Source organism: Cavia porcellus, unplaced genomic scaffold, assembly GCF_034190915.1.
Source record: "Cavia porcellus strain 051 isolate PalLab524CR breed Dunkin Hartley unplaced genomic scaffold, mCavPor4.1 scaffold_81, whole genome shotgun sequence".
NCBI lineage: Eukaryota > Metazoa > Chordata > Mammalia > Rodentia > Caviidae > Cavia > Cavia porcellus.
Window position 1 is genome coordinate 9,645 of NW_026947564.1, and position 68,548 is coordinate 78,192.

The following is a 68,548-nucleotide window of genomic DNA, read 5'->3' on the forward strand; positions in this document are numbered from 1 at the left end:
AGGGTTAGCCTTACGGTTAAGGTTACAGTTAGGGTTACGATTAGTGTTCACGTTAGGGTTAGCATTAAGTTTAGGCTTAGGCTAGCGATTAGGGTTAGGTTTAGAGTTAGGGTTGGGGTGATGGTAGGGTTAGGGGTTAGGTTTAGGATTTCGGATAGGTTTATTGCTAGGGTTAGGGGTTGTGGTTAGTTTCAGTGTTAGGTTTAGGGTTATTGTTAGGGTTAGGGTGAGGCTTAGTTTTAGGGTTAGGGATAGGGTTATTGTTTGGCTTAATACAAGGGTTAGGGTTAGGGTTAGGGTTAGGGTAAGGTTTAGGTTTAGGGTTAGTGTTAGTGTTTGATTTTAGGGTTAGTGTTAGTTTTAGTGTCATATTTATGGTTATGTTTAGGGTTACAAGTTAGTGTTAGGTTTAATGTTACGGTTAGGATTATGTTTAGGGTTAGGGGTATGTTAGGGTTAGTTTTAGGGGTTAGGTGTTTGGGTTAAGGTCAGGGTTAGGCTGCGGATTATGGATCGGGTTACGTTTACTATTCGGTTTAGGGTTATGGTTATGGTTATTGTTATCGTTAGGGTTAGGGTTAGGGTTAGGTTTAGGGTTACAGTTTCATTTAGGGTTAGGGTTATTGTTAGGGTATGTGTTAGATATAGAGCTTATGATTAGGGTTACAATTAGGCTTAGGATTAGGTATAGGGTTAGTGTTAGTGTTAGGGTTAGTGTTATTATTATGGATTGGGGATAGGGCTAGGTTTAGGTTTAGGGTTAGGTTTAAATGTTAGTGAAAGATTAGGGTTAACCTTATCATTATGCTTAGGGATTAGGGTTAGGGTTAGTTTTAAGGTTAGTATCAGGGTTAGGGTTAGGTGTTAGGTTTATGTTTAGTGTTAGGGAATAGTGTTAGGATTAGTGTTAGGTTTAGTGTTATGGTTAGGTTTAGGGTTAGGGTTAGGGTTTGTGATAAGTTTTTGGTGAGTGTTAGTGTTAGGGTTAGCCTTAGTTTTAGAGTTACGAATAGGGTTATGGTTAGGCTTAAGGTTCGGCTTAGTGTTAGGAATACGATTAGGGTTAGGGTTAGGCTTAGGTTAGGTTTAGTGTTATGTTTAGGATTCGCTTTAGGGTTAGGCTTAGTGTTAGGGTTAGGGTTAGTGTTAGGGTTAGCGTTACGATTTGGTTTAGTGTTAGGTTTTGGTTTACGATTAGGGTTTAGTTGTTAAGGATATGCTTAGGGTTATGTTTAGTGTTAAGGTTATGGTTAGGGTTACGTTTAGGTTTATGGCTATGGTTAATTTTAGTGTTAATATTAGGGTAATGTATTAGCGATATGGTTAGGGTTTGTGTTAGGGTTAGGGTTAGGGTTACGGTTAGGTGTTAGCGATAGGCTTTGTGTTAGGCTTATCGTTAGGATTAGGGATTAGGTTTAGGGTTAGGTTTAGGTTTAGAGTTAGGGTTAGTGATTAGGCTTAGGGTTAGGGTTAGGTTTAGGGTTAGCGTTATGATTAGGGTTAAACTGAATTTTATTGTTAGGGATAGGGTTAGGTTTAAGGATAGGGGTAGTTTTAGTGTTATGTTTAGCATTTGGTTTAGGGTTAGGGTTAGTGCTGGGTTAGGATTAGCTTTGGGGTTAGAGTTATGGTTAGGTTTAGGGTTAGGGTTCGGGTTCGGGTTATTTTTAGGGTAAGTTTTACGGTTTAGATTTAGAGGTTAGGGTTAGGGTTTGGGTTAGAGTTTAGGATTAGGGTTAGTGTTAGATTTATGGTTTGGGTTTGGGTTAGAAGTTAGGGTTAGGGTTAGTGTTAGGTTTAGAGTTACAGTTAAGCTTATGGTTCAGTTAGGGTTAGGTTTAGGGGTTAGGTGTTAGGGATAGATTTTGGCTTCTGATTATGGTTCGGGTTCAGGTTACTATAAGGTTAGTGTTAGGGTTATGGTTACTTTTAGGTTTAGGGTTACAGTTAGGTTTAGATTGAGTGTTAGGGTTACAAGGTTGGTGTTAGAGTTAAGGTTAGGGTTTGTGTTAGGTTTAGTGTTAGGTTTTCTGGGTTAGGGTTTCTGTTAGGGTTCGGGTTAGGGTTAGTGATTAGCCAAAGTGTTAGATTATGGGTTAGTGTTGGGTTTAGGGTTAGGGTTAGTTTTAGGGTATGATTTAGATTTAGATGTTTAGTGTTAGGGTTAGGATTATTCCTAGGATTTGGGATAGGGTTAGTGTTAGAGGTTAGGGTTAGAGTTAGCGTTAGGGTTAGGGTTAGGGGTTAAGTGTTTTGGCTTAGTGTTAGGGTTATTGTTAGGGTTAGGGTTAGGGTTAGCCTTACGGTTAAGGTTACAGTTAGGGTTATGGTTAGTGTTCACGTTAGGGTTAGCATTAAGTTTAGGCTTAGGCTAGCGATTAGGGTTAGGTTTAGAGTTAGGGTTGGGGTGATGGTAGGGTTAGGGGTTAGGTTTAGGATTTCGGATAGGTTTATTGCTAGGTTTAGGGGTTGTGGTTAGTTTCAGTGTTAGGTTTAGGGTTATTGTTAGGGTTAGGTGAGGCTTAGTTTTAGGGTTAGGTATAGGGTTAGTGTTTGGCTTAATACAAGGGTTAGGGTTAGGGTTAGGGTTAGGGTTAGGGTAAGGTTTAGGTTTAGGGTTCGTGTTATTGTTTGATTTTAGGGTTAGTGTTAGTTTTAGGGTCATCTTTATGGTTATGTTTAGGGTTAGAAGTTAGTGTTAGGTTTAATGTTACGGTTAGGATTATGTTTAGGGTTAGGTGTATGTTAGGGTTAGGTTCAGGGGTTAGGTGTTTGGGATAAGGTCAGGGTTAGGCTGTGGATTATGAATCGGGTTAGGGTTACTATTTGGTTTAGGGTTATGGTTATGGTTATTGTTATGGTTATGGTTAGGGTTAGGGTTAGGTTTAGGGTTATATTTTGGTTTAGGGTTAGGGTTAGGGTTAGGGTTAGGATTATTGTTAGGGTATGAGTTAGATATAGAGCTTATGATTAGGGTTACGATTAGGCTTAGAATTAGGTATAGGGTTAGTGTTAGTGTTAGGCTTAGGGTTATTATTATGGATTGGGGATAGGGCTAGTTTTAGGGTTAGGGTTAGGTTTAAGTGTTAGTGAAAGATTAGGGTTACCCTCATCATTATGCTTAGGGATTAGGGTTAGGGTTACTTTTAAGGTTAGTATCAGGGTTAGGGTTAGGTGTTAGGTTTATGTTTAGTGTTAGGCTAATCTTTAGGGTTAGGGAATAGTGTTAGGGTTAGTGTTAGGTTTAGTGTTATGGTTAGGTTTAGGGTTAGGGTTCGGGTTTGTGATAAGTTTTTGGTGAGTGTTAGTGTTAGGGTTAGCCTTAGTTTTAGAGTTACGAATAGGGTTATGTTTAGGCTTAAGGTTCGGCTTAGTGTTAGGAATACGATTAGGGTTAGGGTTAGGCTTAGGTTAGGTTTAGTGTTATGTTTAGGATTCGCTTTAGGGTTAGGCTTAGTGTTAGGGTTAGGGTTAGTGTTAGGGTTAGCGTTACGGTACGGTTTAGTGTTAGGTTTTGGTTTACGATTAGGGTTTAGTTGTTAAGGATATGCTTAGGGTTATGTTTAGTGTTATGGTTATGGTTAGGATTACGTTTAGGTTTATGGCTATGGTTAATTTTAGTGTTAATATTAGGGTAATGTATTAGCGATAGGGTTAGGGTTTGTGTTAGGTTTAGGGTTAGGGTTAGGGTTACGGTTAGGTGTTAGCGATAGCCTTTGTGTTAGGCTTATCGTTAGGATTAGGGATTAGGTTTAGGGTTAGGTTTAGGTTTAGAGTTAGGGTTAGTGATTAGGCTTAGGGTTAGGGTTAGGTTTAGGGTTAGCGTTCGGATTAGGGTTAAACTGAATTTTATTGTTAGGGATAGGGTTCGGGTTAAGGATAGGGGTAGTTTTAGTGTTATGTTTAGCATTTGGTTTAGGGTTAGGGTTAGTGCTGGGTTAGGATTAGCTTTGGGGTTAGAGTTATGGTTAGGTTTAGGGTTAGGGTTCGGGTTAGGGTTATTTTTAGGGTTAGTTTTACGGTTTAGATTTAGAGGTTAGTGTTAGGGTTTGGGTTAGAGTTTAGGATTAGGGTTAGTGTTAGATTTATGGTTTGGGTTTGGGTTAGAAGTTAGGGTTAGGGTTAGTGTTAGGTTTAGAGTTACAGTTAAGGTTATGGTTCAGTTAAGGTTAGGTTTAGGGGGTTAGGTGTTAGGGATAGATTTTGGCTTCTGATTATGGTTCGGGTTCAGGTTACTATAAGGTTAGTGTTAGGGTTATGGTTACTTTTAGGTTTAGGGTTACAGTTAGGTTTAGATTGAGGGTTAGGGTTACAAGGTTGGTGTTAGAGTTAAGGTTAGGGTTTGTGTTAGGTTTAGTGTTAGGTTTTCTGGGTTAGGGTTTCTGTTAGGGTTCGGGTTAGGGTTAGTGATTAGCCAAAGTGTTAGATTATGGGTTAGTGTTGGGTTTAGGGTTAGGGTTAGTTTTAGGGTATGATTTAGATTTATATGTTTAGTGTTAGGGTTAGGATTATTCTTAGGATTTGGGATAGGGTTAGTGTTAGAGGTTAGGGTTAGAGTTAGCGTTAGGGTTAGGGTTAGGGTTAGGGGTTAAGTGTTAGGGTTAGTGTTAGGGTTATTGTTAGGGTTAGGGTTAGGGTTAGCCTTACGGTTAAGGTTACAGTTAGGGTTACGATTAGTGTTCACGTTAGGGTTAGCATTAAGTTTAGGCTTAGGCTAGCGATTAGGGTTAGGTTTAGAGTTAGGGTTGGGGTGATGGTAGGGTTAGGGGTTAGGTTTAGGATTTCGGATAGGTTTATTGCTAGGGTTAGGGGTTGTGGTTAGTTTCAGTGTTAGGTTTAGGGTTATTGTTAGGGTTAGGGTGAGGCTTAGTTTTAGGGTTAGGGATAGGGTTATTGTTTGGCTTAATACAAGGGTTAGGGTTAGGGTTAGGGTTAGGGTAAGGTTTAGGTTTAGGGTTAGTGTTAGTGTTTGATTTTAGGGTTAGTGTTAGTTTTAGTGTCATATTTATGGTTATGTTTAGGGTTACAAGTTAGTGTTAGGTTTAATGTTACGGTTAGGATTATGTTTAGGGTTAGGGGTATGTTAGGGTTAGTTTTAGGGGTTAGGTGTTTGGGTTAAGGTCAGGGTTAGGCTGCGGATTATGGATCGGGTTACGTTTACTATTCGGTTTAGGGTTATGGTTATGGTTATTGTTATCGTTAGGGTTAGGGTTAGGGTTAGGTTTAGGGTTACAGTTTCATTTAGGGTTAGGGTTATTGTTAGGGTATGTGTTAGATATAGAGCTTATGATTAGGGTTACAATTAGGCTTAGGATTAGGTATAGGGTTAGTGTTAGTGTTAGGGTTAGTGTTATTATTATGGATTGGGGATAGGGCTAGGTTTAGGTTTAGGGTTAGGTTTAAATGTTAGTGAAAGATTAGGGTTAACCTTATCATTATGCTTAGGGATTAGGGTTAGGGTTAGTTTTAAGGTTAGTATCAGGGTTAGGGTTAGGTGTTAGGTTTATGTTTAGTGTTAGGGAATAGTGTTAGGATTAGTGTTAGGTTTAGTGTTATGGTTAGGTTTAGGGTTAGGGTTAGGGTTTGTGATAAGTTTTTGGTGAGTGTTAGTGTTAGGGTTAGCCTTAGTTTTAGAGTTACGAATAGGGTTATGGTTAGGCTTAAGGTTCGGCTTAGTGTTAGGAATACGATTAGGGTTAGGGTTAGGCTTAGGTTAGGTTTAGTGTTATGTTTAGGATTCGCTTTAGGGTTAGGCTTAGTGTTAGGGTTAGGGTTAGTGTTAGGGTTAGCGTTACGATTTGGTTTAGTGTTAGGTTTTGGTTTACGATTAGGGTTTAGTTGTTAAGGATATGCTTAGGGTTATGTTTAGTGTTAAGGTTATGGTTAGGGTTACGTTTAGGTTTATGGCTATGGTTAATTTTAGTGTTAATATTAGGGTAATGTATTAGCGATATGGTTAGGGTTTGTGTTAGGGTTAGGGTTAGGGTTACGGTTAGGTGTTAGCGATAGGCTTTGTGTTAGGCTTATCGTTAGGATTAGGGATTAGGTTTAGGGTTAGGTTTAGGTTTAGAGTTAGGGTTAGTGATTAGGCTTAGGGTTAGGGTTAGGTTTAGGGTTAGCGTTATGATTAGGGTTAAACTGAATTTTATTGTTAGGGATAGGGTTAGGTTTAAGGATAGGGGTAGTTTTAGTGTTATGTTTAGCATTTGGTTTAGGGTTAGGGTTAGTGCTGGGTTAGGATTAGCTTTGGGGTTAGAGTTATGGTTAGGTTTAGGGTTAGGGTTCGGGTTCGGGTTATTTTTAGGGTAAGTTTTACGGTTTAGATTTAGAGGTTAGGGTTAGGGTTTGGGTTAGAGTTTAGGATTAGGGTTAGTGTTAGATTTATGGTTTGGGTTTGGGTTAGAAGTTAGGGTTAGGGTTAGTGTTAGGTTTAGAGTTACAGTTAAGCTTATGGTTCAGTTAGGGTTAGGTTTAGGGGTTAGGTGTTAGGGATAGATTTTGGCTTCTGATTATGGTTCGGGTTCAGGTTACTATAAGGTTAGTGTTAGGGTTATGGTTACTTTTAGGTTTAGGGTTACAGTTAGGTTTAGATTGAGTGTTAGGGTTACAAGGTTGGTGTTAGAGTTAAGGTTAGGGTTTGTGTTAGGTTTAGTGTTAGGTTTTCTGGGTTAGGGTTTCTGTTAGGGTTCGGGTTAGGGTTAGTGATTAGCCAAAGTGTTAGATTATGGGTTAGTGTTGGGTTTAGGGTTAGGGTTAGTTTTAGGGTATGATTTAGATTTAGATGTTTAGTGTTAGGGTTAGGATTATTCCTAGGATTTGGGATAGGGTTAGTGTTAGAGGTTAGGGTTAGAGTTAGCGTTAGGGTTAGGGTTAGGGGTTAAGTGTTTTGGCTTAGTGTTAGGGTTATTGTTAGGGTTAGGGTTAGGGTTAGCCTTACGGTTAAGGTTACAGTTAGGGTTATGGTTAGTGTTCACGTTAGGGTTAGCATTAAGTTTAGGCTTAGGCTAGCGATTAGGGTTAGGTTTAGAGTTAGGGTTGGGGTGATGGTAGGGTTAGGGGTTAGGTTTAGGATTTCGGATAGGTTTATTGCTAGGTTTAGGGGTTGTGGTTAGTTTCAGTGTTAGGTTTAGGGTTATTGTTAGGGTTAGGTGAGGCTTAGTTTTAGGGTTAGGTATAGGGTTAGTGTTTGGCTTAATACAAGGGTTAGGGTTAGGGTTAGGGTTAGGGTTAGGGTAAGGTTTAGGTTTAGGGTTCGTGTTATTGTTTGATTTTAGGGTTAGTGTTAGTTTTAGGGTCATCTTTATGGTTATGTTTAGGGTTAGAAGTTAGTGTTAGGTTTAATGTTACGGTTAGGATTATGTTTAGGGTTAGGTGTATGTTAGGGTTAGGTTCAGGGGTTAGGTGTTTGGGATAAGGTCAGGGTTAGGCTGTGGATTATGAATCGGGTTAGGGTTACTATTTGGTTTAGGGTTATGGTTATGGTTATTGTTATGGTTATGCTTAGGGTTAGGGTTAGGTTTAGGGTTATATTGTGGTTTAGGGTTAGGGTTAGGGTTAGGGTTAGGATTATTGTTAGGGTATGAGTTAGATATAGAGCTTATGATTAGGGTTACGATTAGGCTTAGAATTAGGTATAGGGTTAGTGTTAGTGTTAGGCTTAGGGTTATTATTATGGATTGGGGATAGGGCTAGTTTTAGGGTTAGGGTTAGGTTTAAGTGTTAGTGAAAGATTAGGGTTACCCTCATCATTATGCTTAGGGATTAGGGTTAGGGTTACTTTTAAGGTTAGTATCAGGGTTAGGGTTAGGTGTTAGGTTTATGTTTAGTGTTAGGCTAATCTTTAGGGTTAGGGAATAGTGTTAGGGTTAGTGTTAGGTTTAGTGTTATGGTTAGGTTTAGGGTTAGGGTTCGGGTTTGTGATAAGTTTTTGGTGAGTGTTAGTGTTAGGGTTAGCCTTAGTTTTAGAGTTACGAATAGGGTTATGTTTAGGCTTAAGGTTCGGCTTAGTGTTAGGAATACGATTAGGGTTAGGGTTAGGCTTAGGTTAGGTTTAGTGTTATGTTTAGGATTCGCTTTAGGGTTAGGCTTAGTGTTAGGGTTAGGGTTAGTGTTAGGGTTAGCGTTACGGTACGGTTTAGTGTTAGGTTTTGGTTTACGATTAGGGTTTAGTTGTTAAGGATATGCTTAGGGTTATGTTTAGTGTTATGGTTATGGTTAGGATTACGTTTAGGTTTATGGCTATGGTTAATTTTAGTGTTAATATTAGGGTAATGTATTAGCGATAGGGTTAGGGTTTGTGTTAGGTTTAGGGTTAGGGTTAGGGTTACGGTTAGGTGTTAGCGATAGGCTTTGTGTTAGGCTTATCGTTAGGATTAGGGATTAGGTTTAGGGTTAGGTTTAGGTTTAGAGTTAGGGTTAGTGATTAGGCTTAGGGTTAGGGTTAGGTTTAGGGTTAGCGTTCGGATTAGGGTTAAACTGAATTTTATTGTTAGGGATAGGGTTCGGGTTAAGGATAGGGGTAGTTTTAGTGTTATGTTTAGCATTTGGTTTAGGGTTAGGGTTAGTGCTGGGTTAGGATTAGCTTTGGGGTTAGAGTTATGGTTAGGTTTAGGGTTAGGGTTCGGGTTAGGGTTATTTTTAGGGTTAGTTTTACGGTTTAGATTTAGAGGTTAGTGTTAGGGTTTGGGTTAGAGTTTAGGATTAGGGTTAGTGTTAGATTTATGGTTTGGGTTTGGGTTAGAAGTTAGGGTTAGGGTTAGTGTTAGGTTTAGAGTTACAGTTAAGGTTATGGTTCAGTTAAGGTTAGGTTTAGGGGGTTAGGTGTTAGGGATAGATTTTGGCTTCTGATTATGGTTCGGGTTCAGGTTACTATAAGGTTAGTGTTAGGGTTATGGTTACTTTTAGGTTTAGGGTTACAGTTAGGTTTAGATTGAGGGTTAGGGTTACAAGGTTGGTGTTAGAGTTAAGGTTAGGGTTTGTGTTAGGTTTAGTGTTAGGTTTTCTGGGTTAGGGTTTCTGTTAGGGTTCGGGTTAGGGTTAGTGATTAGCCAAAGTGTTAGATTATGGGTTAGTGTTGGGTTTAGGGTTAGGGTTAGTTTTAGGGTATGATTTAGATTTATATGTTTAGTGTTAGGGTTAGGATTATTCTTAGGATTTGGGATAGGGTTAGTGTTAGAGGTTAGGGTTAGAGTTAGCGTTAGGGTTAGGGTTAGGGTTAGGGGTTAAGTGTTAGGGTTAGTGTTAGGGTTATTGTTAGGGTTAGGGTTAGGGTTAGCCTTACGGTTAAGGTTACAGTTAGGGTTACGATTAGTGTTCACGTTAGGGTTAGCATTAAGTTTAGGCTTAGGCTAGCGATTAGGGTTAGGTTTAGAGTTAGGGTTGGGGTGATGGTAGGGTTAGGGGTTAGGTTTAGGATTTCGGATAGGTTTATTGCTAGGGTTAGGGGTTGTGGTTAGTTTCAGTGTTAGGTTTAGGGTTATTGTTAGGGTTAGGGTGAGGCTTAGTTTTAGGGTTAGGGATAGGGTTAGTGTTTGGCTTAATACAAGGGTTAGGGTTAGGGTTAGGGTTAGGGTAAGGTTTAGGTTTAGGGTTAGTGTTAGTGTTTGATTTTAGGGTTAGTGTTAGTTTTAGTGTCATATTTATGGTTATGTTTAGGGTTACAAGTTAGTGTTAGGTTTAATGTTACGGTTAGGATTATGTTTAGGGTTAGGGGTATGTTAGGGTTAGTTTTAGGGGTTAGGTGTTTGGGTTAAGGTCAGGGTTAGGCTGCGGATTATGGATCGGGTTACGTTTACTATTCGGTTTAGGGTTATGGTTATGGTTATTGTTATCGTTAGGGTTAGGGTTAGGGTTAGGTTTAGGGTTACAGTTTCATTTAGGGTTAGGGTTATTGTTAGGGTATGTGTTAGATATAGAGCTTATGATTAGGGTTACAATTAGGCTTAGGATTAGGTATAGGGTTAGTGTTAGTGTTAGGGTTAGTGTTATTATTATGGATTGGGGATAGGGCTAGGTTTAGGTTTAGGGTTAGGTTTAAATGTTAGTGAAAGATTAGGGTTAACCTTATCATTATGCTTAGGGATTAGGGTTAGGGTTAGTTTTAAGGTTAGTATCAGGGTTAGGGTTAGGTGTTAGGTTTATGTTTAGTGTTAGGGAATAGTGTTAGGATTAGTGTTAGGTTTAGTGTTATGGTTAGGTTTAGGGTTAGGGTTAGGGTTTGTGATAAGTTTTTGGTGAGTGTTAGTGTTAGGGTTAGCCTTAGTTTTAGAGTTACGAATAGGGTTATGGTTAGGCTTAAGGTTCGGCTTAGTGTTAGGAATACGATTAGGGTTAGGGTTAGGCTTAGGTTAGGTTTAGTGTTATGTTTAGGATTCGCTTTAGGGTTAGGCTTAGTGTTAGGGTTAGGGTTAGTGTTAGGGTTAGCGTTACGATTTGGTTTAGTGTTAGGTTTTGGTTTACGATTAGGGTTTAGTTGTTAAGGATATGCTTAGGGTTATGTTTAGTGTTAAGGTTATGGTTAGGGTTACGTTTAGGTTTATGGCTATGGTTAATTTTAGTGTTAATATTAGGGTAATGTATTAGCGATATGGTTAGGGTTTGTGTTAGGGTTAGGGTTAGGGTTACGGTTAGGTGTTAGCGATAGGCTTTGTGTTAGGCTTATCGTTAGGATTAGGGATTAGGTTTAGGGTTAGGTTTAGGTTTAGAGTTAGGGTTAGTGATTAGGCTTAGGGTTAGGGTTAGGTTTAGGGTTAGCGTTATGATTAGGGTTAAACTGAATTTTATTGTTAGGGATAGGGTTAGGTTTAAGGATAGGGGTAGTTTTAGTGTTATGTTTAGCATTTGGTTTAGGGTTAGGGTTAGTGCTGGGTTAGGATTAGCTTTGGGGTTAGAGTTATGGTTAGGTTTAGGGTTAGGGTTCGGGTTCGGGTTATTTTTAGGGTAAGTTTTACGGTTTAGATTTAGAGGTTAGGGTTAGGGTTTGGGTTAGAGTTTAGGATTAGGGTTAGTGTTAGATTTATGGTTTGGGTTTGGGTTAGAAGTTAGGGTTAGGGTTAGTGTTAGGTTTAGAGTTACAGTTAAGCTTATGGTTCAGTTAGGGTTAGGTTTAGGGGTTAGGTGTTAGGGATAGATTTTGGCTTCTGATTATGGTTCGGGTTCAGGTTACTATAAGGTTAGTGTTAGGGTTATGGTTACTTTTAGGTTTAGGGTTACAGTTAGGTTTAGATTGAGTGTTAGGGTTACAAGGTTGGTGTTAGAGTTAAGGTTAGGGTTTGTGTTAGGTTTAGTGTTAGGTTTTCTGGGTTAGGGTTTCTGTTAGGGTTCGGGTTAGGGTTAGTGATTAGCCAAAGTGTTAGATTATGGGTTAGTGTTGGGTTTAGGGTTAGGGTTAGTTTTAGGGTATGATTTAGATTTAGATGTTTAGTGTTAGGGTTAGGATTATTCCTAGGATTTGGGATAGGGTTAGTGTTAGAGGTTAGGGTTAGAGTTAGCGTTAGGGTTAGGGTTAGGGGTTAAGTGTTTTGGCTTAGTGTTAGGGTTATTGTTAGGGTTAGGGTTAGGGTTAGCCTTACGGTTAAGGTTACAGTTAGGGTTATGGTTAGTGTTCACGTTAGGGTTAGCATTAAGTTTAGGCTTAGGCTAGCGATTAGGGTTAGGTTTAGAGTTAGGGTTGGGGTGATGGTAGGGTTAGGGGTTAGGTTTAGGATTTCGGATAGGTTTATTGCTAGGTTTAGGGGTTGTGGTTAGTTTCAGTGTTAGGTTTAGGGTTATTGTTAGGGTTAGGTGAGGCTTAGTTTTAGGGTTAGGTATAGGGTTAGTGTTTGGCTTAATACAAGGGTTAGGGTTAGGGTTAGGGTTAGGGTTAGGGTAAGGTTTAGGTTTAGGGTTCGTGTTATTGTTTGATTTTAGGGTTAGTGTTAGTTTTAGGGTCATCTTTATGGTTATGTTTAGGGTTAGAAGTTAGTGTTAGGTTTAATGTTACGGTTAGGATTATGTTTAGGGTTAGGTGTATGTTAGGGTTAGGTTCAGGGGTTAGGTGTTTGGGATAAGGTCAGGGTTAGGCTGTGGATTATGAATCGGGTTAGGGTTACTATTTGGTTTAGGGTTATGGTTATGGTTATTGTTATGGTTATGCTTAGGGTTAGGGTTAGGTTTAGGGTTATATTGTGGTTTAGGGTTAGGGTTAGGGTTAGGGTTAGGATTATTGTTAGGGTATGAGTTAGATATAGAGCTTATGATTAGGGTTACGATTAGGCTTAGAATTAGGTATAGGGTTAGTGTTAGTGTTAGGCTTAGGGTTATTATTATGGATTGGGGATAGGGCTAGTTTTAGGGTTAGGGTTAGGTTTAAGTGTTAGTGAAAGATTAGGGTTACCCTCATCATTATGCTTAGGGATTAGGGTTAGGGTTACTTTTAAGGTTAGTATCAGGGTTAGGGTTAGGTGTTAGGTTTATGTTTAGTGTTAGGCTAATCTTTAGGGTTAGGGAATAGTGTTAGGGTTAGTGTTAGGTTTAGTGTTATGGTTAGGTTTAGGGTTAGGGTTCGGGTTTGTGATAAGTTTTTGGTGAGTGTTAGTGTTAGGGTTAGCCTTAGTTTTAGAGTTACGAATAGGGTTATGTTTAGGCTTAAGGTTCGGCTTAGTGTTAGGAATACGATTAGGGTTAGGGTTAGGCTTAGGTTAGGTTTAGTGTTATGTTTAGGATTCGCTTTAGGGTTAGGCTTAGTGTTAGGGTTAGGGTTAGTGTTAGGGTTAGCGTTACGGTACGGTTTAGTGTTAGGTTTTGGTTTACGATTAGGGTTTAGTTGTTAAGGATATGCTTAGGGTTATGTTTAGTGTTATGGTTATGGTTAGGATTACGTTTAGGTTTATGGCTATGGTTAATTTTAGTGTTAATATTAGGGTAATGTATTAGCGATAGGGTTAGGGTTTGTGTTAGGTTTAGGGTTAGGGTTAGGGTTACGGTTAGGTGTTAGCGATAGGCTTTGTGTTAGGCTTATCGTTAGGATTAGGGATTAGGTTTAGGGTTAGGTTTAGGTTTAGAGTTAGGGTTAGTGATTAGGCTTAGGGTTAGGGTTAGGTTTAGGGTTAGCGTTCGGATTAGGGTTAAACTGAATTTTATTGTTAGGGATAGGGTTCGGGTTAAGGATAGGGGTAGTTTTAGTGTTATGTTTAGCATTTGGTTTAGGGTTAGGGTTAGTGCTGGGTTAGGATTAGCTTTGGGGTTAGAGTTATGGTTAGGTTTAGGGTTAGGGTTCGGGTTAGGGTTATTTTTAGGGTTAGTTTTACGGTTTAGATTTAGAGGTTAGTGTTAGGGTTTGGGTTAGAGTTTAGGATTAGGGTTAGTGTTAGATTTATGGTTTGGGTTTGGGTTAGAAGTTAGGGTTAGGGTTAGTGTTAGGTTTAGAGTTACAGTTAAGGTTATGGTTCAGTTAAGGTTAGGTTTAGGGGGTTAGGTGTTAGGGATAGATTTTGGCTTCTGATTATGGTTCGGGTTCAGGTTACTATAAGGTTAGTGTTAGGGTTATGGTTACTTTTAGGTTTAGGGTTACAGTTAGGTTTAGATTGAGGGTTAGGGTTACAAGGTTGGTGTTAGAGTTAAGGTTAGGGTTTGTGTTAGGTTTAGTGTTAGGTTTTCTGGGTTAGGGTTTCTGTTAGGGTTCGGGTTAGGGTTAGTGATTAGCCAAAGTGTTAGATTATGGGTTAGTGTTGGGTTTAGGGTTAGGGTTAGTTTTAGGGTATGATTTAGATTTATATGTTTAGTGTTAGGGTTAGGATTATTCTTAGGATTTGGGATAGGGTTAGTGTTAGAGGTTAGGGTTAGAGTTAGCGTTAGGGTTAGGGTTAGGGTTAGGGGTTAAGTGTTAGGGTTAGTGTTAGGGTTATTGTTAGGGTTAGGGTTAGGGTTAGCCTTACGGTTAAGGTTACAGTTAGGGTTACGATTAGTGTTCACGTTAGGGTTAGCATTAAGTTTAGGCTTAGGCTAGCGATTAGGGTTAGGTTTAGAGTTAGGGTTGGGGTGATGGTAGGGTTAGGGGTTAGGTTTAGGATTTCGGATAGGTTTATTGCTAGGGTTAGGGGTTGTGGTTAGTTTCAGTGTTAGGTTTAGGGTTATTGTTAGGGTTAGGGTGAGGCTTAGTTTTAGGGTTAGGGATAGGGTTAGTGTTTGGCTTAATACAAGGGTTAGGGTTAGGGTTAGGGTTAGGGTAAGGTTTAGGTTTAGGGTTAGTGTTAGTGTTTGATTTTAGGGTTAGTGTTAGTTTTAGTGTCATATTTATGGTTATGTTTAGGGTTACAAGTTAGTGTTAGGTTTAATGTTACGGTTAGGATTATGTTTAGGGTTAGGGGTATGTTAGGGTTAGTTTTAGGGGTTAGGTGTTTGGGTTAAGGTCAGGGTTAGGCTGCGGATTATGGATCGGGTTAGGTTTACTATTCGGTTTAGGGTTATGGTTATGGTTATTGTTATCGTTAGGGTTAGGGTTAGGGTTAGGTTAGGGTTACAGTTTCATTTAGGGTTAGGGTTATTGTTAGGGTATGTGTTAGATATAGAGCTTATGATTAGGGTTACAATTAGGCTTAGGATTAGGTATAGGGTTAGTGTTAGTGTTAGGGTTAGTGTTATTATTATGGATTGGGGATAGGGCTAGGTTTAGGTTTAGGGTTAGGTTTAAATGTTAGTGAAAGATTAGGGTTAACCTTATCATTATGCTTAGGGATTAGGGTTAGGGTTAGTTTTAAGGTTAGTATCAGGGTTAGGGTTAGGTGTTAGGTTTATGTTTAGTGTTAGGGAATAGTGTTAGGATTAGTGTTAGGTTTAGTGTTATGGTTAGGTTTAGGGTTAGGGTTAGGGTTTGTGATAAGTTTTTGGTGAGTGTTAGTGTTAGGGTTAGCCTTAGTTTTAGAGTTACGAATAGGGTTATGGTTAGGCTTAAGGTTCGGCTTAGTGTTAGGAATACGATTAGGGTTAGGGTTAGGCTTAGGTTAGGTTTAGTGTTATGTTTAGGATTCGCTTTAGGGTTAGGCTTAGTGTTAGGGTTAGGGTTAGTGTTAGGGTTAGCGTTACGATTTGGTTTAGTGTTAGGTTTTGGTTTACGATTAGGGTTTAGTTGTTAAGGATATGCTTAGGGTTATGTTTAGTGTTAAGGTTATGGTTAGGGTTACGTTTAGGTTTATGGCTATGGTTAATTTTAGTGTTAATATTAGGGTAATGTATTAGCGATATGGTTAGGGTTTGTGTTAGGGTTAGGGTTAGGGTTACGGTTAGGTGTTAGCGATAGGCTTTGTGTTAGGCTTATCGTTAGGATTAGGGATTAGGTTTAGGGTTAGGTTTAGGTTTAGAGTTAGGGTTAGTGATTAGGCTTAGGGTTAGGGTTAGGTTTAGGGTTAGCGTTATGATTAGGGTTAAACTGAATTTTATTGTTAGGGATAGGGTTAGGTTTAAGGATAGGGGTAGTTTTAGTGTTATGTTTAGCATTTGGTTTAGGGTTAGGGTTAGTGCTGGGTTAGGATTAGCTTTGGGGTTAGAGTTATGGTTAGGTTTAGGGTTAGGGTTCGGGTTCGGGTTATTTTTAGGGTAAGTTTTACGGTTTAGATTTAGAGGTTAGGGTTAGGGTTTGGGTTAGAGTTTAGGATTAGGGTTAGTGTTAGATTTATGGTTTGGGTTTGGGTTAGAAGTTAGGGTTAGGGTTAGTGTTAGGTTTAGAGTTACAGTTAAGCTTATGGTTCAGTTAGGGTTAGGTTTAGGGGTTAGGTGTTAGGGATAGATTTTGGCTTCTGATTATGGTTCGGGTTCAGGTTACTATAAGGTTAGTGTTAGGGTTATGGTTACTTTTAGGTTTAGGGTTACAGTTAGGTTTAGATTGAGGGTTAGGGTTACAAGGTTGGTGTTAGAGTTAAGGTTAGGGTTTGTGTTAGGTTTAGTGTTAGGTTTTCTGGGTTAGGGTTTCTGTTAGGGTTCGGGTTAGGGTTAGTGATTAGCCAAAGTGTTAGACTATGGGTTAGTGTTGGGTTTAGGGTTAGGGTTAGTTTTAGGGTATGATTTAGATTTATATGTTTAGTGTTAGGGTTAGGATTATTCTTAGGATTTGGGATAGGGTTAGTGTTAGAGGTTAGGGTTAGAGTTAGCGTAAGGGTTAGGGTTAGGGTTAGGGGTTAAGTGTTAGGGTTAGTGTTAGGGTTATTGTTAGGGTTAGGGTTAGGGTTAGCCTTACGCTTAAGGTTACAGTTAGGGTTACGATTAGTGTTCACGTTAGGGTTAGCATTAAGTTTAGGCTTAGGCTAGCGATTAGGGTTAGGTTTAGAGTTAGGGTTGGGGTGATGGTAGGGTTAGGGGTTAGGTTTAGGATTTCGGATAGGTTTATTGCTAGGGTTAGGGTTGTGGTTAGTTTCAGTGTTAGGTTTAGGGTTATTGTTAGGGTTAGGGTGAGGCTTAGTTTTAGGGTTAGGGATAGCGTTAGTGTTTGGCTTAATACAAGGGTTAGGGTTAGGGTTAGGGTTAGGGTAAGGTTTAGGTTTAGGGTTAGTGTTAGTGTTTGATTTTAGGGTAAGTGTTAGTTTTAGGGTCATAGTTATTGTTATGTTTAGGGTTACAAGTTAGTGTTAGGTTTAATGTTACGGTTAGCATTATGTTTAGGGTTAGGGGTATGGTAGGGTTAGTTTTAGGGGTTAGGTGTTTGGGATAAGGTCAGGGTTAGGCTGCGGATTATGGATCGGGTTAGGGTTACTATTCGGTTTAGGGTTATGGTTATGGTTATTGTTATGGTTAGGGTTAGGGTTAGGGTTAAGTTTAGGGTTACAGTTTCATTTAGGGTTAGGGTTATTGTTAGGGTATGTGTTAGATATAGAGCTTATGATTAGGGTTACAATTAGGCTTAGGATTAGGTATAGGGTTAGTGTTAGTGTTAGGGTTAGGGTTATTATTATGGATTGGGGATAGGGCTAGGTTTAGGTTTAGGGTTAGGTTTAAATGTTAGTGAAAGATTAGGGTTAACCTTATCATTATGCTTAGGGATTAGGGTTAGGGTTAGTTTTAAGGTTAGTATCAGGGTTAGGGTTAGGTGTTAGGTTTATGTTTAGTGTTAGGCTAATCTTTAGTGTTAGGGCATAGTGTTAGGATTAGTGTTAGCTTTAGTGTTATGGTTAGGTTTAGGGTTAGGGTTAGGGTTTGTGATAAGTTTTTGGTGAGTGTTAGTGTTAGGGTTGGCCTAAGTTTTAGAGTTACGAATAGGGTTATGGTTAGGCTTAAGGTTCGGCTTAGTGTTAGGAATACGATTAGGGTTAGGGTTAGGCTTAGGTTAGGTTTAGTGTTATGTTTAGGATTCGCTTTAGGGTTAGGCTTAGTGTTAGGGTTAGGGTTAGTGTTAGGGTTAGCGTTACGATTTGGTTTAGTGTTAGGTTTGGTTTACCATTAGGGTTTAGTTGTTAAGGATATGCTTAGGGTTATGTTTAGTGTTATGGTTATGGTTAGGGTTACGTTTAGGTTTATGGCTATGGTTAATTTTAGTGTTAATATTAGGGTAATATATTAGCGATATGGTTAGGGTTTGTGTTAGGGTTAGTGTTAGGGTTAGGGTTACGGTTAGGTGTTAGCGATAGGCTTTGTGTTAGGCTTATCGTTAGGATTAGGGATTAGGTTTAGGGTTAGGTTTAGGTTTAGAGTTAGGGTTAGTGATTAGGCTTAGGGTTAGGGTTAGGTTTAGGGTTAGCGTTCGGATTAGGGTTAAACTGAATTTTATTGTTAGGGATAGGGTTAGGGTTAAGGCTAGGGGTAGGTTTAGTGTTATGGTTAGCATTTGGTTTAGGGTTAGGGTTAGTTTTAGGGTTAGGATTAGCTTTAGGGTTAGAGTTATGGTTAGGTTTAGGGTTAGGGTTCGGGTTAGGGTTATTTTGAGAGTTAGTTTTATGGTTTAGATTTAGAGGTTAGGGTTAGGGTTTGGGTTAGAGTTTAGGATTAGGGTTAGTGTTAGATTTATGGTTTGGGTTTGGGTTAGAAGTTAGGGTTAGGGTTAGTTTTAGGTTTAGAGTTACAGTTAAGGTTATGGTTCCGTTAGGGTTAGGTTTAGGGGGTTAGGTGTTAGGGATAGATTTTGGCTTCTGATTATGGTTCGGGTTCAGGTTACTATAAGGTTAGGGTTAGGGTTAGGGTTATGGTTACTTTTAGGGTTAGGGTTACAGTTAGGTATAGATTTAGGGTTAGGGTTACAAGGTTGGTGTTAGAGTTAGGGTTAGGGTTTTTGTTAGGTTTAGTGTTAGGGTTTCTGGGTTAGGGTTTCTGTTAGGGTTCGGGTTAGGGTTAGTGATTAGCCAAAGTGTTAGGTTTTGGGTTAGTGTTGGGTTTAGGGTTAGGGTTAATTTTAGGGTATGATTTAGATTTAGATGTTTAGTGTTAGGGTTAGGATTATTCTTAGGATTTGGGATAGGGTTAGTGTTAGAGGTTAGGGTTAGGGTTAGGGGTTAAGTGTTAGGGTTAGTGTTAGGGTTATTGTTAGGGTTAGGGTTAGGGTTAGCCTTACGGTTAAGGTTACAGTTAGGGTTACGATTAGTGTTCACGTTAGGGTTAGCATTAAGTTTAGGCTTAGGCTAGCGATTAGGGTTAGGTTTAGAGTTAGGGTTGGGGTGATGGTAGGGTTAGGGGTTAGGTTTAGGATTTCGGATAGGTTTATTGCTAAGGTTAGGGTTGTGGTTAGTTTCAGTGTTAGGTTTAGGGTTATTGTTAGGTTTAGGGTGAGGCGTAGTTTTAGGGTTAGGGAAAGGGTTAGTGTTTGGCTTAATACAAGGGTTAGGGTTAGCGTTAGGGTTAGGGTAAGGTTTAGGTTTAGGGTTAGTGTTAGTGTTTGATTTTAGTGTTATTGTTAGTTTTAGGGTCATCTTTATGGTTATGTTTAGGGTTAGAATTTAGTGTTAGGTTTAATGTTACAGTTAGGATTATGTTTATGGTTTGGGGTATGTTAGGGTTAGGTTTAGGAGTTAGGTGTTTGGGATAAGGTCAGGGTTAGGCTGTGGATTATGGATCGGGTTAGGGTTACTATTCGGTTTAGGGTTATGGTTATGGTTATTGTTATGGTTAGGGTTAGGGTTAGGGTTCGGTTTAGGGTTATAGTTTGGTTTAGGGTTAGTGTTATTGTTAGGGTATGTTTTAGATATAGAGCTTATGATTAGGGTTACAATTAGGCTTAGGATTAGGTATAGGTTTAGTGTTAGTGTTAGGGTTAGGGTTATTATTATGGATTGGGGATAGGGCTAGGTTTAGGTTTAGGGTTAGGTTTAAATGTTAGTGAAATATTAGGGTTATCCTTATCATTATGCTTAGGGATTAGGGTTAGGGTTAGTTTTAAGGTTAGTATCAGAGTTAGGGTTAGGTGTTAGGTTTATGTTTAGTGTTAGGCTATTCTTTAGGGTTAGGGAATAGTGTTAGCAGTAGTGTTAGGTTTAGTGTTATGGTTAGGTTTCGGGTTAGGGTTAGGGTTTGTGATAAGTTTTTGGTGAGTGTTAGTATTAGGGTTAGCCTTAGTTTTAGAGTTACGAATAGGGTTATGGTTAGGCTTAAGGTTCGGCTTAGTGTTAGGAATATGATTAGGGTTAGGGTTAGGCTTAGGTTAGGTTTAGTGTTATGTTTAGGATTCGTTTTAGGGTTAGGCTTAGTGTTAGGGTTAGCGTTACGGTTCGGTTTAGTGTTAGGTTTTGGTTTACGATTAGGGTTTAGTTGTTAAGGATATGCTTAGGGTTATGTTTAGTGTTATGGTTATGGTTAGGATTACGTTTAGGTTTATGGCTATGGTTAATTTTAGTGTTAATATTAGGGTAATGTATTAGCGATAGGGTTAGGGTTTGTGTTAGGGTTAGGGTTAGGGTTAGGTTTACGGTTAGGTGTTAGCGATAGGCTTTGTGTTAGGCTTATCGTTAGGATTAGGGATTAGGTTTAGGGTTAGGTTTAGGTTTAGAGTTAGGGTTAGTGATTAGGCTTACGGTTAGGGTTAGGTTTAGGGTTAGCGTTCGGATTACGGTTAAACTGAATTTTATTGTTAGGGATAGGGTTAGGGTTAAGGCTAGGGGTAGGTTTAGTGTTATGTTTAGCATTTGGTTTAGGGTTAGCTTTAGTGTTAGGGTTAGGATTAGCTTTAGGGTTAGAGTTATGGTTAGCTTTAGGGTTAGGGTTCGGTTTAGGGTTATTTTTAGAGTTAGTTTTACAGTTTAGATTTAGAGGTTAGGGTTAGGGTTTGGGTTAGAGTTTAGGATTAGGGTTAGTGTTAGATTTATGGTTTGGGTTTGGGTTAGAAGTTAGTGTTAGGTTTAGTGTTAGGTTTAGAGTTACAGTTAAGGTTATGGTTCAGTTAGGGTTAGGTTTAGGGGGTTAGGTGTTAGGGATAGATTTTGGCTTCTGATTATGGTATGGGTTCAGGTTACTACAAGGTTAGGGTTAGGGTTAGGGTTATGGTTACTTTTAGGGTTAGGGTTACAGTTAGGTTTAGATTTAGGGTTAGGGTTACAAGGTTGGTGTTAGATTTAGGGTTAGGGTTTGTGTTAGGTTTAGTGTTAGGTTTTCTGGGTTAGGGTTTCTGTTAGGGTTCGGGTTAGGGTTAGTGATTAGCCAAAGTGTTAGGTTTTGGGTTAGTGTTGGGTTTAGGGTTAGGGTTAGTTTTAGGGTATGATTTAGATTTAGATGTTTAGTGTTAGGGTTAGGATTATTCTTAGGATTTGGGATAGGATTAGTGTTAGAGGTTAGGGTTAGAGTTAGCGTTAGGGTTAGGGTTAGGGGTTAAGTGTTAGGGTTAGTGTTAGGGTTATTGTTAGGGTTAGGGTTAGGGTTAGCCTTACGGTTAAGGTTACAGTTAGGGTTACGATTAGTGTTCACGTTAGGGTTAGCATTAAGTTTAGGCTTAGGCTAGCGATTAGGGTTAGATTTAGAGTTAGGGTTGGGGTGATGGTAGGGTTAGGGGTTAGGTTTAGGATTTCGGATAGGTTTATTGCTAGGGTTAGGGGTTGTGGTTAGTTTCAGTGTTAGGTTTAGGGTTATTGTTAGGGTTAGGGTGAGGCTTAGTTTTAGGGTTAGTGATAGGGTTAGTGTTTGGCTTAATACAAGGGTTAGGGTTAGCGTTAGGGTTAGGGTAAGGTTTAGGTTTAGGGTTAGTGTTAGTGTTAGTGTTTGATTTTAGGGTTAGTGTTAGTTTGAGGGTCATCTTTATGGTTATGTTTAGGGTTAGAATTTAGTGTTAGGTTTAATGTTACGGTTAGGATTATGTTTAGGGTTAGGGGTATGTTAGGGTTAGGTTTAGGGGTTAGGTGTTTGGGATAAGGTCAGGGTTAGGCTGTGGATTATGGATCGTGTTAGCGTTACTATTCAGTTTAGGGTTATGGTTATGGTTATTGTTATGGCTAGGGTTAGGGTTAGGTTTAGGGTTACAGTTTGGTTTAGGGTTAGGGTTAGGGTTAGGGTTATGATTATTTTTAGGGTATGAGTTAGATATAGAGCTTATGATTAGGGTTACATTTAGGCTTAGGATTAGGTATAGGGTTAGTGTTAATGTTAGGGTTAGGGTTATTATTATGGATTGGGGATAGGGCTAGGTTTAGGGTTAGGGTTAGGTTTAAGTGTTAGTGAAAGATTAGGGTTACCCTTATCCTTATGCTTAGGGATTAGGTTTAGGGTTAGTTTTAAGGTTAGTATCAGGGTTAGGGTTAGGTGTTAGGTTTATGTTTAGTGTTAGGCTAATCTTTAGGGTTAGGAAATAGTGTTAGGGTTAGTGTTAGGTTTAGTGTTATGGTTACGTTTAGGGTTAGGGTTCGGGTTTGTGATAAGTTTTTGGTGAGTGTTAGTTTTAGGGTTAGCCTTAGTTTTAGAGTTACGAACAGGGTTATGGTTAGGCTTAAGGTTCGGCTTAGTGTTAGGAATACGATTAGGGTTAGGGTTAGGCTTAGGTTAGGTTTAGTGTTATGTTTAGGATTCGCTTTAGGGTTAGGCTTAGTGTTAGGGTTAGGGTTAGTGTTAGGGTTAGCGTTACGATTTGGTTTAGTGTTAGGTTTTGGTTTACCATTAGGGTTTAGTTGTTAAGGATATGCTTAGGGTTATGTTTAGTGTTATGGTTATGGTTAGGGTTACGTTTAGGTTTATGGCTATGGTTAATTTTAGTGTTAATATTAGGGTAATATATTAGCGATATGGTTAGGGTTTGTGTTAGGGTTAGGGTTAGGGTTAGGGTTACGGTTAGGTGTTAGCGATAGGCTTTGTGTTAGGCTTATCGTTAGGATTAGGGATTAGGTTTAGGGTTAGGTTTAGGTTTAGAGTTAGTGTTAGTGATTAGGCTTAGGGTTAGGGTTAGGTTTAGGGTTAGCGTTCGGATTAGGGTTAAACTGAATTTTATTGTTAGGGATAGGGTTAGGGTTAAGGCTAGGGGTAGGTTTAGTGTTATGGTTAGCATTTGGTTTAGGGTTAGGGTTAGTGTTAGTGTTAGGATTAGCTTTAGGGTTAGAGTTATGGTTAGGTTTAGGTTTAGGGTTCGGGTTAGGGTTATTTTTAGAGTTAGTTTTACGGTTTAGATTTAGAGGTTAGGGTTAGGGTTTGGGTTAGAGTTTAGGATTAGGGTTAGTGTTAGATTTATGGTTTGGGTTTGGGTTAGAAGTTAGGGTTAGGGTTAGTTTTAGGTTTAGAGTTACAGTTAAGGTTATGGTTCAGTTAGGGTTAGGTTTAGGGGGTTAGGTGTTAGGGATAGATTTTGGCTTCTGATTATGGTTCGGGTTCAGGTTACTATAAGGTTAGGGTTAGGGTTAGGGTTATGGTTACTTTTAGGGTTAGGGTTACAGTTAGGTTTAGATTTAGGGTTAGGGTTACAAGGTTGGTGTTAGAGTTAGGGTTAGGGTTTGTGCTAGGTTTAGTGTTAGGGTTTCTGGGTTAGGGTTTCTGTTAGGGTTCGGGTTAGGGTTAGTGATTAGCCAAAGTGTTAGGTTTTGGGTTAGTGTTGGGTTTAGGGTTAGGGTTAGATTTAGGGTATGATTTAGATTTAGATGTTTAGTGTTAGGGTTAGGATTATTCTTAGGATTTGGGATAGGGTTAGTGTTAGAGGTTAGGGTTAGGGTTAGGGGTTAAGTGTTACGGTTAGTGTTAGGGTTATTGTTAGGTTTAGGGTTAGGGTTAGCCTTACGGTTAAGGTTACAGTTAGGGTTACGATTAGTGTTCACGTTAGGGTTAGCATTAAGTTTAGGCTTAGGCTAGCGATTAGGGTTAGGTTTAGAGTTAGGGTTGGGGTGATGGTAGGGTTAGGGGTTAGGTTTAGGATTTCGGATAGGTTTATTGCTAGGGTTAGGGGTTGTGGTTAGTTTCAGTGTTAGGTTTAGGGTTATTGTTAGGGTTAGGGTGAGGCTTAGTTTTAGGGTTAGCGATAGGGTTAGTGTTTGGCTTAATACAAGGGTTAGGGTTAGCGTTAGGGTTAGGGTAAGGTTTAGGTTTAGGGTTAGTGTTAGTGTTAGTGTTAGTGTTTGATTTTAGGGTTAGTGTTAGTTTGAGGGTCATCTTTATGGTTATGTTTAGGGTTAGAATTTAGTGTTAGGTTTAATGTTACAGTTAGGATTATGTTTAGGGTTAGGGGTATGTTAGGGTTAGGTTTAGGGGTTAGGTGTTTGGGATAAGGTCAGGGTTAGGCTGTGGATTATGGATCGTGTTAGCGTTACTATTCGGTTTAGGGTTATGGTTATGGTTATTGTTATGGTTAGGGTTAGGGTTAGGTTTAGGGTTACAGTTTGGTTTAGGGTTAGGGTTAGGGTTAGGGTTATGATTATTTTTAGGGTATGAGTTAGATATAGAGCTTATGATTAGGGTTACATTTAGGCTTAGGATTAGGTATAGGGTTAGTGTTAGTGTTAGGGTTAGGGTTATTATTATGGATTGGGGTAGGGCTAGGTTTAGGGTTAGGGTTAGTGTTAGGGTTAGGATTAGCTTTAGGGTTAGAGTTATGGTTAGGTTTAGGGTTAGGGTTCGGGTTAGGGTTATTTTGAGAGTTAGTTTTACGGTTTAGATTTAGAGGTTAGGGTTAGGGTTTGGGTTAGAGTTTAGGATTAGGGTTAGTGTTAGATTTATGGTTTGGGTTTGGGTTAGAAGTTAGGGTTAGGGTTAGTTTTAGGTTTAGAGTTACAGTTAAGGTTATGGTTCCGTTAGGGTTAGGTTTAGGGGGTTAGGTGTTAGGGATAGATTTTTGCTTCTGATTATGGTTTGGGTTCAGGTTACTATAAGGTTAGGGTTAGGGTTAGGGTTATGGTTACTTTTAGGGTTAGGGTTACAGTTAGGTATAGATTTAGGGTTAGGGTTACAAGGTTGGTGTTAGAGTTAGGGTTAGGGTTTTTGTTAGGTTTAGTGTTAGGGTTTCTGGGTTAGGGTTTCTGTTAGGGTTCTGGTTAGGGTTAGTGATTAGCCAAAGTGTTAGGTTTTGGGTTAGTGTTGGGTTTAGGGTTAGGGTTAGTTTTAGGGTATGATTTAGATTTAGATGTTTAGTGTTAGGGTTAGGATTATTCTTAGGATTTGGGATAGGGTTAGTGTTAGAGGTTAGGGTTAGGGTTAGGGGTTAAGTGTTAGGGTTAGTGTTAGGGTTATTGTTAGGGTTAGGGTTAGGGTTAGCCTTACGGTTAAGGTTACAGTTAGGGTTACGATTAGTGTTCACGTTAGGGTTAGCATTAAGTTTAGGCTTAGGCTAGCGATTAGGGTTAGGTTTAGAGTTAGGGTTGGGGTGTTGGTAGGGTTAGGGGTTAGGTTGTGGATTTCGGATAGGTTTATTGCTAGGGTTAGGGGTTGTGGTTAGTTTCAGTGTTAGGTTTAGGGTTATTGTTAGGTTTAGGGTGAGGCGTAGGTTTAGTGTTAGGGAAAGGGTTAGTGTTTGGCTTAATACAAGGGTTAGGGTTAGCGTTAGGGTTAGGGTAAGGTTTAGGTTTAGGGTTAGTGTTAGTGTTTGATTTTAGGGTTATTGTTAGTTTTAGGGTCATCTTTATGGTTATGTTTAGGGTTAGAATTTAGTGTTAGGTTTAATGTTACAGTTAGGATTATGTTTATGGTTAGGGGTATGTTAGGGTTAGGTTTAGGAGTTAGGTGTTTGGGATAAGGTCAGGGTTAGGCTGTGGATTATGGATCGGGTTAGGGTTACTATTCGGTTTAGGGTTATGGTTATGGTTATTGTTATGGTTAGGGTTAGGGTTAGGGTTCGGTTTAGGGTTATAGTTTGGTTTAGGGTTAGTGTTATTGTTAGGGTATGTTTTAGATATAGAGCTTATGATTAGGGTTACAATTAGGCTTAGGATTAGGTATAGGTTTAGTGTTAGTGTTAGGGTTAGGGTTATTATTATGGATTGGGGATAGGGCTAGGTTTAGGTTTAGGGTTAGGTTTAAATGTTAGTGAAATATTAGGGTTATCCTTATCATTATGCTTAGGGATTAGGGTTAGGGTTAGTTTTAAGGTTAGTATCAGAGTTAGGGTTAGGTGTTAGGTTTATGTTTAGTGTTAGGCTATTCTTTAGGGTTAGGGAATAGTGTTAGCGGTAGTGTTAGGTTTAGTGTTATGGTTAGGTTTAGGGTTAGGGTTAGGGTTTGTGATAAGTTTTTGGTGAGTGTTAGTATTAGGGTTAGCCTTAGTTTTAGAGTTACGAATAGGGTTATGGTTAGGCTTAAGGTTCGGCTTAGTGTTAGGAATATGATTAGGGTTAGGGTTAGGCTTAGGTTAGGTTTAGTGTTATGTTTAGGATTCGCTTTAGGGTTAGGCTTAGTGTTAGGGTTAGCGTTACGGTTCGGTTTAGTGTTAGGTTTTGGTTTACGATTAGGGTTTAGTTGTTAAGGATATGCTTAGGGTTATGTTTAGTGTTATGGTTATGGTTAGGATTACGTTTAGGTTTATGGCTATGGTTAATTTTAGTGTTAATATTAGGGTAATGTATTAGCGATAGGGTTAGGGTTTGTGTTAGGGTTAGGGTTAGGGTTAGGTTTACGGTTAGGTGTTAGCGATAGGCTTTGTGTTAGGCTTATCGTTAGGATTAGGGATTAGGTTTAGGGTTAGGTTTAGGTTTAGAGTTAGGGTTAGTGATTAGGCTTACGGTTAGGGTTAGGTTTAGGGTTAGCGTTCGGATTACGGTTAAACTGAATTTTATTGTTAGGGATAGGGTTAGGGTTAAGGCTAGGGGTAGGTTTAGTGTTATGTTTAGCATTTGGTTTAGGGTTAGCTTTAGTGTTAGGGTTAGGATTAGCTTTAGGGTTAGAGTTATGGTTAGCTTTAGGGTTAGGGTTCGGTTTAGGGTTATTTTTAGAGTTAGTTTTACAGTTTAGATTTAGAGGTTAGGGTTAGGGTTTGGGTTAGAGTTTAGGATTAGGGTTAGTGTTAGATTTATGGTTTGGGTTTGGGTTAGAAGTTAGGGTTAGGTTTAGTGTTAGGTTTAGAGTTACAGTTAAGGTTATGGTTCAGTTAGGGTTAGGTTTAGGGGGTTAGGTGTTAGGGATAGATTTTGGCTTCTGATTATGGTATGGGTTCAGGTTACTATAAGGTTAGGGTTAGGGTTAGGGTTATGGTTACTTTTAGGGTTAGGGTTACAGTTAGGTTTAGATTTAGGGTTAGGGTTACAAGGTTGGTGTTAGATTTAGGGTTAGGGTTTGTGTTAGGTTTAGTGTTAGGTTTTCTGGGTTAGGGTTTCTGTTAGGGTTCGGGTTAGGGTTAGTGATTAGCCAAAGTGTTAGGTTTTGGGTTAGTGTTGGGTTTAGGGTTAGGGTTAGTTTTAGGGTATGATTTAGATTTAGATGTTTAGTGTTAGGGTTAGGATTATTCTTAGGATTTGGGATAGGGTTAGTGTTAGAGGTTAGGGTTAGAGTTAGCGTTAGGGTTAGGGTTAGGGGTTAAGTGTTAGGGTTAGTGTAAGGGTTATTGTTAGGGTTAGGGTTAGGGTTAGCCTTACGGTTAAGGTTACAGTTAGGGTTACGATTAGTGTTCACGTTAGGGTTAGCATTAAGTTTAGGCTTAGGCTAGCGATTAGGGTTAGATTTAGAGTTAGGGTTGGGGTGATGGTAGGGTTAGGGGTAAGGTTTAGGATTTCGGATAGGTTTATTGCTAGGGTTAGGGGTTGTGGTTAGTTTCAGTGTTAGGTTTAGGGTTATTGTTAGGGTTAGGGTGAGGCTTAGTTTTAGGGTTAGTGATAGGGTTAGTGTTTGGCTTAATACAAGGGTTAGGGTTAGCGTTAGGGTTAGGGTAAGGTTTAGGTTTAGGGTTAGTGTTAGTGTTAGTGTTTGATTTTAGGGTTAGTGTTAGTTTGAGGGTCATCTTTATGGTTATGTTCAGGGTTAGAATTTAGTGTTAGGTTTAATGTTACGGTTAGGATTATGTTTAGGGTTAGGGGTATGTTAGGGTTAGGTTTAGGGGTTAGGTGTTTGGGATAAGGTCAGGGTTAGGCTGTGGATTATGGATCGTGTTAGCGTTACTATTCAGTTTAGGGTTATGGTTATGGTTATTGTTATGGCTAGGGTTAGGGTTAGGTTTAGGGTTACAGTTTGGTTTAGGGTTAGGGTTAGGGTTAGGGTTATGATTATTTTTAGGGTATGAGTTAGATATAGAGCTTATGATTAGGGTTACATTTAGGCTTAGGATTAGGTATAGGGTTAGTGTTAATGTTAGGGTTAGGGTTATTATTATGGATTGGGGATAGGGCTAGGTTTAGGGTTAGGGTTAGGTTTAAGTGTTAGTGAAAGATTAGGGTTACCCTTATCCTTATGCTTAGGGATTAGGTTTAGGGTTAGTTTTAAGGTTAGTATCAGGGTTAGGGTTAGGTGTTAGGTTTATGTTTAGTGTTACGCTAATCTTTAGGGTTAGGAAATAGTGTTAGGGTTAGTGTTAGGTTTAGTGTTATGGTTACGTTTAGGGTTAGGGTTCGGGTTTGTGATAAGTTTTTGGTGAGTGTTAGTTTTAGGGTTAGCCTTAGTTTTAGAGTTACGAACAGGGTTATGGTTAGGCTTAAGGTTCGGCTTAGTGTTAGGAATACGATTAGGGTTAGGGTTAGGCTTAGGTTAGGTTTAGTGTTATGTTTAGGATTCGCTTTAGGGTTAGGCTTAGTGTTAGGGTTAGGGTTAGTGTTAGGGTTAGCGTTACGATTTGGTTTAGTGTTAGGTTTTGGTTTACCATTAGGGTTTAGTTGTTAAGGATATGCTTAGGGTTATGTTTAGTGTTATGGTTATGGTTAGGGTTACGTTTAGGTTTATGGCTATGGTTAATTTTAGTGTTAATATTAGGGTAATATATTAGCGATATGGTTAGGGTTTGTGTTAGGGTTAGGGTTAGGGTTAGGGTTACGGTTAGGTGTTAGCGATAGGCTTTGTGTTAGGCTTATCGTTAGGATTAGGGATTAGGTTTAGGGTTAGGTTTAGGTTTAGAGTTAGTGTTAGTGATTAGGCTTAGGGTTAGGGTTAGGTTTAGGGTTAGCGTTCGGATTAGGGTTAAACTGAATTTTATTGTTAGGGATAGGGTTAGGGTTAAGGCTAGGGGTAGGTTTAGTGTTATGGTTAGCATTTGGTTTAGGGTTAGGGTTAGTGTTAGTGTTAGGATTAGCTTTAGGGTTAGAGTTATGGTTAGGTTTAGGTTTAGGGTTCGGGTTAGGGTTATTTTTAGAGTTAGTTTTACGGTTTAGATTTAGAGGTTAGGGTTAGGGTTTGGGTTAGAGTTTAGGATTAGGGTTAGTGTTAGATTTATGGTTTGGGTTTGGGTTAGAAGTTAGGGTTAGGGTTAGTTTTAGGTTTAGAGTTACAGTTAAGGTTATGGTTCCGTTAGGGTTAGGTTTAGGGGGTTAGGTGTTAGGGATAGATTTTTGCTTCTGATTATGGTTCGGGTTCAGGTTACTATAAGGTTAGGGTTAGGGTTAGGGTTATGGTTACTTTTAGGGTTAGGGTTACAGTTAGGTTTAGATTTAGGGTTAGGGTTACAAGGTTGGTGTTAGAGTTAGGGTTAGGGTTTGTGTTAGGTTTAGTGTTAGGGTTTCTGGGTTAGGGTTTCTGTTAGGGTTCGGGTTAGGGTTAGTGATTAGCCAAAGTGTTAGGTTTTGGGTTAGTGTTGGGTTTAGGGTTAGGGTTAGATTTAGGGTATGATTTAGATTTAGATGTTTAGTGTTAGGGTTAGGATTATTCTTAGGATTTGGGATAGGGTTAGTGTTAGAGGTTAGGGTTAGGGTTAGGGGTTAAGTGTTACGGTTAGTGTTAGGGTTATTGTTAGGGTTAGGGTTAGGGTTAGCCTTACGGTTAAGGTTACAGTTAGGGTTACGATTAGTGTTCACGTTAGGGTTAGCATTAAGTTTAGGCTTAGGCTAGCGATTAGGGTTAGGTTTAGAGTTAGGGTTGGGGTGATGGTAGGGTTAGGGGTTAGGTTTAGGATTTCGGATAGGTTTATTGCTAGGGTTAGGGGTTGTGGTTAGTTTCAGTGTTAGGTTTAGGGTTATTGTTAGGGTTAGGGTGAGGCTTAGTTTTAGGGTTAGCGATAGGGTTAGTGTTTGGCTTAATACAAGGGTTAGGGTTAGCGTTAGGGTTAGGGTAAGGTTTAGGTTTAGGGTTAGTGTTAGTGTTAGTGTTAGTGTTTGATTTTAGGGTTAGTGTTAGTTTGAGGGTCATCTTTATGGTTATGTTTAGGGTTAGAATTTAGTGTTAGGTTTAATGTTACAGTTAGGATTATGTTTAGGGTTAGGGGTATGTTAGGGTTAGGTTTAGGGGTTAGGTGTTTGGGATAAGGTCAGGGTTAGGCTGTGGATTATGGATCGTGTTAGCGTTACTATTCGGTTTAGGGTTATGGTTATGGTTATTGTTATGGTTAGGGTTAGGGTTAGGTTTAGGGTTACAGTTTGGTTTAGGGTTAGGGTTAGGGTTAGGGTTATGATTATTTTTAGGGTATGAGTTAGATATAGAGCTTATGATTAGGGTTACATTTAGGCTTAGGATTAGGTATAGGGTTAGTGTTAGTGTTAGGGTTAGGGTTATTATTATGGATTGGGGTAGGGCTAGGTTTAGGGTTAGGGTTAGTGTTAGGGTTAGGATTAGCTTTAGGGTTAGAGTTATGGTTAGGTTTAGGGTTAGGGTTCGGGTTAGGGTTATTTTGAGAGTTAGTTTTACGGTTTAGATTTAGAGGTTAGGGTTAGGGTTTGGGTTAGAGTTTAGGATTAGGGTTAGTGTTAGATTTATGGTTTGGGTTTGGGTTAGAAGTTAGGGTTAGGGTTAGTTTTAGGTTTAGAGTTACAGTTAAGGTTATGGTTCCGTTAGGGTTAGGTTTAGGGGGTTAGGTGTTAGGGATAGATTTTTGCTTCTGATTATGGTTCGGGTTCAGGTTACTATAAGGTTAGGGTTAGGGTTAGGGTTATGGTTACTTTTAGGGTTAGGGTTACAGTTAGGTATAGATTTAGGGTTAGGGTTACAAGGTTGGTGTTAGAGTTAGGGTTAGGGTTTTTGTTAGGTTTAGTGTTAGGGTTTCTGGGTTAGGGTTTCTGTTAGGGTTCTGGTTAGGGTTAGTGATTAGCCAAAGTGTTAGGTTTTGGGTTAGTGTTGGGTTTAGGGTTAGGGTTAGTTTTAGGGTATGATTTAGATTTAGATGTTTAGTGTTAGGGTTAGGATTATTCTTAGGATTTGGGATAGGGTTAGTGTTAGAGGTTAGGGTTAGGGTTAGGGGTTAAGTGTTAGGGTTAGTGTTAGGGTTATTGTTAGGGTTAGGGTTAGGGTTAGCCTTACGGTTAAGGTTACAGTTAGGGTTACGATTAGTGTTCACGTTAGGGTTAGCATTAAGTTTAGGCTTAGGCTAGCGATTAGGGTTAGGTTTAGAGTTAGGGTTGGGGTGTTGGTAGGGTTAGGGGTTAGGTTGTGGATTTCGGATAGGTTTATTGCTAGGGTTAGGGGTTGTGGTTAGTTTCAGTGTTAGGTTTAGGGTTATTGTTAGGTTTAGGGTGAGGCGTAGTTTTAGGGTTAGGGAAAGGGTTAGTGTTTGGCTTAATACAAGGGTTAGGGTTAGCGTTAGGGTTAGGGTAAGGTTTAGGTTTAGGGTTAGTGTTAGTGTTTGATTTTAGGGTTATTGTTAGTTTTAGGGTCATCTTTATGGTTATGTTTAGGGTTAGAATTTAGTGTTAGGTTTAATGTTACAGTTAGGATTATGTTTATGGTTAGGGGTATGTTAGGGTTAGGTTTAGGAGTTAGGTGTTTGGGATAAGGTCAGGGTTAGGCTGTGGATTATGGATCGGGTTAGGGTTACTATTCGGTTTAGGGTTATGGTTATGGTTATTGTTATGGTTAGGGTTAGGGTTAGGGTTCGGTTTAGGGTTATAGTTTGGTTTAGGGTTAGTGTTATTGTTAGGGTATGTTTTAGATATAGAGCTTATGATTAGGGTTACAATTAGGCTTAGGATTAGGTATAGGTTTAGTGTTAGTGTTAGGGTTAGGGTTATTATTATGGATTGGGGATAGGGCTAGGTTTAGGTTTAGGGTTAGGTTTAAATGTTAGTGAAATATTAGGGTTATCCTTATCATTATGCTTAGGGATTAGGGTTAGGGTTAGTTTTAAGGTTAGTATCAGAGTTAGGGTTAGGTGTTAGGTTTATGTTTAGTGTTAGGCTATTCTTTAGGGTTAGGGAATAGTGTTAGCGGTAGTGTTAGGTTTAGTGTTATGGTTAGGTTTCGGGTTAGGGTTAGGGTTTGTGATAAGTTTTTGGTGAGTGTTAGTATTAGGGTTAGCCTTAGTTTTAGAGTTACGAATAGGGTTATGGTTAGGCTTAAGGTTCGGCTTAGTGTTAGGAATATGATTAGGGTTAGGGTTAGGCTTAGGTTAGGTTTAGTGTTATGTTTAGGATTCGCTTTAGGGTTAGGCTTAGTGTTAGGGTTAGCGTTACGGTTCGGTTTAGTGTTAGGTTTTGGTTTACGATTAGGGTTTAGTTGTTAAGGATATGCTTAGGGTTATGTTTAGTGTTATGGTTATGGTTAGGATTACGTTTAGGTTTATGGCTATGGTTAATTTTAGTGTTAATATTAGGGTAATGTATTAGCGATAGGGTTAGGGTTTGTGTTAGGGTTAGGGTTAGGGTTAGGTTTACGGTTAGGTGTTAGCGATAGGCTTTGTGTTAGGCTTATCGTTAGGATTAGGGATTAGGTTTAGGGTTAGGTTTAGGTTTAGAGTTAGGGTTAGTGATTAGGCTTACGGTTAGGGTTAGGTTTAGGGTTAGCGTTCGGATTACGGTTAAACTGAATTTTATTGTTAGGGATAGGGTTAGGGTTAAGGCTAGGGGTAGGTTTAGTGTTATGTTTAGCATTTGGTTTAGGGTTAGCTTTAGTGTTAGGGTTAGGATTAGCTTTAGGGTTAGAGTTATGGTTAGCTTTAGGGTTAGGGTTCGGTTTAGGGTTATTTTTAGAGTTAGTTTTACAGTTTAGATTTAGAGGTTAGGGTTAGGGTTTGGGTTAGAGTTTAGGATTAGGGTTAGTGTTAGATTTATGGTTTGGGTTTGGGTTAGAAGTTAGGGTTAGGTTTAGTGTTAGGTTTAGAGTTACAGTTAAGGTTATGGTTCAGTTAGGGTTAGGTTTAGGGGGTTAGGTGTTAGGGATGGATTTTGGCTTCTGATTATGGTATGGGTTCAGGTTACTATAAGGTTAGGGTTAGGGTTAGGGTTATGGTTACTTTTAGGGTTAGGGTTACAGTTAGGTTTAGATTTAGGGTTAGGGTTACAAGGTTGGTGTTAGATTTAGGGTTAGGGTTTGTGTTAGGTTTAGTGTTAGGGTTTCTGGGTTAGGGTTTCTGTTAGGGTTCGGGTTAGGGTTAGTGATTAGCCAAAGTGTTAGGTTTTGGGTTAGTGTTGGGTTTAGGGTTAGGGTTAGTTTTAGGGTATGATTTAGATTTAGATGTTTAGTGTTAGGGTTAGGATTATTCTTAGGATTTGGGATAGGGTTAGTGTTAGAGGTTAGGGTTAGAGTTAGCGTTAGGGTTAGGGGTTAAGTGTTAGGGTTAGTGTTAGGGTTATTGTTAGGGTTAGGGTTAGGGTTAGCCTTACGGTTAAGGTTACAGTTAGGGTTACGATTAGTGTTCACGTTAGGGTTAGCATTAAGTTTAGGCTTAGGCTAGCGATTAGGGTTAGGTTTAGAGTTAGGGTTGGGGTGATGGTAGGGTTAGGGGTTAGGTTTAGGATTTCGGATAGGTTTATTGCTAGGGTTAGGGGTTGTGGTTAGTTTCAGTGTTAGGTTTAGGGTTATTGTTAGGGTTAGGGTGAGGCTTAGTTTTAGGGTTAGTGATAGGGTTAGTGTTTGGCTTAATACAAGGGTTAGGGTTAGCGTTAGGGTTAGGGTAAGGTTTAGGTTTAGTGTTAGTGTTAGTGTTAGTGTTTGATTTTAGGGTTAGTGTTAGTTTGAGGGTCATCTTTATGGTTATGTTTAGGGTTAGAATTTAGTGTTAGGTTTAATGTTACGGTTAGGATTATGTTTAGGGTTAGGGGTATGTTAGGGTTAGGTTTAGGGGTTAGGTGTTTGGGATAAGGTCAGGGTTAGGCTGTGGATTATGGATCGTGTTAGCGTTACTATTCAGTTTAGGGTTATGGTTATGGTTATTGTTATGGCTAGGGTTAGGGTTAGGTTTAGGGTTACAGTTTGGTTTAGGGTTAGGGTTAGGGTTAGGGTTATGATTATTTTTAGGGTATGAGTTAGATATAGAGCTTATGATTAGGGTTACATTTAGGCTTAGGATTAGGTATAGGGTTAGTGTTAATGTTAGGGTTAGGGTTATTATTATGGATTGGGGATAGGGCTAGGTTTAGGGTTAGGGTTAGGTTTAAGTGTTAGTGAAAGATTAGGGTTACCCTTATCCTTATGCTTAGGGATTAGGTTTAGGGTTAGTTTTAAGGTTAGTATCAGGGTTAGGGTTAGGTGTTAGGTTTATGTTTAGTGTTAGGCTAATCTTTAGGGTTAGGAAATAGTGTTAGGGTTAGTGTTAGGTTTAGTGTTATGGTTACGTTTAGGGTTAGGATTCGGGTTTGTGATAAGTTTTTGGTGAGTGTTAGTTTTAGGGTTAGCCTTAGTTTTAGAGTTACGAACAGGGTTATGGTTAGGCTTAAGGTTCGGCTTAGTGTTAGGAATACGATTAGGGTTAGGGTTAGGCTTAGGTTAGGTTTAGTGTTATGTTTAGGATTCGCTTTAGGGTTAGGCTTAGTGTTAGGGTTAGGGTTAGTGTTAGGGTTAGCGTTACGATTTGGTTTAGTGTTAGTTTTTGGTTTACCATTAGGGTTTAGTTGTTAAGGATATGCTTAGGGTTATGTTTAGTGTTATGGTTATGGTTAGGGTTACGTTTAGGTTTATGGCTATGGTTAATTTTAGTGTTAATATTAGGGTAATATATTAGCGATATGGTTAGGGTTTGTGTTAGGGTTAGGGTTAGGGTTAGGGTTACGGTTAGGTGTTAGCGATAGGCTTTGTGTTAGGCTTATCGTTAGGATTAGGGATTAGGTTTAGGGTTAGGTTTAGGTTTAGAGTTAGTGTTAGTGATTAGGCTTATGGTTAGGGTTAGGTTTAGGGTTAGCGTTCGGATTAGGGTTAAACTGAATTTTATTGTTAGGGATAGGGTTAGGGTTAAGGCTAGGGGTAGGTTTAGTGTTATGGTTAGCATTTGGTTTAGGGTTAGGGTTAGTGTTAGTGTTAGGATTAGCTTTAGGGTTAGAGTTATGGTTAGGTTTAGGTTTAGGGTTCGGGTTAGGGTTATTTTTAGAGTTAGTTTTACGGTTTAGATTTAGAGGTTAGGGTTAGGGTTTGGGTTAGAGTTTAGGATTAGGGTTAGTGTTAGATTTATGGTTTGGGTTTGGGTTAGAAGTTAGGGTTAGGGTTAGTTTTAGGTTTAGAGTTACAGTTAAGGTTATGGTTCAGTTAGGGTTAGGTTTAGGGGGATAGGTGTTAGGGATAGATTTTGGCTTCTGATTATGGTTCGGGTTCAGGTTACTATAAGGTTAGGGTTAGGGTTAGGGTTATGGTTACTTTTAGGGTTAGGGTTACAGTTAGGTTTAGATTTAGGGTTAGGGTTACAAGTTTGGTGTTAGAGTTAGGGTTAGGGTTTGTGTTAGGTTTAGTGTTAGGGTTTCTGGGTTAGGGTTTCTGTTAGGGTTCGGGTTAGGGTTAGTGATTAGCCAAAGTGTTAGGTTTTGGGTTAGTGTTGGGTTTAGGGTTAGGGTTAGTTTTAGGGTATGATTTAGATTTAGATGTTTAGTGTTAGGGTTAGGATTATTCTTAGGATTTGGGATAGGGTTAGTGTTAGAGGTTAGGGTTAGGGTTAGGGGTTAAGTGTTAGGGTTAGTGTTAGGGTTATTGTTAGGGTTAGGGTTAGGGTTAGCCTTACGGTTAAGGTTACAGTTAGGGTTACGATTAGTGTTCACGTTAGGGTTAGCATTAAGTTTAGGCTTAGGCTAGCGATTAGGGTTAGGTTTAGAGTTAGGGTTGGGGTGATGGTAGGGTTAGGGGTTAGGTTTAGGATTTCGGATAGGTTTATTGCTAGGGTTAGGGGTTGTGGTTAGTTTCAGTGTTAGGTTTAGGGTTATTGTTAGGGTTAGGGTGAGGCTTAGTTTTAGGGTTAGTGATAGGGTTAGTGTTTGGCTTAATACAAGGGTTAGGGTTAGCGTTAGGGTTAGGGTAAGGTTTAGGTTTAGGGTTAGTGTTAGTGTTAGTGTTAGTGTTTGATTTTAGGGTTAGTGTTAGTTTGAGGGTCATCTTTATGGTTATGTTTAGGGTTAGAATTTAGTGTTAGGTTTAATGTTACAGTTAGGATTATGTTTAGGGTTAGGGGTATGTTAGGGTTAGGTTTAGCGGTTAGGTGTTTGGGATAAGGTCAGGGTTAGGCTGTGGATTATGGATCGTGTTAGCGTTACTATTCGGTTTAGGGTTATGGTTATGGTTATTGTTATGGTTAGGGTTAGGGTTAGGTTTAGGGTTACAGTTTGGTTTAGGGTTAGGGTTAGGGTTAGGGTTATGATTATTTTTAGGGTATGAGTTAGATATAGAGCTTATGATTAGGGTTACATTTAGGCTTAGGATTAGGTATAGGGTTAGTGTTAGTGTTAGGGTTAGGGTTATTATTATGGATTGGGTTAGGGCTAGGTTTAGGGTTAGGGTTAGTGTTAGGGTTAGGATTAGCTTTAGGGTTAGAGTTATGGTTAGGTTTAGGGTTAGGGTTCGGGTTAGGGTTATTTTGAGAGTTAGTTTTACGGTTTAGATTTAGAGGTTAGGGTTAGGGTTTGGGTTAGAGTTTAGGATTAGGGTTAGTGTTAGATTTATGGTTTGGGTTTGGGTTAGAAGTTAGGGTTAGGGTTAGTTTTAGGTTTAGAGTTACAGTTAAGGTTATGGTTCCGTTAGGGTTAGGTTTAGGGGGTTAGGTGTTAGGGATAGATTTTTGCTTCTGATTATGGTTCGGGTTCAGGTTACTATAAGGTTAGGGTTAGGGTTAGGGTTATGGTTACTTTTAGGGTTAGGGTTACAGTTAGGTATAGATTTAGGGTTAGGGTTACAAGGTTGGTGTTAGAGTTAGGGTTAGGGTTTTTGTTAGGTTTAGTGTTAGGGTTTCTGGGTTAGGGTTTCTGTTAGGGTTCGGGTTAGGGTTAGTGATTAGCCAAACTGTTAGGTTGTGGGTTAGTGTTGGGTTTAGGGTTAGGGTTAGTTTTAGGGTATGATTTAGATTTAGATGTTTAGTGTTAGGGTTAGGATTATTCTTAGGATTTGGGATAGGGTTAGTGTTAGAGGTTAGGGTTAGGGTTAGGGGTTAAGTGTTAGGGTTAGTGTTAGGGTTATTGTTAGGGTTAGGGTTAGGGTTAGCCTTACGGTTAAGGTTACAGTTAGGGTTACGATTAGTGTTCACGTTAGGGTTAGCATTAAGTTTAGGCTTAGGCTAGCGATTAGGGTTAGGTTTAGAGTTAGGGTTGGGGTGATGGTAGGGTTAGGGGTTAGGTTGTGGATTTCGGATAGGTTTATTGCTAGGGTTAGGGGTTGTGGTTAGTTTCAGTGTTAGGTTTAGGGTTATTGTTAGGTTTAGGGTGAGGCGTAGTTTTAGGGTTAGGGAAAGGGTTAGTGTTTGGCTTAATACAAGGGTTAGGGTTAGCGTTAGGGTTAGGGTAAGGTTTAGGTTTAGGGTTAGTGTTAGTGTTTGATTTTAGGGTTATTGTTAGTTTTAGGGTCATCTTTATGGTTATGTTTAGGGTTAGAATTTAGTGTTAGGTTTAATGTTACAGTTAGGATTATGTTTATGGTTAGGGGTATGTTAGGGTTAGGTTTAGGAGTTAGGTGTTTGGGATAAGGTCAGGGTTAGGCTGTGGATTATGGATCGGGTTAGGGTTACTATTCGGTTTAGGGTTATGGTTATGGTTATTGTTATGGTTAGGGTTAGGGTTAGGGTTCGGTTTAGGGTTATAGTTTGGTTTAGGGTTAGTGTTATTGTTAGGGTATGTTTTAGATATAGAGCTTATGATTAGGGTTACAATTAGGCTTAGGATTAGGTATAGGTTTAGTGTTAGTGTTAGGGTTAGGGTTATTATTATGGATTGGGGATAGGGCTAGGTTTAGGTTTAGGGTTAGGTTTAAATGTTAGTGAAATATTAGGGTTATCCTTATCATTATGCTTAGGGATTAGGGTTAGGGTTAGTTTTAAGGTTAGTATCAGAGTTAGGGTTAGGTGTTAGGTTTATGTTTAGTGTTAGGCTATTCTTTAGGGTTAGGGAATAGTGTTAGCGGTAGTGTTAGGTTTAGTGTTATGGTTAGGTTTAGGGTTAGGGTTCGGTTTTGTGATAAGTTTTTGGTGAGTGTTAGTTTTAGGGATAGCCTTAGTTTTAGAGTTACGAACAGGGTTATGGTTAGGCTTAAGGTTCGGCTTAGTGTTAGGAATACGATTAGGGTTAGGGTTAGGCTTAGGTTAGGTTTAGTGTTATGTTTAGGATTCGCTTTAGGGTTAGGCTTAGTGTTATTGTTAGGGTTAGTGTTAGGGTTAGCGTTACGGTTCGGTTTAGTGTTAGGTTTTGGTTTACGATTAGGGTTTATTTGTTAAGGATATGCTTAGGGTTATGTTTAGTGTTATGGTTATGGTTAGGGTTATGTTTAGGATTATGGCTATGGTTAATTTTAGTGTTAATATTAGGGTAATGTATTAGCGATAGGGTTAGGGTTTGTGTAGGTTTAGGGTTAGGGTAAGGGTTACGGTTAGGTGTTAGCGATAGTCTTTGTTTTAGGCATATCGTTAGGATTAGGGATTAGGTTTAGTGTTAGGTTTAGGTTTAGAGTTAGGGTTAGTGATTAGGCTTAGGGTTAGGGTTAGGTTTAGGGTTAGCGTTCGGATTAGGGTTAAACTGAATTTTATTGTTAGGGATAGGGTTAGGGTTAAGGCTAGGGGTAGGTTTAGTGTTATGTTTAGCATTTGGTTTAGGGTTAGGGTTAGTGTTAGGGTTAGGATTAGCTTTGGGGTTAGAGTTATGGTTAGGTTTAGGGTTAGGGTTCGGGTTAGGGTTATTTTTAGGGTTAGTTTTACGGTTTAGATTTAGAGGTTAGGGTTAGGGTTTGGGTTAGAGTTTAGGATTAGGGTTAGTGTTAGATTTATGGTTTGGGTTTGGGTTAGAAGTTAGGGTTAGCGTTAGTGTTGGGTTTAGAGTTACAGTTAAGCTTATGGTTCAGTTAGGGTTAGGTTTAGGGGGTTAGGTGTTAGGGATAAATTTTGGCTTCTGATTATGGTTCAGGTTCAGGTTACTATAAGGTTAGTGTTAGGGTTAGGGTTATGGTTACTTTTAGGGTTAGGGTTACAGTTAGGTTTAGATTTAGGGTTACGGTTACAAGGTTGGTGTTAGAGTTAGGGTTAGGGTTTGTGTTAGGTTTAGGGTTAGGGTTTCTGGGTTAGTGTTTCTGTTAGGGTTCGGGTTAGGGTTAGTGATTAGCCAAAGTGTTAGGTTTTGGGTTAGTGTTGGGTTTAGGGTTAGGGTTAGTTTTAGGGTATGATTTAGATTTAGATGTTTAGTGTTAGGGTTAGGATTATTCTTGGGAATTAGGATAGGGTTAGTGTTAGAGGTTAGGGTTAGAGTTAGCGTTAGGGTTAGGGTTAGGGGTTAAGTGTTAGGGTTAGTGTTAGGGTTATTGTTAGGGTTAGGTTTAGGGTTAGCCTTACGGTTAAGGTTACAGTTAGGGTTACGATTAGTGTTCACGTTAGGGTTAGCATTAAGTTTAGGCTTAGGCTAGCGATTAGGGTTAGGTTTAGAGTTAGGGTTGGGGTGATGGTAGGGTTACGGGTTAGGTTTAGGATTTCGGATAGGTTTATTGCTAGGGTTAGGGGTTGTGGTTAGTTTCAGTGTTAGGTTTAGGGTTATTGTTAGGGTTAGGGTGAGGCTTAGTTTTAGGGTTAGGGATAGGGTTAGTGTTTGGTTTAATACAAGGGTTAGGGTTAGCGTTAGGGTTAGGGTAAGGTTTAGGTTTAGGGTTAGTGTTAGTGTTTGATTTTAGGGTTAGTGTTAGTTTTAGGGTCATCTTTGTGGTTATGTTTAGGGTTAGAAGTTAGTGTTAGGTTTAATCTTACGGTTAGGATTATGTTTAGGGATAGGGGTATGTTAGGGTTAGGTTTAGGGGTTAGGTGTTTGGGATAAGGTCAGGGTTAGGCTCTGGATTATGGATCGGGTTAGGGTTACTATTCGGTTTAGGGTTATGGTTATGGTTATTGTTATGGTTAGGGTTAGGGTTAGGGTTCTGTTTAGGGTTATAGTTTGGTTTAGGGTTAGTGTTATTGTTAGGGTATGTTTTAGATATAGAGCTTATGATTAGGGTTACAATTAGGCTTAGGATTAGGTATAGGGTTAGTGTTAGTGTTAGGGTTAGGGTTATTACTATGGATTGGGGATAGGGCTAGGTTTAGGTTTAGGGTTAGGTTTAAATGTTAGTGAAATATTAGGGTTATCCTTTTCATTATGCTTAGGGATTAGGGTTAGGGTTAGTTTTAAGGTTAGTATCAGGGTTAGGGTTAGGTGTTAGGTTTTTGTTTAGTGTTACGCTATTCTTTAGGGTTAGGGAATAGTGTTAGCGTTAGTGTTAGGTTTAGTGTTATGGTTAGGTTTCGGGTTAGGGTTAGGGTTTGTGATAAGTTTTTGGTGAGTGTTAGTGTTAGGGTTAGCCTTAGTTTTAGAGTTACGAATAGGGTTATGGTTAGGCTTAAGGTTCGGCTTAGTGTTAGGAATACGATTAGGGTTAGGGTTAGGCTTAGGTTAGGTTTAGTGTTATGTTTAGGATTCGTTTAGGGTTAGGCTTAGTGTTAGGGTTAGGGTTAGTGTTAGGGTTAGCGTTACGGTTCGGTTTAGTGTTAGGTTTTGGTTTATGATTAGGGTTTAGTTGTTAAGGATATGCTTAGGGTTATGTTTAGTGTTATGGTTATGGTTAGGATTACGTTTAGGTTTATGGCTATGGTTAATTTTAGTGTTAATATTAGGGTAATGTATTAGCGATAGGGTTAGGGTTTGTGTTAGGGTTAGGGTTAGGGTTAGGGTTACGGTTAGGTGTTAGCGATAGGCTTTGTGTTAGGCTTATCGTTAGGATTAGGGATTAGGTTTAGGGTTAGGTTGAGGTTTAGAGTTAGGGTTAGTGATTAGGCTTAGGGTTAGGGTTAGGGTTAGGGTTAGCGTTCGGTTTAGGGTTAAACTGAATTTTATTGTTAGGGATAGGGTTAGGTTTAAGGCTAGGGGTAGGTTTAGTGTTATGTTTAGCATTTGGTTTAGGGTTAGGATTAGTGTTAGGGTTCGGAATAGCTTTAGGGTTAGAGTTATGGTTAGGTTTAGGGTTAGGGTTCGGGTTAGGGTTATTTTTAGGGTTAGTTTTACGGTTTAGATTTAGAGGTTAGGGTTAAGGTTTGGGTTAGAGTTTAGGATTAGGGTTAGTGTTAGATTTATGGTTTGGGTTTGGGTTAGAAGTTAGGGTTAGGGTTAGTGTTAGGTTTAGAGTTACAGTTAAGGTTATGGTTCAGTTAGGGTTAGGTTTAGGGGGTTAGGTGTTAGGGATAGATTTTGGCTTCTGATTATGGTTCGGGTTCAGGTTACTATAAGGTTAGGGTTAGGGTTAGGGTTATGGTTACTTTTAGGGTTAGGGTTACAGTTAGGTATAGATTTAGGGTTAGGGTTACAAGGTTGGTGTTAGAGTTAGGGTTAGGGTTTGTGTTAGGTTTAGTGTTAGGGTTTCTGGGTTAGGGTTTCTGTTAGGGTTCGGGTTAGGGTTAGTGATTAGCCAAAGTGTTAGGTTTTGGGTTAGTGTTGGGTTTAGGGTTAGGGTTAGTTTTAGGGTATGATTTAGATTTAGATGTTTAGTGTTAGGGTTAGGATTATTCTTAGGATTTGGGATAGGGTTAGTGTTAGAGGTTAGGGTTAGAGTTAGCGTAAGGGTTAGGGTTAGGGTTAGGGGTTAAGTGTTAGGGTTAGTGTTAGGGTTATTGTTAGGGTTAGGGTTAGGGTTAGCCTTACGGTTAAGGTTACAGTTAGGATTACGATTAGTGTTCACGTTAGGGTTAGCATTAAGTTTAGGCTTAGGCTAGCGATTAGGGTTAGGTTTAGAGTTAGGGTTGGGGTGATGGTAGGGTTAGGGGTTAGGTTTAGGATTTCGGATAGGTTTATTGCTAGGGTTAGGGGTTGTGGTTAGTTTCAGTGTTAGGTTTAGGGTTATTGTTAGGGTTAGGGTGAGGCTTAGTTTTAGGGTTAGGGATAGGGTTAGTGTTTGGCTTAATACAAGGGTTAGGGTTAGGGTTAGGGTAAGGTTTAGGTTTAGGGTTAGTGTTAGTGTTTGATTTTAGGGTTAGTGTTAGTTTTAGGGTCATCTTTATGGTCATGTTTAGGGTTAGAATTTAGTGTTAGGTTTAATGTTACGGTTAGGATTATGTTTAGGGTTAGGGGTATGTTAGGGTTAGGTTTAGGGGTTAGGTGTTTGGGATAAGGTCAGGGTTAGGCTGTGGATTATGGATCGGGTTAGGGTTACTATTCGGTTTAGGGTTATGGTTATGGTTATTGTTATGGTTAGGGTTAGTGTTAGGGTTAGGTTTAGGGTTACAGTTTGGTTTAGGGTTAGGGTTAGGTTTAGGATTATTGTTAGGGTTTGAATTAGATATAAAGCTTATGATTAGGGTTACAATTAGGCTTAGGATTAGGTATAGGGTTAGTGTTAGTGTTAGGGTTAGGGTTATTATTATGGATTGGGTTTAGGGTTAGGGTTAGGTTTAAGTGTTAGTGAAAGATTAGGGTTACCCTTATCATTATGCTTAGGGATTAGCGTTAGGGTTAGTTTTAAGGTTAGTATCAGGGTTAGGGTTAGGTGTTAGGTTTATGTTTAGTGTTAGGCTAATCTTTAGGGTTAGGAAATAGTGTTAGGGTTAGTGTTAGATTTAGTGTTATGGTTAGGTTTAGGGTTAGGGTTCGGGTTTGTGATAAGTTTTTGGTGAGTGTTAGTGTTAGGGTTAGCCTTAGTTTTAGAGTTACGAATAGGGTTATGGTTAGGCTTAAGGTTCGGCTTAATGTTAGGAATACGATTAGGGTTAGCGTTAGGCTTAGGTTAGGTTTAGTGTTATGTTTAGGATTCGCTTTAGGGTTAGGCTTAGAGTTAGGGTTAGGGTTAGTGTTAGGGTTAGCGTTACGGTTCGGTTTAGTGTTAGGTTTTGGTTTACGATTAGGGTTTAGTTGTTAAGGATATGCTTAGGGTTATGTTTAGTGTTATGTTTATGGTTAGGGTTACGTTTAGGTTTATGGCTATGGTTAATTTTAGTGTTAATATTAGGGTAATGTATTAGCGATAGGGTTAGGGTTTTTGTTAGGGTTAGGGTTAGGGTTAGGGTTACGGTTAGGTGTTAGCGATAGGCTTTGTGTTAGGCTTATCGTTAGGATTAGGGATTAGGTTTAGGCTTAGGTTTATTTTTAGAGTTAGGGTTAGTGATTAGGATTAGGGTTAGGGTTAGGTTTAGGTTTAGCGTTCGGATTAGGGTTAAACTGAATTTTATTGTTAGGGATATGGTTAGGGTTAAGGCTAGGGGTAGGTTTAGTGTTATGTTTAGCATTTGGTTTAGGGTTAGGGTTAGTGTTAGGGTTAGGATTAGCTTTAGGTTTAAAGTTATGGTTAGGTTTAGGGTTAGGGTTCGGGTTAGGGTAATTTTTAGGGTTAGTTTTACGGTTTAGATTTAGAGGTTAGGGTTAGGGTTTGGGTTAGAGTTTAGGATTAGGCTTAGTGTTAGATTTATGGTTTGGGTTTGTGTTAGAAGTTAGGGTTAGGGTTAGTGTTAGGTTTAGAGTTACAGTTAAGGTTATGGTTCAGTTAGGGTTAGGTTTAGGGGGTTAGGTGTTAGGGATAGATTTTGGCTTCTGTTTATGGTTCAGGTTCAGGTTACTAAATGGTTAGGGTTAGGGTTAGGGTTATGGTTACTTTTATGGTTAGGGTTACAGTTAGGTTTAGATTTAGGGTTAGGGTTACAAGGTTGGTGTTAGAGTTAGGGTTAGGGTTTGTGTTAGGTTTAGTGTTAGGGTTTCTGGGTTAGGGTTTCTGTTAGGGTTCGGGTTAGGGTTAGTGATTAGCCAAAGTGTTAGGTTTTGGGTTAGTGTTGGGTTTAGGGTTAGGGTTAGTTTTAGGGTATGATTTAGATTTAGATGTTTAGTGTTAGGGTTAGGATTATTCTTAGGATTTGGGATAGGGTTAGTGTTAGAGGTTAGGGTTAGAGTTAGCGTTAGGGTTAGGGTTAGGTGTTAAGTGTTAGGGTTAGTGTTAGGGTTATTGTTAGTGTTAGGGTTAGGGTTAGCCTTACGGTTAAGGTTACAGTTAGGATTACGATTAGTGTTCACGTTAGGGTTAGCATTAAGTTTAGGCTTAGGCTAGCGTTTAGGGTTAGGTTTAGAGTTAGGGTTGGGGTGATGGTAGGGTTAGGGGTTAGGTTTAGGATTTCGGATAGGTTTATTGCTAGGGTTAGGGGTTGTGGTTAGTTTCAGTGTTAGGTTTAGGGTTATTGTTAGGGTTACGGTGAGGCTTAGTTTTAGGGTTAGGGATAGGGTTAGTGTTTGGCTTAATACAAGGGTTAGGGTTAGGGTTAGGGTAAGGTTTAGGTTTAGGGTTAGTGTTAGTGTTTTAGGGTCATCTTTATGGTTATGTTTAGGGTTAGAAGTTAGTGTTAGGTTTAATGTTACGGTTAGGATTATGTTTAGGGTTAGGGGTATGTTAGGGTTAGGTTTAGGGGTTAGGTGTTTGGGATAAGGTCAGGGTTAGGCTGTGGATTATGGATCGGGTTAGGGTTACTATTCGGTTTAGGGTTATGGTTATGGTTATTGTTATGGTTATGGTTAGGGTTAGGGTTAGGTTTAGGGTTATAGTTTGGTTTAGGGTTAGTATTATTGTTAGGGTATGTTTTAGATATAGAGCTTATGATTAGGGTTACAATTAGCCTTAGGATTAGGTATAAGGTTAGTGTTAGTGTTAGGGTTAGGGTTATTATTATGGATTGGGGATAGGGCTAGGTTTAGGTTTAGGGTTAGGTTTAAATGTTAGTGAAATATTAGGGTTATCCTTATCATTATGCTTAGGGATTAGGGTTAGGGTTAGTTTTAAGGTTAGTATCAGGGTTAGGGTTAGGTGTTAGGTTTATGTTTAGTGTTAGGCTATTCTTTAGGGTTAGTTAATAGTGTTAGCGTTAGTGTTAGGTTTAGTGTTATGGTTAGGTTTCGGGTTAGGGTTAGGGTTTGTGATAAGTTTTTGGTGAGTGTTAGTGTTAGGGTTAGCCTTAGTTTTAGAGTTACGAATAGGGTTATGGTTAGGCTTAAGGTTCGGCTTAGTGTTAGGAATACGATTAGGGTTAGGGTTAGGCTTAGGTTAGGTTTAGTGTTATGTTTAGGATTCGCTTTAGGGTTAGGCTTATTGTTAGGGTTAGGGTTAGTGTTAGGGTTAGCGTTACGGTTCGGTTTAGTGTTAGGATTTGGTTTATGATTAGGGTTTAGTTGTTAAGGATATGCTTAGGGTTATGTTTAGTGTTATGGTTATGGTTAGGGTTACGTTTAGGTTTATGGCTATGGTTAATTTTAGTGTTAATATTAGGGTAATGTATTAGCGATAGGGTTAGGGTTCGTGTAGGTTTAGGGTTAGGTTTAGGGTTACGGTTAGGTGTTAGCGATAGTCTTTGTTTTAGGCATATCGTTAGGATTAGGGATTAGGTTTAGGGTTAGGTTTAGGTTTAGAGTTAGGGTTAGTGATTAGGCTTAGGTTTAGGGTTAGGTTTAGGGTTAGCGTTCGGATTAGGGTTAAACTGAATTTTATTGTTAGGGATAGGGTTAGGGTTAAGGCTAGGGGTAGGTTTAGTGTTATGTTTAGCATTTGGTTTAGGGTTAGGGTTAGTGTTAGGGTTAGGATTAGCTTTGGGGTTAGAGTTATGGTTAGGTTTAGGGTTAGGGTTTGGGTTAGGGTTATTTTTAGGGTTAGTTTTACGGTTTAGATTTAGAGGTTAGGGTTAGGGTTTGGGTTAGAATTTAGGATTAGGGTTAGTGTTAGATTTATGGTTTGGGTTTGGGTTAGAAGTTAGGGTTAGGGTTAGTGTTAGGTTTAGAGTTACAGTTAAGGTTATGGTTCAGTTAGGGTTAGGTTTAGGGGGTTAGGTGTTAGGGATAGATTTTGGCTTCTGATTATGGTTCGGGTTCAGGTTACTATAAGGTTAGGGTTAGGGTTAGGGTTATGGTTACTTTTATGGTTAGGGTTACAGTTAGGTTTAGATTTAGGGTTAGGGTTACAAGGTTGGTGTTAGATTTAGGGTTAGGGTTTGTGTTAGGTTTAGTGTTAGGGTTTCTGGGTTAGGGTTTCTGTTAGGGTTCGGGTTAGGGTTAGTGATTAGCAAAAGTGTTAGTTTTTGGGTTAGTGTTGGGTTTAGGGTTAGGGTTAGTTTTAGGGTATGATTTAGATTTAGATGTTTAGTGTTAGGGTTAGGATTATTCTTAGGATTTGGGATATGGTTAGTGTTAGAGGTTAGGGTTAGAGTTAGCGTTAGGGTTAGGGTTAGGTGTTAAGTGTTAGGGTTAGTGTTAGGGTTATTGTTAGGGTTAGGGTTAGGGTTAGCCTTACGGTTAAGGTTACAGTTAGGATTACGATTAGTGTTCACGTTAGGGTTAGCATTAAGTTTAGGCTTAGGCTAGCGATTAGGTTTAGGTTTAGAGTTAGGGTTGGGGTGATGGTAGGGTTAGGGGTTAGGTTTAGGATTTCGGATAGGTTTATTGCTAGGGTTAGGGGTTGTGGTTAGTTTCAGTGTTAGGTTTAGGGTTATTGTTAGGGTTAGGGTGAGGCTTAGTTTTAGGGTTAGGGATAGGGTTAGTGTTTGGCTTAATACAAGGGTTAGGGTTAGCGTTAGGGTTAGGGTAAGGTTTAGGTTTAGGGTTAGTGTTAGTGTTTGATTTTAGGGTTATTGTTAGTTTTAGGGTCATCTTTATGGTTATGTTTAGGGTTAGAATTTAGTGTTAGGTTTAATGTTACAGTTAGGATTATGTTTATGGTTAGAGGTATGTTAGGGTTAGGTTTAGGAGTTAGGTGTTTGGGATAAGGTCAGGGTTAGGCTGTGGATTATGGATCGGGTTAGGGTTACTATTCGGTTTAGGGTTATGGTTATGGTTATTGTTATGGTTAGGGTTAGGGTTAGGGTTCGGTTTAGGGTTATAGTTTGGTTTAGGGTTAGTGTTATTGTTAGGGTATGTTTTAGATATAGAGCTTATGATTAGGGTTACAATTAGGCTTAGGATTAGGTATAGGTTTAGTGTTAGTGTTAGGGTTAGGGTTATTATTATGGATTGGGGATAGGGCTAGGTTTAGGTTTAGGGTTAGGTTTAAATGTTAGTGAAATATTAGGGTTATCCTTATCATTATGCTTAGGGATTAGGGTTAGGGTTAGTTTTAAGGTTAGTATCAGAGTTAGGGTTAGGTGTTAGGTTTATGTTTAGTGTTAGGCTATTCTTTAGGGTTAGGGAATAGTGTTAGCGGTAGTGTTAGGTTTAGTGTTATGGTTAGGTTTCGGGTTAGGGTTAGGGTTTGTGATAAGTTTTTGGTGAGTGTTAGTATTAGGGTTAGCCTTAGTTTTAGAGTTACGAATAGGGTTATGGTTAGGCTTAAGGTTCGGCTTAGTGTTAGGAATATGATTAGGGTTAGGGTTAGGCTTAGGTTAGGTTTAGTGTTATGTTTAGGATTCGCTTTAGGGTTAGGCTTAGTGTTAGGGTTAGCGTTACGGTTCGGTTTAGTGTTAGGTTTTGGTTTACGATTAGGGTTTAGTTGTTAAGGATATGCTTAGGGTTATGTTTAGTGTTATGGTTATGGTTAGGATTACGTTTAGGTTTATGGCTATGGTTAATTTTAGTGTTAATATTAGGGTAATGTATTAGCGATAGGGTTAGGGTTTGTGTTAGGGTTAGGGTTAGGGTTAGGTTTACGGTTAGGTGTTAGCGATAGGCTTTGTGTTAGGCTTATCGTTAGGATTAGGGATTAGGTTTAGGGTTAGGTTTAGGTTTAGAGTTAGGGTTAGTGATTAGGCTTACGGTTAGGGTTAGGTTTAGGTTTAGCGTTCGGATTACGGTTAAACTGAATTTTATTGTTAGGGATAGGGTTAGAGTTAAGGCTAGGGGTAGGTTTAGTGTTATGTTTAGCATTTGGTTTAGGGTTAGCTTTAGTGTTAGGGTTAGGATTACCTTTAGGGTTAGAGTTATGGTTAGCTTTAGGGTTAGGGTTCGGTTTAGGGTTATTTTTAGAGTTAGTTTTACAGTTTAGATTTAGAGGTTAGGGTTAGGGTTTGGGTTAGAGTTTAGGATTAGGGTTAGTGTTAGGGTTAGGGTTAGCTTTAGGTTTAAAGTTATGGTTAGGTGTTAGGGTTAGGGTTCGGGTTAGGGTTATTTTTAGGGTTAGTTTTACGGTTTAGATTTAGAGGTTAGGGTTAGGGTTTGGGTTAGAGTTTAGGATTAGGGTTAGTGTTAGATTTATGGTTTGGGTTTGGGTTAGAAGTTAGGGTTAGGTTTAGTGTTAGGTTTAGAGTTACAGTTAAGGTTATGGTTCAGTTAGGGTTAGGTTTAGGGGGTTAGGTGTTAGGGATAGATTTTGGCTTCTGATTATGGTATGGGTTCATGTTACTATAAGGTTAGGGTTAGGGTTAGGGTTATGGTTACTTTTAGGGTTAGGGTTACAGTTAGGTTTAGATTTAGGGTTAGGGTTACAAGGTTGGTGTTAGATTTAGGGTTAGGGTTTGTGTTAGGTTTAGTGTTAGGGTTTCTGGGTTAGGGTTTCTGTTAGGGTTCGGGTTAGGGTTAGTGATTAGCCAAAGTGTTAGGTTTTGGGTTAGTGTTGGGTTTAGGGTTAGGGTTAGTTTTAGGGTATGATTTAGATTTAGATGTTTAGTGTTAGGGTTAGGATTATTCTTAGGATTTGGGATAGGGTTAGTGTTAGAGGTTAGGGTTAGAGTTAGCGTTAGGGTTAGGGTTAGGGGTTAAGTGTTAGGGTTAGTGTTAGGGTTATTGTTAGGGTTAGGGTTAGGGTTAGCCTTACGGTTAAGGTTACAGTTAGGGTTACGATTAGTGTTCACGTTAGGGTTAGCATTAAGTTTAGGCTTAGGCTAGCGATTAGGGTTAGGTTTAGAGTTAGGGTTGGGGTGATGGTAGGGTTAGGGGTTAGGTTTAGGATTTCGGATAGGTTTATTGCTAGGGTTAGGGGTTGTGGTTAGTTTCAGTGTTAGGTTTAGGGTTATTGTTAGGGTTAGGGTGAGGCTTAGTTTTAGGGTTAGTGATAGGGTTAGTGTTTGGCTTAATACAAGGGTTAGGGTTAGCGTTAGGGTTAGGGTAAGGTTTAGGTTTAGGGTTAGTGTTAGTGTTAGTGTTTGATTTTAGGGTTAGTGTTAGTTTGAGGGTCATCTTTATGGTTATGTTTAGGGTTAGAATTTAGTGTTAGGTTTAATGTTACGGTTAGGATTATGTTTAGGGTTAGGGGTATGTTAGGGTTAGGTTTAGGGGTTAGGTGTTTGGGATAAGGTCAGGGTTAGGCTGTGGATTATGGATCGTGTTAGCATTACTATTCAGTTTAGGGTTATGGTTATGGTTATTGTTATGGTTAGGGTTAGGGTTAGGTTTAGGGTTACAGTTTGGTTTAGGGTTAGGGTTAGGGTTAGGGTTATGATTATTTTTAGGGTATGAGTTAGATATAGAGCTTATGATTAGGGTTACATTTAGGCTTAGGATTAGGTATAGGGTTAGTGTTAGTGTTAGGGTTAGGGTTATTATTATGGATTGGGGATAGGGCTAGGTTTAGGGTTAGGGTTAGGTTTAAGTGTTAGTGAAAGATTAGGGTTACCCTTATCCTTATGCTTAGGGATTAGGTTTAGGGTTAGTTTTAAGGTTAGTATCAGGGTTAGGGTTAGGTGTTAGGTTTATGTTTAGTGTTAGGCTAATCTTTAGGGTTAGGAAATAGTGTTAGGGTTAGTGTTAGGTTTAGTGTTATGGTTACGTTTAGGGTTAGGATTCGGGTTTGTGATAAGTTTTTGGTGAGTGTTAGTTTTAGGGTTAGCCTTAGTTTTAGAGTTACGAACAGGGTTATGGTTAGGCTTAAGGTTCGGCTTAGTGTTAGGAATACGATTAGGGTTAGGGTTAGGCTTAGGTTAGGTTTAGTGTTATGTTTAGGATTCGCTTTAGGGTTAGGCTTAGTGTTAGGGTTAGGGTTAGTGTTAGGGTTAGCGTTACGATTTGGTTTAGTGTTAGGTTTTGGTTTACCATTAGGGTTTAGTTGTTAAGGATATGCTTAGGGTTATGTTTAGTGTTATGGTTATGGTTAGGGTTACGTTTAGGTTTATGGCTATGGTTAATTTTAGTGTTAATATTAGGGTAATATATTAGCGATATGGTTAGGGTTTGTGTTAGGGTTAGGGTTAGGGTTAGGGTTACGGTTAGGTGTTAGCGATAGGCTTTGTGTTAGGCTTATCGTTAGGATTAGGGATTAGGTTTAGGGTTAGGTTTAGGTTTAGAGTTAGTGTTAATGATTAGGCTTAGGGTTAGGGTTAGGTTTAGGGTTAGCGTTCGGATTAGGGTTAAACTGAATTTTATTGTTAGGGATAGGGTTAGGGTTAAGGCTAGGGGTAGGTTTAGTGTTATGGTTAGCATTTGGTTTAGGGTTAGGGTTAGTGTTAGTGTTAGGATTAGCTTTAGGGTTAGAGTTATGGTTAGGTTTAGGTTTAGGGTTCGGGTTAGGGTTATTTTTAGAGTTAGTTTTACGGTTTAGATTTAGAGGTTAGGGTTAGGGTTTGGGTTAGAGTTTAGGATTAGGGTTAGTGTTAGATTTATGGTTTGTGTTTGGGTTAGAAGTTAGGGTTAGGGTTAGTTTTAGGTTTAGAGTTACAGTTAAGGTTATGGTTCAGTTAGGGTTAGGTTTAGGGGGTTAGGTGTTAGGGATAGATTTTGGCTTCTGATTATGGTTCGGGTTCAGGTTACTATAAGGTTAGGGTTAGGGTTAGGGTTATGGTTACTTTTAGGGTTAGGGTTACAGTTAGGTTTAGATTTAGGGTTAGGGTTACAAGTTTGGTGTTAGAGTTAGGGTTAGGGTTTGTGTTAGGTTTAGTGTTAGGGTTTCTGGGTTAGGGTTTCTGTTAGGGTTCGGGTTAGGGTTAGTGATTAGCCAAAGTGTTAGGTTTTGGGTTAGTGTTGGGTTTAGGGTTAGGGTTAGTTTTAGGGTATGATTTAGATTTAGATGTTTAGTGTTAGGGTTAGGATTATTCTTAGGATTTGGGATAGGGTTAGTGTTAGAGGTTAGGGTTAGGGTTAGGGGTTAAGTGTTAGGGTTAGTGTTAGGGTTATTGTTAGGGTTAGGGTTAGGGTTAGCCTTACGGTTAAGGTTACAGTTAGGGTTACGATTAGTGTTCACGTTAGGGTTAGCATTAAGTTTAGGCTTAGGCTAGCGATTAGGGTTAGGTTTAGAGTTAGGGTTGGGGTGATGGTAGGGTTAGGGGTTAGGTTTAGGATTTCGGATAGGTTTATTGCTAGGGTTAGGGGTTTTGGTTAGTTTCAGTGTTAGGTTTAGGGTTATTGTTAGGGTTAGGGTGAGGCTTAGTTTTAGGGTTAGTGATAGGGTTAGTGTTTGGCTTAATACAAGGGTTAGGGTTAGCGTTAGGGTTAGGGTAAGGTTTAGGTTTAGGGTTAGTGTTAGTGTTAGTGTTAGTGTTTGATTTTAGGGTTAGTGTTAGTTTGAGGGTCATCTTTATGGTTATGTTTAGGGTTAGAATTTAGTGTTAGGTTTAATGTTACAGTTAGGATTATGTTTAGGGTTAGGGGTATGTTAGGGTTAGGTTTAGGGGTTAGGTGTTTGGGATAAGGTCAGGGTTAGGCTGTGGGTTATGGATCGTGTTAGCGTTACTATTCGGTTTAGGGTTATGGTTATGGTTATTGTTATGGTTAGGGTTAGGGTTAGGTTTAGGGTTACAGTTTGGTTTAGGGTTAGGGTTAGGGTTAGGGTTATGATTATTTTTAGGGTATGAGTTAGATATAGAGCTTATGATTAGGGTTACATTTAGGCTTAGGATTAGGTATAGGGTTAGTGTTAGTGTTAGGGTTAGGGTTATTATTATGGATTGGGGTAGGGCTAGGTTTAGGGTTAGGGTTAGTGTTAGGGTTAGGATTAGCTTTAGGGTTAGAGTTATGGTTAGGTTTAGGGTTAGGGTTCGGGTTAGGGTTATTTTGAGAGTTAGTTTTACAGTTTAGATTTAGAGGTTAGGGTTAGGGTTTGGGTTAGAGTTTAGGATTAGGGTTAGTGTTAGATTTATGGTTTGGGTTTGGGTTAGAAGTTAGGGTTAGGGTTAGTTTTAGGTTTAGAGTTACAGTTAAGGTTATGGTTCCGTTAGGGTTAGGTTTAGGGGGTTAGGTGTTAGGGATAGATTTTTGCTTCTGATTATGGTTCGGGTTCAGGTTACTATAAGGTTAGGGTTAGGGTTAGGGTTATGGTTACTTTTAGGGTTAGGGTTACAGTTAGGTATAGATTTAGGGTTAGGGTTACAAGGTTGGTGTTAGAGTTAGGGTTAGGGTTTTTGTTAGGTTTAGTGTTAGGGTTTCTGGGTTAGGGTTTCTGTTAGGGTTCGGGTTAGGGTTAGTGATTAGCCAAAGTGTTAGGTTTTGGGTTAGTGTTGGGTTTAGGGTTAGGGTTAGTTTTAGGGTATGATTTAGATTTAGATGTTTAGTGTTAGGGTTAGGATTATTCTTAGGATTTGGGATAGGGTTAGTGTTAGAGGTTAGGGTTAGGGTTAGGGCTTAAGTGTTAGGGTTAGTGTTAGGGTTATTGTTAGGGTTAGGGTTAGGGTTAGCCTTACGGTTAAGGTTACAGTTAGGGTTACGATTAGTGTTCACGTTAGGGTTAGCATTAAGTTTAGGCTTAGGCTAGCGATTAGGGTTAGGTTTAGAGTTAGGGTTGGGGTGATGGTAGGGTTAGGGGTTAGGTTGTGGATTTCGGATAGGTTTATTGCTAGGGTTAGGGGTTGTGGTTAGTTTCAGTGTTAGGTTTAGGGTTATTGTTAGGTTTAGGGTGAGGCGTAGTTTTAGGGTTAGGGAAAGGGTTAGTGTTTGGCTTAATACAAGGGTTAGGGTTAGCGTTAGGGTTAGGGTAAGGTTTAGGTTTAGGGTTAGTGTTAGTGTTTGATTTTAGGGTTATTGTTAGTTTTAGGGTCATCTTTATGGTTATGTTTAGGGTTAGAATTTAGTGTTAGGTTTAATGTTACAGTTAGGATTATGTTTATGGTTAGGGGTATGTTAGGGTTAGGTTTAGGAGTTAGGTGTTTGGGATAAGGTCAGGGTTAGGCTGTGGATTATGGATCGGGTTAGGGTTACTATTCGGTTTAGGGTTATGGTTATGGTTATTGTTATGGTTAGGGTTAGGGTTAGGGTTCGGTTTAGGGTTATAGTTTGGTTTAGGGTTAGTGTTATTGTTAGGGTATGTTTTAGATATAGAGCTTATGATTAGGGTTACAATTAGGCTTAGGATTAGGTATAGGTTTAGTGTTAGTGTTAGGGTTAGGGTTATTATTATGGATTGGGGATAGGGCTAGGTTTAGGTTTAGGGTTAGGTTTAAATGTTAGTGAAATATTAGGGTTATCCTTATCATTATGCTTAGGGATTAGGGTTAGGGTTAGTTTTAAGGTTAGTATCAGAGTTAGGGTTAGGTGTTAGGTTTATGTTTAGTGTTAGGCTATTCTTTAGGGTTAGGGAATAGTGTTAGCGGTAGTGTTAGGTTTAGTGTTATGGTTAGGTTTAGGGTTAGGGTTCGGTTTTGTGATAAGTTTTTGGTGAGTGTTAGTTTTAGGGTTAGCCTTAGTTTTAGAGTTACGAACAGGGTTATGGTTAGGCTTAAGGTTCGGCTTAGTGTTAGGAATACGATTAGGGTTAGGGTTAGGCTTAGGTTAGGTTTAGTGTTATGTTTAGGATTCGCTTTAGGGTTAGGCTTAGTGTTATTGTTAGGGTTAGTGTTAGGGTTAGCGTTACGGTTCGGTTTAGTGTTAGGTTTTGGTTTACGATTAGGGTTTATTTGTTAAGGATATGCTTAGGGTTATGTTTAGTGTTATGGTTATGGTTAGGGTTATGTTTAGGATTATGGCTATGGTTAATTTTAGTGTTAATATTAGGGTAATGTATTAGCGATAGGGTTAGGGTTTGTGTAGGTTTAGGGTTAGGGTAAGGGTTACGGTTAGGTGTTAGCGATAGTCTTTGTTTTAGGCATATCGTTAGGATTAGGGATTAGGTTTAGTGTTAGGTTTAGGTTTAGAGTTAGGGTTAGTGATTAGGCTTAGGGTTAGGGTTAGGTTTAGGGTTAGCGTTCGGATTAGGGTTAAACTGAATTTTATTGTTAGGGATAGGGTTAGGGTTAAGGCTAGGGGTAGGTTTAGTGTTATGTTTAGCATTTGGTTTAGGGTTAGGGTTAGTGTTAGGGTTAGGATTAGCTTTGGGGTTAGAGTTATGGTTAGGTTTAGGGTTAGGGTTCGGGTTAGGGTTATTTTTAGGGTTAGTTTTACGGTTTAGATTTAGAGGTTAGGGTTAGGGTTTGGGTTAGAGTTTAGGATTAGGGTTAGTGTTAGATTTATGGTTTGGGTTTGGGTTAGAAGTTAGGGTTAGCGTTAGTGTTGGGTTTAGAGTTACAGTTAAGCTTATGGTTCAGTTAGGGTTAGGTTTAGGGGGTTAGGTGTTAGGGATAAATTTTGGCTTCTGATTATGGTTCAGGTTCAGGTTACTATAAGGTTAGTGTTAGGGTTAGGGTTATGGTTACTTTTAGGGTTAGGGTTACAGTTAGGTTTAGATTTAGGGTTACGGTTACAAGGTTGGTGTTAGAGTTAGGGTTAGGGTTTGTGTTAGGTTTAGGGTTAGGGTTTCTGGGTTAGTGCTTCTGTTAGGGTTCGGGTTAGGGTTAGTGATTAGCCAAAGTGTTAGGTTTTGGGTTAGTGTTGGGTTTAGGGTTAGGGTTAGTTTTAGGGTATGATTTAGATTTAGATGTTTAGTGTTAGGGTTAGGATTATTCTTGGGATTTGGGATAGGGTTAGTGTTAGAGGTTAGGGTTAGAGTTAGCGTTAGGGTTAGGGTTAGGGGTTAAGTGTTAGGGTTAGTGTTAGGGTTATTGTTAGGGTTAGGTTTAGGGTTAGCCTTACGGTTAAGGTTACAGTTAGGGTTACGATTAGTGTTCACGTTAGGGTTAGCATTAAGTTTAGGCTTAGGCTAGCGATTAGGGTTAGGTTTAGAGTTAGGGTTGGGGTGATGGTAGGGTTACGGGTTAGGTTTAGGATTTCGGATAGGTTTATTGCTAGGGTTAGGGGTTGTGGTTAGTTTCAGTGTTAGGTTTAGGGTTATTGTTAGGGTTAGGGTGAGGCTTAGTTTTAGGGTTAGGGATAGGGTTAGTGTTTGGTTTAATACAAGGGTTAGGGTTAGCGTTAGGGTTAGGGTAAGGTTTAGGTTTAGGGTTAGTGTTAGTGTTTGATTTTAGGGTTAGTGTTAGTTTTAGGGTCATCTTTGTGGTTATGTTTAGGGTTAGAAGTTAGTGTTAGGTTTAATCTTACGGTTAGGATTATGTTTAGGGATAGGGGTATGTTAGGGTTAGGTTTAGGGGTTAGGTGTTTGGGATAAGGTCAGGGTTAGGCTGTGGATTATGGATCGGGTTAGGGTTACTATTCGGTTTAGGGTTATGGTTATGGTTATTGTTATGGTTAGGGTTAGGGTTAGGGTTCTGTTTAGGGTTATAGTTTGGTTTAGGGTTAGTGTTATTGTTAGGGTATGTTTTAGATATAGAGCTTATGATTAGGGTTACAATTAGGCTTAGGATTAGGTATAGGGTTAGTGTTAGTGTTAGGGTTAGGGTTATTACTATGGATTGGGGATAGGGCTAGGTTTAGGTTTAGGGTTAGGTTTAAATGTTAGTGAAATATTAGGGTTATCCTTTTCATTATGCTTAGGGATTAGGGTTATGGTTAGTTTTAAGGTTAGTATCAGGGTTAGGGTTAGGTGTTAGGTTTTTGTTTAGTGTTACGCTATTCTTTAGGGTTAGGGAATAGTGTTAGCGTTAGTGTTAGGTTTAGTGTTATGGTTAGGTTTCGGGTTAGGGTTAGGGTTTGTGATAAGTTTTTGGTGAGTGTTAGTGTTAGGGTTAGCCTTAGTTTTAGAGTTACGAATAGGGTTATGGTTAGGCTTAAGGTTCGGCTTAGTGTTAGGAATACGATTAGGGTTAGGGTTAGGCTTAGGTTAGGTTTAGTGTTATGTTTAGGATTCGTTTAGGGTTAGGCTTAGTGTTAGGGTTAGGGTTAGTGTTAGGGTTAGCGTTACGGTTCGGTTTAGTGTTAGGTTTTGGTTTATGATTAGGGTTTAGTTGTTAAGGATATGCTTAGGGTTATGTTTAGTGTTATGGTTATGGTTAGGATTACGTTTAGGTTTATGGCTATGGTTAATTTTAGTGTTAATATTAGGGTAATGTATTAGCGATAGGGTTAGGGTTTGTGTTAGGGTTAGGGTTAGGGTTAGGGTTACGGTTAGGTGTTAGCGATAGGCTTTGTGTTAGGCTTATCGTTAGGATTAGGGATTAGGTTTAGGGTTAGGTTTAGGTTTAGAGTTAGGGTTAGTGATTAGGCTTAGGGTTAGGGTTAGGGTTAGGGTTAGCGTTCGGTTTAGGGTTAAACTGAATTTTATTGTTAGGGATAGGGTTAGGGTTAAGGCTAGGGGTAGGTTTAGTGTTATGTTTAGCATTTGGTTTAGGGTTAGGATTAGTGTTAGGGTTCGGAATAGCTTTAGGGTTAGAGTTATGGTTAGGTTTAGGGTTAGGGTTCGGGTTAGGGTTATTTTTAGGGTTAGTTTTACGGTTTAGATTTAGAGGTTAGGGTTAGGGTTTGGGTTAGAGTTTAGGATTAGGGTTAGTGTTAGATTTATGGTTTGGGTTTGGGTTAGAAGTTAGGGTTAGGGTTAGTGTTAGGTTTAGAGTTACAGTTAAGGTTATGGTTCAGTTAGGGTTAGGTTTAGGGGGTTAGGTGTTAGGGATAGATTTTGGCTTCTGATTATGGTTCGGGTTCAGGTTACTATAAGGTTAGGGTTAGGGTTATGGTTATGGTTACTTTTAGGGTTAGGGTTACAGTTAGGTATAGATTTAGGGTTAGGGTTACAAGGTTGGTGTTAGAGTTAGGGTTAGGGTTTGTGTTAGGTTTAGTGTTAGGGTTTCTGGGTTAGGGTTTCTGTTAGGGTTCGGGTTAGGGTTAGTGATTAGCCAAAGTGTTAGGTTTTGGGTTAGTGTTGGGTTTAGGGTTAGGGTTAGTTTTAGGGTATGATTTAGATTTAGATGTTTAGTGTTAGGGTTAGGATTATTCTTAGGATTTGGGATAGGGTTAGTGTTAGAGGTTAGTGTTAGAGTTAGCGTTAGGGTTAGGGTTAGGTGTTAAGTGTTAGGGTTAGTGTTAGGGTTATTGTTAGGGTTAGGGTTAGGGTTAGCCTTACGGTTAAGGTTACAGTTAGGATTACGATTAGTGTTCACGTTAGGGTTAGCATTAAGTTTAGGCTTAGGCTAGCGATTAGGGTTAGGTTTAGAGTTAGGGTTGGGGTGATGGTAGGGTTAGGGGTTAGGTTTAGGATTTCGGATAGGTTTATTGCTAGGGTTAGGGGTTGTGGTTAGTTTCAGTGTTAGGTTTAGGGTTATTGTTAGGGTTAGGGTGAGGCTTAGTTTTAGGGTTAGGGATAGGGTTAGTGTTTGGCTTAATACAAGGGTTAGGGTTAGGGTTAGGGTAAGGTTTAGGTTTAGGGTTAGTGTTAGTGTTTGATTTTAGGGTTAGTGTTAGTTTTAGGGTCATCTTTATGGTTATGTTTAGGGTTAGAATTTAGTGTTAGGTTTAATGTTACGGTTAGGATTATGTTTAGGGTTAGGGGTATGTTAGGGTTAGGTTTAGGGTTTAGGTGTTTGGGATAAGGTCAGGGTTAGGCTGTGGATTATGGATCGGGTTAGGGTTACTATTCGGTTTAGGGTTATGGTTATGGTTATTGTTATGGTTAGGGTTAGGGTTAGGGTTAGGTTTAGGGTTACAGTTTGGTTTAGGGTTAGGGTTAGGTTTAGGATTATTGTTAGGGTTTGAATTAGATATAAAGCTTATGATTAGGGTTACAATTAGGCTTAGGATTAGGTATAGGGTTAGTGTTAGTGTTAGGGTTAGGGTTATTATTATGGATTGGGTTTAGGGTTAGGGTTAGGTTTAAGTGTTAGTGAAAGATTAGGGTTACCCTTATCATTATGCTTAGGGATTAGCGTTAGGGTTAGTTTTAAGGTTAGTATCAGGGTTAGGGTTAGGTGTTAGGTTTATGTTTAGTGTTAGGCTAATCTTTAGGATTAGGAAATAGTGTTAGGGTTAGTGTTAGATTTAGTGTTATGGTTAGGTTTAGGGTTAGGGTTCGGGTTTGTGATAAGTTTTTGGTGAGTGTTAGTGTTAGGGTTAGCCTTAGTTTTAGAGTTACGAATAGGGTTATGGTTAGGCTTAAGGTTCGGCTTAATGTTAGGAATACGATTAGGGTTAGCGTTAGGCTTAGGTTAGGTTTAGTGTTATGTTTAGGATTCGCTTTAGGGTTAGGCTTAGAGTTAGGGTTAGGGTTAGTGTTAGGGTTAGCGTTACGGTTCGGTTTAGTGTTAGGTTTTGGTTTACGATTAGGGTTTAGTTGTTAAGGATATGCTTAGGGTTATGTTTAGTGTTATGGTTATGGTTAGGGTTACGTTTAGGTTTATGGCTATGGTTAATTTTAGTGTTAATATTAGGGTAATGTATTAGCGATAGGGTTAGGGTTTTTGTTAGGGTTAGGGTTAGGGTTAGGGTTACGGTTAGGTGTTAGCGATAGGCTTTGTGTTAGGCTTATCGTTAGGATTAGGGATTAGGTTTAGGCTTAGGTTTATTTTTAGAGTTAGGGTTAGTGATTAGGATTAGGGTTAGGGTTAGGTTTAGGTTTAGCTTTCGGATTAGGGTTAAACTGAATTTTATTGTTAGGGATATGGTTAGGGTTAAGGCTAGGGGTAGGTTTAGTGTTATGTTTAGCATTTGGTTTAGGGTTAGGGTTAGTGTTAGGGTTAGGATTAGCTTTAAGTTTAAAGTTATGGTTAGGTTTAGGGTTAGGGTTCGGGTTAGGGTAATTTTTAGGGTTAGTTTTACGGTTTAGATTTAGAGGTTAGGGTTAGAGTTTAGGATTAGGCTTAGTGTTAGATTTATGGTTTGGGTTTGTGTTAGAAGTTAGGGTTAGGGTTAGTGTTAGGTTTAGATTTACAGTTAAGGTTATGGTTCAGTTAGGGTTAGGTTTAGGGGGTTAGGTGTTAGGGATAGATTTTGGCTTCTGTTTATGGTTCAGGTTCAGGTTACTAAATGGTTAGGGTTAGTGTTAGGGTTAGGGTTATGGTTACTTTTATGGTTAGGGTTACAGTTAGGTTTAGATTTAGGGTTAGGGTTACAAGGTTGGTGTTAGAGTTAGGGTTAGGGTTTGTGTTAGGTTTAGTGTTAGGGTTTCTGGGTTAGGGTTTCTGTTAGGGTTCGGGTTAGGGTTAGTGATTAGCCAAAGTGTTAGGTTTTGGGTTAGTGTTGGGTTTAGGTTTAGGGTTAGTTTTAGGGTATGATTTAGATTTAGATGTTTAGTGTTAGGGTTAGGATTATTCTTAGGATTTGGGATAGGGTTAGTGTTAGAGGTTAGGGTTAGAGTTAGCGTTAGGGTTAGGGTTAGGTGTTAAGTGTTAGGGTTAGTGTTAGGGTTATTGTTAGTGTTAGGGTTAGGGTTAGCCTTACGGTTAAGGTTACAGTTAGGATTACGATTAGTGTTCACGTTAGGGTTAGCATTAAGTTTAGGCTTAGGCTAGCGATTAGGGTTAGGTTTAGAGTTAGGTTTGGGGTGATGGTAGGGTTAGGGGTTAGGTTTAGGATTTCGGATAGGTTTATTGCTAGGGTTAGGGGTTGTGGTTAGTTTCAGTGTTAGGTTTAGGGTTATTGTTAGGGTTAGGGTGACGCTTAGTTTTAGGGTTAGGGATAGGGTTAGTGTTTGGCTTAATACAAGGGTTAGGGTTAGCGTTAGGGTTATGGTAAGGTTTAGGTTTAGGGTTAGTGTTAGTGTTTTAGGGTCATCTTTATGGTTATGTTTAGGGTTAGAAGTTAGTGTTAGGTTTAATGTTACGGTTAGGATTATGTTTAGGGTTAGGGGTATGTTAGGGTTAGGTTTAGGGGTTAGGTGTTTGGGATAAGGTCAGGGTTAGGCTGTGGATTATGGATCGGGTTAGGGTTACTATTCGGTTTAGGGTTATGGTTATGGTTATTGTTATGGTTATGGTTAGGGTTAGGGTTAGGTTTAGGGTTATAGTTTGGTTTAGGGTTAGTATTATTGTTAGGGTATGTTTTAGATATAGAGCTTATGATTAGGGTTACAATTAGCCTTAGGATTAGGTATAAGGTTAGTGTTAGTGTTAGGGTTAGGGTTATTATTATGGATTGGGGATAGGGCTAGGTTTAGGTTTAGGGTTAGGTTTAAATGTTAGTGAAATATTAGGGTTATCCTTATCATTATGCTTAGGGATTAGGGTTAGGGTTAGTTTTAAGGTTAGTATCAGGGTTAGGGTTAGGTGTTAGGTTTATGTTTAGTGTTAGGCTATTCTTTAGGGTTAGTTAATAGTGTTAGCGTTAGTGTTAGGTTTAGTGTTATGGTTAGGTTTCGGGTTAGGTTTAGGGTTTGTGATAAGTTTTTGGTGAGTGTTAGTGTTAGGGTTAGCCTTAGTTTTAGAGTTACGAATAGGGTTATGGTTAGGCTTAAGGTTCGGCTTAGTGTTAGGAATACGATTAGGGTTAGGGTTAGGCTTAGGTTAGGTTTAGTGTTATGTTTAGGATTCGCTTTAGGGTTAGGCTTATTGTTAGGGTTAGGGTTAGTGTTAGGGTTAGCGTTACGGTTCGGTTTAGTGTTAGGATTTGGTTTATGATTAGGGTTTAGTTGTTAAGGATATGCTTAGGGTTATGTTTAGTGTTATGGTTATGGTTAGGGTTACGTTTAGGTTTATGGCTATGGTTAATTTTAGTGTTAATATTAGGGTAATGTATTAGCGATAGGGTTAGGGTTCGTGTAGGTTTAGGGTTAGGTTTAGGGTTACGGTTAGGTGTTAGCGATAGTCTTTGTTTTAGGCATATCGTTAGGATTAGGGATTAGGTTTAGGGTTAGGTTTAGGTTTAGAGTTAGGGTTAGTGATTAGGCTTAGGTTTAGGGTTAGGTTTAGGGTTAGCGTTCGGATTAGGGTTAAACTGAATTTTATTGTTAGGGATAGGGTTAGGGTTAAGGCTAGGGGTAGGTTTAGTGTTATGTTTAGCATTTGGTTTAGGGTTAGGGTTAGTGTTAGGGTTAGGATTAGCTTTGGGGTTAGAGTTATGGTTAGGTTTAGGGTTAGGGTTTGGGTTAGGGTTATTTTTAGGGTTAGTTTTACGGTTTAGATTTAGAGGTTAGGGTTAGGGTTTGGGTTAGAGTTTAGGATTAGGGTTAGTGTTAGATTTATGGTTTGGGTTTGGGTTAGAAGTTAGGGTTAGGGTTAGTGTTAGGTTTAGAGTTACAGTTAAGCTTATGGTTCAGTTAGGGTTAGGTTTAGGGGGTTAGGTGTTAGGGATAGATTTTGGCTTCTGATTATGGTTCGGGTTCAGGTTACTATAAGGTTAGGGTTAGGGTTAGGGTTATGGTTACTTTTAGGGTTAGGGTTACAGTTAGGTTTAGATTTAGGGTTAGGGTTACAAGGTTGGTGTTAGATTTAGGGTTAGGGTTTGTGTTAGGTTTAGTGTTAGGGTTTCTGGGTTAGGGTTTCTGTTAGGGTTCGGGTTAGGGTTAGTGATTAGCAAAAGTGTTAGTTTTTGGGTTAGTGTTGGGTTTAGGGTTAGGGTTAGTTTTAGGGTATGATTTAGATTTAGATGTTTAGTGTTAGGGTTAGGATTATTCTTAGGATTTGGGATATGGTTAGTGTTAGAGGTTAGGGTTAGAGTTAGCGTTAGGGTTAGGGTTAGGGGTTAAGTGTTAGGGTTAGTGTTAGGGTTATTGTTAGGGTTAGGGTTAGGGTTAGCCTTACGGTTAAGGTTACAGTTAGGGTTACGATTAGTGTTCACGTTAGGGTTAGCATTAAGTTTAGGCTTAGGCTAGCGATTAGGGTTAGGTTTAGAGTTAGGGTTGGGGTGATGGTAGGGTTAGGGGTTAGGTTTAGGATTTCGGATAGGTTTATTGCTAGGGTTAGGGGTTGTGGTTAGTTTCAGTGTTAGGTTTAGGGTTATTGTTAGGGTTAGGGTGAGGCTTAGTTTTAGGGTTAGGGATAGGGTTAGTGTTTGGCTTAATACAAGGGTTAGGGTTAGCGTTAGGGTTAGGGTAAGGTTTATTTTTAGGGTTAGTGTTAGTGTTTGATTTTAGGGTTAGTGTTAGTTTTAGGGTCATCTTTATGGTTATGTTTAGGGTTAGAAGTTAGTGTTAGGTTTAATGTTACGGTTAGGATTATGTTTAGGGTTAGGGGTATGTTAGGGTTAGGTTTAGGGTTTAGGTGTTTTGGATAAGGTCAGGGTTAGGCTGTGGATTATGGATCGGGTTAGGGTTACTATTCGGTTTAGGGTTATGGTTATGGTTATTGTTATGGTTAGGGTTAGGGTTAGGGTTCGGTTTAGGGTTATAGTTTGGTTTAGGGTTAGTGTTATTGTTAGGGTATGTTTTAGATATAGAGCTTATGATTAGGGTTACAATTAGGCTTAGGATTAGGTATAGGTTTAGTGTTAGTGTTAGGGTTAGGGTTATTATTATGGATTGGGGATAGGGCTAGGTTTAGGTTTAGGGTTAGGTTTAAATGTTAGTGAAATATTAGGGTTATCCTTATCATTATGCTTAGGGATTAGGGTTAGGGTTAGTTTTAAGGTTAGTATCAGAGTTAGGGTTAGGTGTTAGGTTTATGTTTAGTGTTAGGCTATTCTTTAGGGTTAGGGAATAGTGTTAGCGGTAGTGTTAGGTTTAGTGTTATGGTTAGGTTTAGGGTTAGGGTTCGGTTTTGTGATAAGTTTTTGGTGAGTGTTAGTTTTAGGGTTAGCCTTAGTTTTAGAGTTACGAACAGGGTTATGGTTAGGCTTAAGGTTCGGCTTAGTGTTAGGAATACGATTAGGGTTAGGGTTAGGCTTAGGTTAGGTTTAGTGTTATGTTTAGGATTCGCTTTAGGGTTAGGCTTAGTGTTATTGTTAGGGTTAGTGTTAGGGTTAGCGTTACGGTTCGGTTTAGTGTTAGGTTTTGGTTTACGATTAGGGTTTATTTGTTAAGGATATGCTTAGGGTTATGTTTAGTGTTATGATTATGGTTAGGGTTATGTTTAGGATTATGGCTATGGTTAATTTTAGTGTTAATATTAGGGTAATGTATTAGCGATAGGGTTAGGGTTTGTGTAGGTTTAGGGTTAGGGTAAGGGTTACGGTTAGGTGTTAGCGATAGTCTTTGTTTTAGGCATATCGTTAGGATTAGGGATTAGGTTTAGTGTTAGGTTTAGGTTTAGAGTTAGGGTTAGTGATTAGGCTTAGGGTTAGGGTTAGGTTTAGGGTTAGCGTTCGGATTAGGGTTAAACTGAATTTTATTGTTAGGGATAGGGTTAGGGTTAAGGCTAGGGGTAGGTTTAGTGTTATGTTTAGCATTTGGTTTAGGGTTAGGGTTAGTGTTAGGGTTAGGATTAGCTTTGGGGTTAGAGTTATGGTTAGGTTTAGGGTTAGGGTTCGGGTTAGGGTTATTTTTAGGGTTAGTTTTACGGTTTAGATTTAGAGGTTAGGGTTAGGGTTTGGGTTAGAGTTTAGGATTAGGGTTAGTGTTAGATTTATGGTTTGGGTTTGGGTTAGAAGTTAGGGTTAGCGTTAGTGTTGGGTTTAGAGTTACAGTTAAGCTTATGGTTCAGTTAGGGTTAGGTTTAGGGGGTTAGGTGTTAGGGATAAATTTTGGCTTCTGATTATGGTTCAGGTTCAGGTTACTATAAGGTTAGTGTTAGGGTTAGGGTTATGGTTACTTTTAGGGTTAGGGTTACAGTTAGGTTTAGATTTAGGGTTACGGTTACAAGGTTGGTGTTAGAGTTAGGGTTAGGGTTTGTGTTAGGTTTAGGGTTAGGGTTTCTGGGTTAGTGCTTCTGTTAGGGTTCGGGTTAGGGTTAGTGATTAGCCAAAGTGTTAGGTTTTGGGTTAGTGTTGGGTTTAGGGTTAGGGTTAGTTTTAGGGTATGATTTAGATTTAGATGTTTAGTGTTAGGGTTAGGATTATTCTTGGGATTTGGGATAGGGTTAGTGTTAGAGGTTAGGGTTAGAGTTAGCGTTAGGGTTAGGGTTAGGGGTTAAGTGTTAGGGTTAGTGTTAGGGTTATTGTTAGGGTTAGGTTTAGGGTTAGCCTTACGGTTAAGGTTACAGTTAGGGTTACGATTAGTGTTCACGTTAGGGTTAGCATTAAGTTTAGGCTTAGGCTAGCGATTAGGGTTAGGTTTAGAGTTAGGGTTGGGGTGATGGTAGGGTTACGGGTTAGGTTTAGGATTTCGGATAGGTTTATTGCTAGGGTTAGGGGTTGTGGTTAGTTTCAGTGTTAGGTTTAGGGTTATTGTTAGGGTTAGGGTGAGGCTTAGTTTTAGGGTTAGGGATAGGGTTAGTGTTTGGTTTAATACAAGGGTTAGGGTTAGCGTTAGGGTTAGGGTAAGGTTTAGGTTTAGGGTTAGTGTTAGTGTTTGATTTTAGGGTTAGTGTTAGTTTTAGGGTCATCTTTGTGGTTATGTTTAGGGTTAGAAGTTAGTGTTAGGTTTAATCTTACGGTTAGGATTATGTTTAGGGATAGGGGTATGTTAGGGTTAGGTTTAGGGGTTAGGTGTTTGGGATAAGGTCAGGGTTAGGCTGTGGATTATGGATCGGGTTAGGGTTACTATTCGGTTTAGGGTTATGGTTATGGTTATTGTTATGGTTAGGGTTAGGGTTAGGGTTCTGTTTAGGGTTATAGTTTGGTTTAGGGTTAGTGTTATTGTTAGGGTATGTTTTAGATATAGAGCTTATGATTAGGGTTACAATTAGGCTTAGGATTAGGTATAGGGTTAGTGTTAGTGTTAGGGTTAGGGTTATTACTATGGATTGGGGATAGGGCTAGGTTTAGGTTTAGGGTTAGGTTTAAATGTTAGTGAAATATTAGGGTTATCCTTTTCATTATGCTTAGGGATTAGGGTTATGGTTAGTTTTAAGGTTAGTATCAGGGTTAGGGTTAGGTGTTAGGTTTTTGTTTAGTGTTACGCTATTCTTTAGGGTTAGGGAATAGTGTTAGCGTTAGTGTTAGGTTTAGTGTTATGGTTAGGTTTCGGGTTAGGGTTAGGGTTTGTGATAAGTTTTTGGTGAGTGTTAGTGTTAGGGTTAGCCTTAGTTTTAGAGTTACGAATAGGGTTATGGTTAGGCTTAAGGTTCGGCTTAGTGTTAGGAATACGATTAGGGTTAGGGTTAGGCTTAGGTTAGGTTTAGTGTTATGTTTAGGATTCGTTTAGGGTTAGGCTTAGTGTTAGGGTTAGGGTTAGTGTTAGGGTTAGCGTTACGGTTCGGTTTAGTGTTAGGTTTTGGTTTATGATTAGGGTTTAGTTGTTAAGGATATGCTTAGGGTTATGTTTAGTGTTATGGTTATGGTTAGGATTACGTTTAGGTTTATGGCTATGGTTAATTTTAGTGTTAATATTAGGGTAATGTATTAGCGATAGGGTTAGGGTTTGTGTTAGGGTTAGGGTTAGGGTTAGGGTTACGGTTAGGTGTTAGCGATAGGCTTTGTGTTAGGCTTATCGTTAGGATTAGGGATTAGGTTTAGGGTTAGGTTTAGGTTTAGAGTTAGGGTTAGTGATTAGGCTTAGGGTTAGGGTTAGGGTTAGGGTTAGCGTTCGGTTTAGGGTTAAACTGAATTTTATTGTTAGGGATAGGGTTAGGGTTAAGGCTAGGGGTAGGTTTAGTGTTATGTTTAGCATTTGGTTTAGGGTTAGGATTAGTGTTAGGGTTCGGAATAGCTTTAGGGTTAGAGTTATGGTTAGGTTTAGGGTTAGGGTTCGGGTTAGGGTTATTTTTAGGGTTAGTTTTACGGTTTAGATTTAGAGGTTAGGGTTAGGGTTTGGGTTAGAGTTTAGGATTAGGGTTAGTGTTAGATTTATGGTTTGGGTTTGGGTTAGAAGTTAGGGTTAGGGTTAGTGTTAGGTTTAGAGTTACAGTTAAGGTTATGGTTCAGTTAGGGTTAGGTTTAGGGGGTTAGGTGTTAGGGATAGATTTTGGCTTCTGATTATGGTTCGGGTTCAGGTTACTATAAGGTTAGGGTTAGGGTTATGGTTATGGTTACTTTTAGGGTTAGGGTTACAGTTAGGTATAGATTTAGGGTTAGGGTTACAAGGTTGGTGTTAGAGTTAGGGTTAGGGTTTGTGTTAGGTTTAGTGTTAGGGTTTCTGGGTTAGGGTTTCTGTTAGGGTTCGGGTTAGGGTTAGTGATTAGCCAAAGTGTTAGGTTTTGGGTTAGTGTTGGGTTTAGGGTTAGGGTTAGTTTTAGGGTATGATTTAGATTTAGATGTTTAGTGTTAGGGTTAGGATTATTCTTAGGATTTGGGATAGGGTTAGTGTTAGAGGTTAGTGTTAGAGTTAGCGTTAGGGTTAGGGTTAGGTGTTAAGTGTTAGGGTTAGTGTTAGGGTTATTGTTAGGGTTAGGGTTAGGGTTAGCCTTACGGTTAAGGTTACAGTTAGGATTACGATTAGTGTTCACGTTAGGGTTAGCATTAAGTTTAGGCTTAGGCTAGCGATTAGGGTTAGGTTTAGAGTTAGGGTTGGGGTGATGGTAGGGTTAGGGGTTAGGTTTAGGATTTCGGATAGGTTTATTGCTAGGGTTAGGGGTTGTGGTTAGTTTCAGTGTTAGGTTTAGGGTTATTGTTAGGGTTAGGGTGAGGCTTAGTTTTAGGGTTAGGGATAGGGTTAGTGTTTGGCTTAATACAAGGGTTAGGGTTAGGGTTAGGGTAAGGTTTAGGTTTAGGGTTAGTGTTAGTGTTTGATTTTAGGGTTAGTGTTAGTTTTAGGGTCATCTTTATGGTTATGTTTAGGGTTAGAATTTAGTGTTAGGTTTAATGTTACGGTTAGGATTATGTTTAGGGTTAGGGGTATGTTAGGGTTAGGTTTAGGGTTTAGGTGTTTGGGATAAGGTCAGGGTTAGGCTGTGGATTATGGATCGGGTTAGGGTTACTATTCGGTTTAGGGTTATGGTTATGGTTATTGTTATGGTTAGGGTTAGGGTTAGGGTTAGGTTTAGGGTTACAGTTTGGTTTAGGGTTAGGGTTAGGTTTAGGATTATTGTTAGGGTTTGAATTAGATATAAAGCTTATGATTAGGGTTACAATTAGGCTTAGGATTAGGTATAGGGTTAGTGTTAGTGTTAGGGTTAGGGTTATTATTATGGATTGGGTTTAGGGTTAGGGTTAGGTTTAAGTGTTAGTGAAAGATTAGGGTTACCCTTATCATTATGCTTAGGGATTAGCGTTAGGGTTAGTTTTAAGGTTAGTATCAGGGTTAGGGTTAGGTGTTAGGTTTATGTTTAGTGTTAGGCTAATCTTTAGGATTAGGAAATAGTGTTAGGGTTAGTGTTAGATTTAGTGTTATGGTTAGGTTTAGGGTTAGGGTTCGGGTTTGTGATAAGTTTTTGGTGAGTGTTAGTGTTAGGGTTAGCCTTAGTTTTAGAGTTACGAATAGGGTTATGGTTAGGCTTAAGGTTCGGCTTAATGTTAGGAATACGATTAGGGTTAGCGTTAGGCTTAGGTTAGGTTTAGTGTTATGTTTAGGATTCGCTTTAGGGTTAGGCTTAGAGTTAGGGTTAGGGTTAGTGTTAGGGTTAGCGTTACGGTTCGGTTTAGTGTTAGGTTTTGGTTTACGATTAGGGTTTAGTTGTTAAGGATATGCTTAGGGTTATGTTTAGTGTTATGGTTATGGTTAGGGTTACGTTTAGGTTTATGGCTATGGTTAATTTTAGTGTTAATATTAGGGTAATGTATTAGCGATAGGGTTAGGGTTTTTGTTAGGGTTAGGGTTAGGGTTAGGGTTACGGTTAGGTGTTAGCGATAGGCTTTGTGTTAGGCTTATCGTTAGGATTAGGGATTAGGTTTAGGCTTAGGTTTATTTTTAGAGTTAGGGTTAGTGATTAGGATTAGGGTTAGGGTTAGGTTTAGGTTTAGCTTTCGGATTAGGGTTAAACTGAATTTTATTGTTAGGGATATGGTTAGGGTTAAGGCTAGGGGTAGGTTTAGTGTTATGTTTAGCATTTGGTTTAGGGTTAGGGTTAGTGTTAGGGTTAGGATTAGCTTTAAGTTTAAAGTTATGGTTAGGTTTAGGGTTAGGGTTCGGGTTAGGGTAATTTTTAGGGTTAGTTTTACGGTTTAGATTTAGAGGTTAGGGTTAGAGTTTAGGATTAGGCTTAGTGTTAGATTTATGGTTTGGGTTTGTGTTAGAAGTTAGGGTTAGGGTTAGTGTTAGGTTTAGATTTACAGTTAAGGTTATGGTTCAGTTAGGGTTAGGTTTAGGGGGTTAGGTGTTAGGGATAGATTTTGGCTTCTGTTTATGGTTCAGGTTCAGGTTACTAAATGGTTAGGGTTAGTGTTAGGGTTAGGGTTATGGTTACTTTTATGGTTAGGGTTACAGTTAGGTTTAGATTTAGGGTTAGGGTTACAAGGTTGGTGTTAGAGTTAGGGTTAGGGTTTGTGTTAGGTTTAGTGTTAGGGTTTCTGGGTTAGGGTTTCTGTTAGGGTTCGGGTTAGGGTTAGTGATTAGCCAAAGTGTTAGGTTTTGGGTTAGTGTTGGGTTTAGGTTTAGGGTTAGTTTTAGGGTATGATTTAGATTTAGATGTTTAGTGTTAGGGTTAGGATTATTCTTAGGATTTGGGATAGGGTTAGTGTTAGAGGTTAGGGTTAGAGTTAGCGTTAGGGTTAGGGTTAGGTGTTAAGTGTTAGGGTTAGTGTTAGGGTTATTGTTAGTGTTAGGGTTAGGGTTAGCCTTACGGTTAAGGTTACAGTTAGGATTACGATTAGTGTTCACGTTAGGGTTAGCATTAAGTTTAGGCTTAGGC